At 36.2% G+C, this 72,089-nt stretch overlaps 3 protein-coding genes across 4 annotated transcripts; 2 read left to right on the forward strand and 1 right to left on the reverse strand.

Moving 5' to 3' along the window:
* The first annotated feature begins 7,800 nt into the window (after nucleotides 1-7,800).
* On the forward strand, nucleotides 7,801-13,121 carry LOC121424296 (sulfotransferase 1C4-like). 2 transcript variants are annotated; one of them, XM_041619926.1, is made up of 6 exons: nucleotides 7,801-7,885; nucleotides 9,139-9,228; nucleotides 10,053-10,176; nucleotides 10,735-10,829; nucleotides 11,412-11,607; nucleotides 12,328-13,121. In XM_041619926.1, exons 1-6 carry the CDS (start codon nucleotides 7,847-7,849, stop codon nucleotides 12,435-12,437), a joined length of 654 nt encoding a protein of 217 aa, XP_041475860.1. In that variant the 5' UTR covers nucleotides 7,801-7,846; the 3' UTR covers nucleotides 12,438-13,121. The 2 variants fall into 2 exon arrangements, with proteins under 2 accessions (XP_041475860.1, XP_041475859.1); XM_041619925.1 differs by lacking the exon at nucleotides 7,801-7,885 and adding an exon at nucleotides 7,913-8,213.
* Nucleotides 13,122-20,025: 6,904 nt separating this feature from the next.
* On the forward strand, nucleotides 20,026-29,657 carry LOC121424411 (extracellular tyrosine-protein kinase PKDCC-like). The gene is made up of 5 exons (XM_041620097.1): nucleotides 20,026-20,462; nucleotides 24,897-25,659; nucleotides 26,574-26,708; nucleotides 27,896-28,091; nucleotides 29,321-29,657. The coding sequence occupies exons 2-5, from the start codon at nucleotides 25,180-25,182 to the stop codon at nucleotides 29,536-29,538; spliced, it is 1,029 nt and encodes a 342-aa protein (XP_041476031.1). The 5' UTR covers nucleotides 20,026-20,462; nucleotides 24,897-25,179; the 3' UTR covers nucleotides 29,539-29,657.
* A 3,911-nt stretch (nucleotides 29,658-33,568) lies between these two features.
* LOC121423883 (muscle-specific protein 20-like) lies at nucleotides 33,569-59,314 on the reverse strand. The gene is made up of 5 exons (XM_041619403.1): nucleotides 59,070-59,314; nucleotides 48,363-48,535; nucleotides 38,628-38,694; nucleotides 36,568-36,672; nucleotides 33,569-35,440 (listed from the first exon to the last, which is right to left on the reverse strand). Exons 1-5 carry the CDS (start codon nucleotides 59,112-59,114, stop codon nucleotides 35,225-35,227), a joined length of 606 nt encoding a protein of 201 aa, XP_041475337.1. The 5' UTR covers nucleotides 59,115-59,314; the 3' UTR covers nucleotides 33,569-35,224.
* Nucleotides 59,315-72,089: the final 12,775 nt, after the last annotated feature.

Below are 72,089 nucleotides of genomic sequence, written 5' to 3' on the forward strand. Positions count from 1 at the left end.
CTCATTGTGGAAACTTAATTTGATGGTTCGGATTGAAGCAGAACACATATTTTGGTAAGATTGATATATTTATTATTTAATAAATTCCTGAAATTATTGTTTTCTTTCTTCATATGTTTACTCGTATCTGCTTCTAGGCCTAGTGAGTAGTATGCTATGTTACATTGAATGCGGTCTGATGTAGAAACATTTTCATATTTCACAGTAGATTGGAAATATATGCCGACCTGTATCACTATTCTGTCGATTAGGTGAACTAGATTCATGAGTTAATTTCACTCTTTATCTGATGGATTTTTACAAGCAGTTGTGTAGGTCAGGCTTGACTATTATGATTGGGCATTACTTGAAAATACTTTAGACTAAACTTAGATATATATCATCAAAACTTGATGTTTTTATTTCTTTCTTGAATGTGTGTTTTATTGAATAAACAATAATCATGATATCTACATAAATTTGGATAGAATTCGCTATAAACAATAAATTCAAAATAGGAAAAACAGGATGAGGATACTGCAATCATGTTATAACACAATCTAATGTCCTTATTTTTACAGATACATGGAAGCGCGTCCAAAAAGGAACGGCAGAGTTGTAGATTACAAACAATTAGCTGCCGGGCCCAAGATCCCTAGAGGCCTTGAACGTGAAGAAAAATGGTCAACGAAAAAACTTTACCAACTAGAGATATTAGATGTTAAGGAGGAAGAAAACATCTCTTATGCACTGGTGCACTATTTGGGTTGGCCTAAGAAATATGACGAATGGAGACCAATAACTGATATAATTGACATTCCTGAGGAGTTTGTGACATCATCTCCAGAGGCGACTTTGTTCTTCTATTCACAGCTTAGGATTAATATTCGTGAATCTCTCCACATCCACAGAAAAACTGATAGTGCTGTTGTTGTGCAGTTACCCATACAGAGGGATGCCTTTGAACAAATAAAACTTCTCGGGAAAAAACATCCAACCAAGAAAGATCTCTTTACAGCTAAGTGTAACAACTTTAATGTTCTTTTGGGTAATGATTGGCAATACAGAATTGTAAACGCCAACCGGGATTTTGCACATATTGTGGAAAATACTTTAACCTTTAAACTTAAAGAAAGACCTCCATTTGTGGAATATGACAAAAATGGCAAATGTACTTTAAGTCACAGAGGATTCATTTTGGATGTTAGATTTGTCCGAGCTAGAGGTAATGCTCTTGACTTAGTGAAATATCTTGATACTGGATGCTGATCTATGTTCTCCATTAATGTTTATGTAATTTGCATGGTTCACTATGGCAGGGAGTGTGATGTTATCGTTTTGTTTTTGCATTTTTGTATTGAATCAGTGTCAGAGTGCTGATGCCCTTCCGAATGTAACACCCGAGTTCCCACATTTAGTCACTCTTAAAATTAACAATTATCTCATATATACATTGACCTCAAAATATTCAAATCCACTTCTCTCTGAAAATGTTGCTTCTGTTTTGGAAACCATCCTCACTCGACATAGGATAACTTTAGATAGAGTTGATGTTAAGGGTACACAAGGAATCCTGAAAGAAAAAATCAAAAATATGCGCAGAAGCATCAAGTCCTGTAAGAAAATCAAATCTTCCTACAAAGAATCAAAATTGAAGGAAAACTGGAAGAAAACAGATTACGCTTTAAACGTAATTCACAGGACTGGAAGTCCAACTAAGCGGAAAGTTAAAGAGTTGGAAGAGGAACTGGGAAAAGTGAATGATGAATTGCATAACAGTGTGCAAGAGAAAGATAGGATAATACAGGAAAATCATAACCTAAAAAGAAAAGTTAACCAGTTGTCTAAAACAGGGAAACGGTTTAGAGGAGAAAGGGGAAAAGTGAAAGGTAAAACAAAATACAGCAAACGACAGCAAGCTCGTGAACTCAGTAAATCAATGGAAAATATCAAATCTACTGTGTCTGGTCTTCCCCACAATTATAAACCCTTATGTCTGACTGTTTTGACCGAATTAAACGAGGAAATTGTTATTGATTTTGGATGTAGGGACGGCTCAAATAATAAAAACCATAGATGTACTTCCGATGATCTGGACAGAATACTTTACATTCTGGACAATTACAATATTTCTGATAGGGGATATCACGCACTAGCTTTAAGGAACTCATCCCTTCCTAGATCCCATCAAATTATTAAAAGACGGAAAGACCTTAACAGCACGATACATATAACCGAATTACAAGGAGAATATCCCGGTGTTTACACAAGTATAAAACAGATCCTCTTGAGCGAAGTTAATTGTGCCAAATATGATGATTTAAGTAGGGATGGCATCGTTAGAATTAAGCTTAGTGGCGATGGCACAAGAATAACATGTAAACAAAGTTTTGTAAATATAACATTCACATTTGTTGATGAAGACTGTTCTATGTCAGAACATGGAAATTATCTTCTGGCAATAGTGAAATGCCCTGAAAACAATACTGCGTTAAAGAGTTCACTCTTTCCTTTGATTCAAGAATTTGAAGAGCTTAACAAGATTGAAGTTAATGGGAGGGTTTTAACAATAGAAAAATACTTAGGTGGGGATCTCAAATTCTTAAATCAAATCTTAGGTATTGCATCTTTCGCGAGCAAGTATTCTTGTCTTTGGTGTAAATGTAGTAGTGGTGAACGATATGATATGAATAAATCATGGTCGCTCTCTGATACATCCAAAGGTGCTCGCACCATACAATCCATTAATGAATGTTCAAAGAAAAAGATGTCTGATCCGATGAAGTTTAATTGTATTGAATGTCCTTTGTTTAATAGTATTCCTGTACACAGGGTTGTAGCAGACACTTTGCATTTGTCTTTAAGAATAAGTGATCAGCTTCTCGGGCATTTAGTGTCATATTTACAGACCGAAGATAATATTTCTAGGATATCGTCTAGAACAAAAATTGATAAGTGTGGGAACCTCCAGAGATTTCGAAAATTTATTCATGACACTGTAAAAATAACGGACTGGGATTTTTATGTGAAAGATGGAAAATTAGAATATCGATCATTAAGAGGCCCAGAACACAGGAAACTTCTGAAGCATATCGATCTTGATTTTTTGATCCCATCTCACCCAAAACTTACTCAACTAAAAACATTGTGGTCAGATTTCCCCAAACTATTGGCAGCAATGGATAAGAACCTAACCGATGAACAAATTGACGAGTTTGAAATAGCAGCAAAAGCATGGGTCTCCCTGTACTATCAAACGTATTGCAGTACTGACATCACTCCGTACATGCATGTTTTGGCATACCATGTACCAGAGAGTATGAAGCTCCACGGTAACATTTCCCACTTTTGCCAGCAAGGCCTGGAAAAATTAAATGACCTCGTGACAAAATGGTACCATCAGTCAACAAACTTTGGTTCGAAATCTCTTACTCAAATAATGGCAAAACAACATCGTTTAAACATTCTTAAAACAGAATGTGCAAGAAAACCCAGGAAACTTCAGTGTAGTAATTGCTTAAAATCCGGTCATAACAAACGTTCTTGCTCTGCAGAGCATGGACCTACAGGTCCATGTGCAGAGTGAGACACTGTCACCTTATTCCTAATTTGGACGTTGAAATGTACTTTGGGCGATGTTAGAACAAATTCTAAGTTTAATATGGTTAATCTTGAATGTGACAATTGATACCTTAGATTTTCTTTAGGTTTGCTAGTTTTTGTGATTGTTTTTCAAATGATGACATATCACAAGTAACATGTACGGAAAAGCATTTCTTTCCCCCATTTACTAATTCGGTCATCATTTTGTGCATGCATGGCATCATGAATAATGTGGACAAAAAGGTCGGCCAACATGCCGGATATTGCAAAACCTTTGTATACGTGGTATATGTGAGGAAAAAAGTAATAATAATAATTAAAGTAAAAAAAAGAAATTGAAAAAAAAATCAAGTTGAGTTCCGCGTCATTTTACATGAAATCTTACTAAACACAGCTAGACGATAAACTGAAATTTTAAATGACCTCCTTTTCCCGGGTCGATCTTTCCTCTTTATTTTACCTTCTAGGTGCCCTGTCTCTTCCTATTTTCTATTCCCAATGTATAGTACACGAGCTGGCATTCTACATTTTTATTTTCCTATCAAATTTATGTTAAATTTCATAACTTGTAATCTCTGACCCATTATTTTGAAGCTAAAACTGCTTGTTGTATGTTTCAGCGGATTCGGTAAATGTAATGTGTGATTTGCTGTATAAGTTGGTGATAATTTTGTTTATTATGCGATGTTATAATTATCATTATTTCGTATTATGTCATGTTATATTGTAGGCATATACGCTACATTATGTCCTAATGAATTTAATTGTATCTTATCGTCAAAACTCTGGTAAATTTGTTCATGTATGCTGCCATTTGAGTTTTGTATCCGAATGAATGTCATGGTATATTAATTTCTCAGTTAAAATTACATTGTTGTTATGTATTTGTATACTTTGTCGATTGGCATGTTATACGGGTAATTGCTTTTTACGATTATTTTAAAACAATATACCGTCTCCCTATTTCCGAGACAAATACATGATGTGTTCATGGCCTATTTAGAGAAAGACATGTATATATTTTAAGCTGATATGACTCTGTAATCATCTATTGATAGCAGTACAAGCCGTCGTGGAAATGGTGGACATGCCAGATTCATGTATGTTTAAAGAATATCAGGCCTAAGCCTGGGACTTTTTTCACAATAAGACATTATCTTGATATGGGTCATTTAACTCTGAGAACTTACATGATCATATTTTACTTATTTAAGAGTTAGTGTATGATTTGCGATATGTATTAATAGTTGCAGCTCAAACTTGATATGAATACAACATTTTGTTAACGGTCACATAGTAGGCTATTATCTGTTATTACAAAAGTGAATCTTATTAAATGCTTTACTCACTTTGGTTACTAAATACTGAATGAAAAGGTGTCGAAAGGTATATTATTTGCATGTCCAAATCCACATTTTCGAATGATTGTGAAACGCTTGATTATTTTGAGCTGAGAATTCAACATGATGGACATTCCTTTGTGGTGAGTGAGCGAAAGTCCCTCCATGCAGTCTGATCACCCCTCTTTCGTGAAATGTATCACTCCAAACTTCTAAACACACTCTGTTCATCGCACTCGAGGTCGCTCCGTGACCTGTGTGTGCGTTCCGAACTGAGTGACTTTCGGGAGCGATTTTCTGTCCCATATCGGCCAAAATCTTTCCTTCTTATGATAGACTCTGTCTGAATGTGGTTATTGAGTCATTTTCATGGATTTAATTTGGTCCGCGCGGTGTAGCTAGCACTTGTAGCAGCGGCAGCTGCATGAGTTGGTAGCGAATCGGCATGTACATGACTTGTGATCGTCAGGCGGCAAGTTGAATTTTCATCATCATCGGCATAGTTCCCCCAATTTACCTCCAACTACGTCACTGTGTTGTTCACTTCATCTTTAAAATCATCAAATTGAAAATCCAAATCTAGATAAAATTCTGGGTTTTCTTTCATTTCGTGATCGAAGTAATCAGTGACAGTGTGGAGAAAACGTACCCACGCAACAGGTTTTGCATGCAAGTGGAGCTTCACGTGGGAGAGCCATTCACGCCTCTCGTACAGACAGTGACGTCATCAAATTCCAGTCAATTCAGAGACCGATGCGAGGCATATTTCGGAAGGGCATTTTAGCGTTTTTTAATCGGCGATTTTCACCTTTTTGTATTATTTTCGGTATTTTTGAATGACCCACTGATGATCCCCACATCATTACCTTTCCATTGATATATAATTAGACCACATTCATAATCTATATATATTTCTCCTTTAAAGGTACGCACTGGATGAGCGAGATAGTCAATTTTCTGCTCGCTGATGGAGACGCTGAGAGAGTCAATAGACGTTCATCAATCATCCATATCGAATTCGCTCTCATCTATGACGTCGGGAAGGAGACATCAAAATATTCTTACATGTATAAGGTAAAGCAGGGGCATATCAAGCATTTATAATAAAAAAAATAAAACAAACAAAATATAATTTCAACAAAGAAGAAGTTTAAAAAAGAAAAAGAAAGATTAAGTCCAGGTTAAGGCCGACGTGGCCAAGTCATTTTGTTCTGCCTCGTTAATAAAAAAAAAATATATATATATATATTGTAAAGAAATGGATGAAGAGAACAATGGTAGGCGTAGCTTAAATCAAGGTTCCCCAGAGCTATCTACCCTTTGGAAAAATTGGTGATGCCGAAAAAATGTCTTTGGCGGGAATCAAACCCGGGCCCCGAGCTTTGAACGCCGGTGCCTTAACCACTAGACCACATAGACGGGTTAGTGGTTAGGGCGAGCCAGATCCAATTGACCGTCAGATAGACAGATTTTCGACACTATACGAATTATATTTTCCTTTGTCGGGTGAAGGTGAGTTTTGAACAATGACAAGCTGCCATGCCTCAGCTGCCTTTATCAAAGCTATTGCTTTGATACAGTACACGTATGGGAGAAGAAATACAAATGTGTAAAGCAGTACATGTAAAGCTTTACACATGTATATATATATATATATATATGTGTGTGTGTGTGTAAAGTTATACATGTACAACAGCTTTTGGCAACTCTTTTTTTTATATAAATATTGTAAAGAAATGGATAAAGAGAACAATGGTAGGCGTAGCTTAAATCAAGGTTCCCCAGAGCTATCTACCCTTTGGAAAAATTGGTAATGGCGAAAAAATGTCTCTGCCGGGAATCAAACCCGGGCCCGGCCCAGCTTTGAACGCCGGTGCCTTAACCACTAGACCACAGAGAAGGGTTATATGGCTAAGGCGAACCCAATCCGATTGACCGTCAGATAGACAGATTTTCGACACTAGTGGCATTACCACTGATCTCTATAAAAAATCAGTGGGCATTACCAATAGCTTTGATCCAGCTGAGGCATGGCGGCTTGTCATTGTTCTAAACCCACCTTCACCCGACAAAGAAAATTATAATTGGTATAGTGTCGAAAATCTGTCTATCTGACGGTCAATCGGATTGGGTTCGCCTTAGCCATTAACCCTTCTCTGTGGTCTAGTGGTTAAGGCACCGGCGTTCAAAGCTGGGGGCCCGGGTTCGATTCCCGGCAGAGACATTTTTTCGGCATTACCAATTTTTCCAAAGGGTAGATAGCTCTGGGGAACCTTGATTTAAGCTACGCCTACCATTGTTCTCTTTATCCATTTCTTTACAATATTTGAATAAAAGAGTTGCCAAAAGCTGTTGTACATGTATAACTTTACACATTTGTATTTCTTCTTCCATACATGTACTGTATCGAAGCAATAGCTTTGATCCAGCTGAGGCATGGCGGCTTGTCATTGTTCTAAACCCACCTTCACCCGACAAAGGAAATTATAATTGGTATAGTGTCGAAAATCTGTCTATCTGACGGTCAATCGGATTGGGGCCCCCCTCGCCATTAACCCGTCTCTGTGGTCTAGTGGTTAAGGCACCGGCGTTCAAAGCTGGGGGCCCGGGTTCGATTCCCGGCAGAGACATTTTTTCGGCATCACCAATTTTTCCAAAGGGTAGATAGCTCTGGGGAACCTTGATTTAAGCTACGCCTACCATTGTTCTCTTCATCAATTTCTTTACAATATATATATATATATATATATATATATATATATATATATATAAATTCAAGGGAAGCTTGATTTTAAGCAACGCCTATACCATCGTTCTCTATTGTGGTATTTGTGAGTTATCTTGATTTCTTAATGTTGTCATGTTCATTGAGAAGTGCATTTGATTTGACTGGACATTTTGCTGTCAAATACTTTGCTGGAATAATGTGTCAGGAAGCTGTGGAAGTTTTTCTTTTTCTGCTGGTGAGTTTGAAACTTGGCAGCCATTGACTTTGTACACAATACTACACACCTCTACTTGAACTATCTTCTGACCATCAATAGGTTGACTTCAATTTGATCTGTAAAGTCCATTGTTGATGAACAATGGGATTTAATCCTGGCAGGACATTCCTCTTTGTGTTCCCGCTTAAGACTTTATTGTCCTTTGGACATGAATGCCAGCAAACCTATTCAACTTCTCTATGGAAAAAAGAGAAACTCTGCTGGAAAGCCAGGAGTTTGTAAATTCTATGGAGCTCTAGTTGCCTACTACCCAAACAGCACAGCTTTATTTCAGTCGACCATATTGGTTTGTGGTGATGTTGATCCCAATCCGGGACCAGTTCAGGAAAGAGATATTGATCTACATCTGCCCCACCCGGATCTGAAGCTCCTCCCACAAAGAGCGCTCCCTGAGAAGATTTACGATGCTGCCACTCTACATCGTCTCAATACCACACGCCTGAAGGCATGGTTACACCGCCCGAGCGTTGTTAGAGCGGTCGTGGAGCGGTAGGGAAAGAGGGTGGAATTTCGCTCTCAAAATTGGGGGGAAAAAACAACAACAATCGAAATCGAAAATGGTAAACGGTTGCGAGCGGTGATGATTTTTTTCTCTCCGCTCCTCGACCGCTCCAACAACACTCGGGCGGTGTGACCATGTGTCAGTTTCTACATCCTGAAGTTTGGAACCGGATATGCAGCCTTACCATTCTTTGCCATTTTGGTTCACTATTTGATGGGGAATTCAGTTTCCAGCTGTTAAAAAATATCGAATCTCAACTGGCTATTACAAGTCATTCGTTCATATTATTCACGTTTTAATTTGAACTTCAAATTTTCTTTGGTATCATCAAAGCGACTAAGAATCTATAGGTATTGAGACAGAAAACAACATTTATGAAAAACGGATCTTACCCCTTTTGACAAATGAGCTCTTCAGTTTGGTCGCAAAATGGGTTAAGTCCGCTCAAAGAAAATCATTTTTCTCCCATATTGCAATATTCTTATGCGAGACTAAATTTTCATGATATCCTACAGGCGGCATGTGAATATATAAAATTGGGTATAAAAGAAATCTACCTGTCTTCATATTTTTTAAATATTTTTTCCAAAAAAATTCTTTGTGGACCTAACCCCTTTTGCAACCAAACTGAAATGGACCTAACCCTTTTGCAACTGAGCTCTTCATAATAAAATCATAGTGAATTTCTGTTCTGTTTTTTCTTTTCCAGCTGTTGAAAAATATCGAATCTCAACGGGTTATTACAAGTCATCTGCGGTACAGATTCCTTCCAAAACAGGTCGATGAGAAAAAGACGAAGGTAAATTATCTTGATTATTTTATTGTGAGATTAATTCTATATGCCAATGTTTTTCGTCACTTTAAATCATTTATAACACCGTCTACACATCAATGCATGTTCCAAAGGAAAACTTCTTAATGAGACTCACTCACTGGTAAACTGTTAAAGTCTAAAGTGGTTAACTGTAAAAGAAAATTGTTCCTAATATTTGCTATTAAGTATCATAGAGATTGGTTCTATAAGACAACACATGATTTTCGCCTTTATTATTTTTTTTAGAATAAGAACATGAAGAACGTGATGTCTCACCTGATGCAGAAGCGTATACCTGGCAAACTTCGTCGGTATTCGGGATGGAAAGGTGGAGGGGGGGGGGCTGACAACAGCAACAACAACAAGAACAAAAATAAGTTAAAAAGACCATTTCTGGTTTATTTTTTTGACAAACCAAAAAAAATGATACAAATTATGTCAGAGGGTGGGGGCAATTTGTACCCCCTGTATATTTATATATAGCCGAATGATTGGAATTGAATAAATTAAAATAAATAGTTATCAATTTTCTCCTTCTCTTCCTCATTCTCCTTTCTTCTTCTTCTTCTTCTCCTCCTCTTCCCTCACCTGATTTCATTTCTTCTTTTTCTTCTTCTTCTTTTTCTTCTTCTTCTTCTTCTTCTTCTTCTCCTTCTTCTTCTTCTTCTTCTTCCTCTTCTCCTCCTCCTTCTTCTCACATTTTCTATCTCTTCTCATGTGAGACGAGACTTGGTGGCAGCATTTGACATGCACAAATCTATTATTTTCCTTTTCTCTTTGACATGTTTGACGCCCTCTATTTTCAACAGATCATCTACGTCGCACGGAACCCAAAGGACGTGTTCACATCATGGTTTCATTTCTTGAAGAATGATCCTCGCTATGGGCACCTCCCTTGGGAAACGTACTTCAACGGTGCTTTATCAGGGGAATGTAAGTATTTAAGAGCCGTTTGTTCTCAGCATTGTTATATATTCTTTGAGTTATCTTCATTTGCCTGATCAATGATAATAATATTGATAAAGATGATGATGATAATAATGAATATAAAACAGTAGTGATAATGACAGTATCAATGTTTAATAACAACAATAATGATAATAATAATGATAGCGACAACAACAACAATAATAATGATAATGATAATAACAATGATTACGACAGCAGTAAGAATAACGATAATCGACATTGCAAGCACTCTTCTTATTTGATCTCGACTCATTTGCGTATTTTTTAATCATTATTTCATTCGTAAAATTGTAATTACGAATATATCCCAAATAGACTGCAAGTGTCATCTGGGGCCCATTTCATAAAGAGTTACAACTGTTGTAACTTTGCCATTATGGTAACTACCATGGTAACCTTGATTCTGATTGGCTGTTGAGCCTTGTTAAACGTGCCCCTGATGTAGCTTTGGTTGACATGACTGTGACCACATGCCAAAATTACAGAATTACAGTTACTTCACTGGGACATGTTTCCTTTCAGATATATTCGGGTCATGGTTTGATCACGTCTTGGAATTCTGGAACATGCGAGAGCAAGAAAACGTTCTTTTCTTGAAATACGAAGACCTCAAATCGGTAAGATTTATTTTGATATCCTGCAATTCGATTTATTGTGCACACAGATAGTGCGTAAAAGAACGTAACTTGCACCAATTATGAACTGAATGATAATTCAAATAAGAAAAAGAAAAGAAGAACTGTTATTAAAGTGATTGATTGGATCTATAGACTCTCCAAGTTAAGTCTGTCTGCGATAAGTTGTCGCAGATAATCGTCGTAATTATCGCAGACTAGTGCCTTTCAGCCAATCAAAAAACCACGGATTTCATTAACAAGTCCTAATCAGCGATCATGGCCGTACAAAGACTTTTATAAGACAGAGAGAGAGAGAGGGGGGGGGGGGATAAACGAAAACTTGAATACGGGAGCAAAGCAACCGAACTTGACATCGGATGCTTTTGCATTTTCTCTGAAATAAAGGGATATGTGCAAACTGCTGGTGAATTTTGTGAAAATTTTATGCTTAGACTTTCATCCTGTCCACAGCATGAGGGTCTTTTTCTTTCCCCTCCCCCCATTTCTCCTTCTCCTTCTCTTTCTACACCTCCTCCTATGTTGTTCCTCGCCATTTTATCCTCTGATCCCCTTTTCGAGCAGAACGTTCGAGAGACGGTGGCTTCCATCGCTAACCATCTCAATCTAACCCCTACTGATGACGTCATCGATAAAGTGGTTCAGAGTACTAGCTTAGATGAAATGAAGAAGAGGTACAAACAGATGGAAACAGACACCCAGGATCCTTTTAAAATTCACTATGGCAAAACTTATGGTATAAACAGTTACGTCAGAAAAGGTAATATTCTAATAATTCTGTATTATGCACAATGATTTTGTGTGGGGGGGGGGGGGGGTTCTTTCGAGAAAAAAAGATGTAGGCTTTGAAGTAAAACAATGCCTTGGAATTTTTTTTTTCTAAATATCAACAAAAAAAAACTGAGTGAATTTTAAAATTCGGAAAGTAAATAGTGGTAGTGGATCGAATATGATGCTTAAAACGGAATTTAGGCAAACTTTCTTATCTATTATTAAGCTTATACGCTGTGCAGTAAAAAAAATCAGGTGTTCACAAGGCTCTGCTGAGGGAACTTCTGCTAAAATATCCCGACAGTGAGGAGCCATTCAAATCAATATTTGCAGGGGGTTTATTAACAGCGGTACATGATATTAACGGGGTCCATTCATCATCAGACACGTGGCTTATCTATAAAACGTAGTTTAGACAGCTTGTTTACACAGCTACTTTATTATGTTCATTTTGATCATGTATATATTTTGGTTTGTTTGGCTTTCTTTAACTTGAAGACTGGGAGAATCATACCGACCAGGATGTGCATATAACTGTTTTGTTAAATTAAGCGAAATTTTAAAATGTCATAACTTTCTTATTTTACATCCAATTTTGATAAAATTGTCAGTGTTATACTTCTCTTTTTATTCAAATCAACTTTTTTGGGGATGGACTTGTCCTTTAACTTGTCATTAGTATTTTTTCTATGTTTTTTCAACTTTATAGGGAAGATTGGAGATTGGAAGAATCTTTTCACAGTGGCGCAGAACGAGGAATTTGACCGAGTATTCCAGGAAAAAATGAAGGATAGTGGATTATCCTTCGTATTCCAGTAATACACGTCGTCTACCATGCCTGTCTGCTGTAAACTAGAATCATAAAATCTGTTGGATTAACTCACCATTAAAAAACCCCAAATTATTATGTACCACTTAATTTAATTCCTTTATAATCTTAATGTCTGATACAGTCAAAATTGCTTTATCGTTAATTGATTCTCTGTCTACTAAAATAATATGAGCGGCGATTTTATCAGATTTGTTTTTTTTAATCCCTCAAGGGAAACCGAGGGGTGGTGAAGTCCCTCTTTCAATATATGGAGGGACACGACCCCAACCCCTAAATTGATTTACAAAAATATAATATTGAAGAGTGCACACTTTTCAAGCAAAGGGGAATAATTTGAAAATTCAACTTTTGGGGCAGAAATGAGTCCCTCCGATTTCATTACAAGATTAAAAAACGGCTTCTTTGTTTTCTGTTTTCCAATTGGATAATACATGGAAGAAATTTTGTTCGCAAAATACAGGGACAGTACAACGTCAACAAAAAAAAAATGTTTGGACACTTTATAACATGTTGTTATTGTCTTCTCTCAAATACAATAACAGTGTAAATATCATAAGTAAATCACAAAATCACTGAAACAAGTATTACAGATTTATACAATTGCACAGTGATCAAATTATACAATTGTACAGTGGTCATTAAGAAAAATATATATAAAATGATGGCAATGACGAACAAACAGATTGAAATTCATAAAAATCTAAATGATAAGAGAGAAAATACAAAGATAAAAATAAAGGTGGTGTACCTCCACCAACCCCTCGGAATCATTTTTTTTTTTTTTAAGGATGTTTTATTATATTCTCTCAAATCAACATACATAATCAGATTCTATAAACAATTTGTACAAACTATTTGAAACATAATTATAAATTATACAATAAATCCATTACAATATAATTATACAACTTATACATCAAACTTCAAAAATACTAGAAATTAATATACTAATGCGTTTCAGCAATTACAAAATGAAATATTAACAAAATATATGACATGATCAGAGAGAAAAAAAGATAAAAATGTTGTTCCACCTACCACCCCCCCCCCTCCCCTCCGTCCCCAGGTTAGGAGCATTCTCCCCTTTATGCCTATACTCTACATGGAAGGGACTGCAATTCTCCCTATTGGTTTTTTCTGTGTTTTTATTTATTTTGTTTTGTGGCTTTGTCTCTCGTATATATACCTTTGCCTCACTCTCCCTATTTATTCTTTTAATTAAGATTTTCCCATTTCCTTAAATGAAGAGACATCTTGCCTCTACCTAGCGCCAGCCTTCTTTCTTCCCATTCTTCTTCTTTAAATTTCCTTTTAATTTCATCCATGGTTATATGTGCACCCTTTTCCCTCCCTTTGAAGATTAAAAATTTAACAAAGATTAAAAAGTGATTGATTAAGCGTTCTTTTCCTTCGTCCTTTAATTCTACCCCTACAAGAATTTCCTCCCAGCTTAAATTACCCGTAGAAATAAAACCAAACATCTCCTTACAATTATCCCAAACCAGACAAGCATATTCACATTCCAAAAAAAGATGGCGATATGTTTCCTCCTCTTTTTTACAATAACAACAAAGGTTATTTTGTGAGATTTTAAAACGGAACAAGTGATGATTTGTGTAAGCAATGCCGTGTAACATTTTAAACTGAAATTCTCTTAATCTACTGTTCAGAGTACATTGTCTTGGTCTCATAAAAATGTGTTCAATCTTTTCATAAGAGAAACTATATTTGTTTTTTAACCTTTCGAAAACATCAGGTATTGAGAAGTTGCATTTCATAAAATTTGCATAAACGTTTTTAGATACTAACTCCTCCATTGACAAAATTCTTTTTCCAGATATAAATGATATTTCTTCCCTAAGAGAAGCCTCTTTGCTATCTATTTTCATATTTCGTTTCCAGCTGACTGGAAAAGTTTTATAAATTGACTCTATCAGATGAAAATCATTTATGTTTAAACCCTGTCTTTGGAAGTACGAAAATGGCCTTAAGTTTCCATCATAATCCATAATATGTTTCAATCTGTAAATATTTTTTTCATATATTTTTTGGTTAAATATGCATTTCCCTTCAATTCGTACAAATTTATTGTTAAAAAATATCTCATTTCCTTTAAATGTTTCAGATTTTAAACGAAAATCCTTCGTCTCTATCCATACTTCTAACAAATCTATATAAAATTGCGGCAATGCTATCTCCAATAATCCAAGCAAGTAATCACATGAAAATATAAAATTTCCTCCCAGATGTTTTGTGGCATAATTGAAATATTGTTTCCATTTCATTGTATTATTTTCTTTTAGTCTTTTAATCCACATAACTCTCTGTGCCTTTATTAACCATTGAAAATTCATCATTTTTAAGCCACCTTGATGGTAATCTAAGTACATCGTTTTTTTGTTAATCTTATTTCTGCCACCCCACAAAAAAGTAAAAGTCAACTGATCAAGCTCAACATAAACCCATTCTGGAATTGGTGTAAGAGATGCCACATATATGAATTTTGAAAAGATAAACTGCTTTAATAGTTGTATTTTGCCCATCAAAGTTAAATCTCTTTGCTTCCACCAGTTTAACAACTTCTTTATTTTACTTAATATTTCTTTATAATTCAATCTTTCTTTTACTTCTACATCTAAAGAAAAAAATACACCGAGAATCTTTATAAAATCCACCTTTTGGCCAAAAGATAAATCATATGATTTTCCTTGGGAGGAACCTAATAATAGAACCTTCGTCTTATCGTTATTAACTTTGAGTCCTGACACTTTTCTGAATTTTTCTAAAATTTCTATTACTTTTCTTACTGAATCTAAATCTCGGACAAATATAGACATATCATCTGCATACATAACCTGTTTTACTTCTTCCTTTCCAAAGGAAATTCCTTTAACATCATTATTATATCTTATATTATGCGCTAATACTTCAATACATAAAATGAAAAGATATGGTGAAAGCGGATCTCCCTGCCTTACCCCTCTTTCAACATGAAAATAGCTTGTAGAATCCCCCCATTAAAAATACAACTTTGGCTATTTGTATATAATATTTTGACCCATTTGCGAAATTGCTGGCCAAGACCGAATGAACCTAATGTTTGATGTAAAAATTTGTGGGATATCGAATCAAAGGCTTTTTCTAAATCAATTGCTATCATATACCCAGGGATATTATTATATAACGTATGAAAAAGCATATCATCAATTAATCTAATAGCTTCTCCTATATTCCTGTTTTTAATAAATCCTATTTGATCTGCTAACACCACGCTCTCCAAAACCTCTTTAATTCGTTTTGCTAAAACTTTGGATATGATCTTATAATCTGTATTCAATAACGAAATGGGTCTATAATTCTTTACGTAATGTGGGTCTTTCCCTTCTTTAGCTAATAAAATAATAATTGCTTGTTTTTGTGATGCCGAAAGTTCTCCAAGAACAAAAGCTTCATTGAATGCCCCAATCAATACATCCTTTATTTCAGCCCAAAATGTACAATAAAATTCAACTGTTAACCCATCGTTACCAGGGGATTTATTTTGCTTCATTTCTTTCAGTACCGAAATACACTCCTCTTCTAGTATATCCCCTTCACAGCTTTCAGAATCTTCAGATGATAACGTTGGTACATTTTTAAAGAAATCCCTAAAATCTTCCGTGTGTTCCCTTGCATAAAGGTGGGTATAAAATGATTTAATTTCATTTAAAACTTCCTTCTCATTTTCAGTAATTTCTCCGTTAACCTTAACTAATTTTGTTATAGTACTTTTCTTTTTGTTAGATTGTAATAGTTGACTAAAGTACCTTGTATCCCTTTCTCCACTTTCGTACCATGTCGCACGAGACCGAATTTTAATACCTTCATTAATGTAATCGTAACTGTCTGCAAGTTCTTTCCTTTTCTTTTCTATCTTTTTAATTAATTCTTCATCTACTGAGTTTACGCAACTACTTTCTAAACATTCCAATTCCTTTTCGAGAGATTCTTTTTTATTCTTTTTTTCCTTGGCCAGTTTTTTCGAAAAAGTTCTTGTGAAAGACATTATTTTCATTTTCAAATAATCCCATACAACTCTTCTATCTTTAACTTCTGTTTTTATTTTCTCCTTTAATGTAAGTATTTCTATTTTCATTTTTTTCACATATTCTACATTACCACAAAGGCTATTATTAAATTTCCAATAAGAACCATTCTTTTTACGCATTTCCTTCTCAGTTTTATCATACAAAAACATAAATATAGCTGAATGGTCAGGAGCTATAGATGGTAAAATTTTGCACCTAATAACAACATTTACCAAATCATCTGATATTAGCCAATGATCTAATCTACTTTGCATAAATGGATTATTCTTCGTGAAGGTAAATTGTCTTTTCAATGGATTTCTCTCCCTCCATATGTCTATCAATTGTAGTTCCTCCATAAAATTTTCTACTTCTTTACTAACCTTATCATGTAATTTTTGTTTTACTGTTCCATTATAATCTAAATCAGAATTCATTATAATATTAAAATCTCCTCCCATTAAAACAGGTTTGTTACAATTATTAATTTTTTTTAACTCTATAATCATATCCTTTAAAAATTTTATTTGATGATTTTCTTTATCCCTCGTCGGTAAGTATACATTACAAAGGACCATTCTATGTCCTTGGATTTCACAATCAATGAGTATGTATCGCCCTTCGTCATCTTGTTTTATATTTATAAGTTTAAAGTCTAGCGAAATTTTGATAAGAATGAGTACTCCTTTGCTGTGATTTGTTCCATGACTATAATAACATGACCCATCCCACCCAGAACTCCATCTATCCTCTACTTCTTTTGTACTATACGTCTCCTGTAAAAAAATTACATCCCCTTTTTCTTTGCACCATGAAAATATTCGTCCCCTTTTCGCGCATTCTCTTATTCCTCTAACATTTAAGGAAACAAAATTACAATTTAAACATCTATTCATTAAAAGAATCTAAAAAGATCATTCCACCATTTTTTTGTATAAAAACTAAGATTTTCACTATGCTATTTATAGGGAGAGTGAGGATTGGATTTCCTAGTGTAACTGCAGTACATAATTGAATAATAAAATCTAATTTATTGCGCCATTGTTTAAAAAAACAAAAATGAATGTCGATCAATTCGAGTATTGTTATCCCTTCCATGTAGAACATTATCTCTAAAAATCCTAAATAAGTTGCTCGTAATTCCTGCAGGTAAAAAAAGAAGGGAAGGAATCCCATCTATACGACCCTCTCCAAAGCAGCACTCCCTCACAGCTCACCCTACTTTACAGGTTGCTGTAGTATTTCCAATAGTAAAAATCTACCCCTTCTTGACTTTTTTTCTTTGTCTTATTAAATATAAAGAAATAGCTGTAAATGAAATTAATAATGAAAAAAAAAAAAAACTAGCATTCAATCAGCATATACCACATTAATAAGTTAAATTTTATTTATGATTATTTCGATCGATTGAAATTATGTCATTACATGGTCACATGTAAACTTAATACATTTTTTGGCATTGTAATATTCCAAGTTTGGTTTTAAAAGTTTTAACAAGCATGATGGTATTACAAAAAATATCAAATCGAACATATAGAAATGGACTTTAGTATACTAACAATATCCCTCTCACCGACTAGTGTATAAACTAATTTTGTTACGAAAAACTTTAAAGGTCAAGTTCATCCAAGGAAAATGTTGATTTTAATAAATAGAGAAAAATCAAACTAGTATAACGTTGAAAATGTCATCAAAATCGGATGTAAAATTAGGAAGTTATGGCATTTTAAAGTTTCATAAAACAGTGATATGCACAACCCAGTAAAATGCAAATGAGTCAGTTGGTGATGTCCATCACTCACTAATTCTTTTGTTTTTATTGTTTGAATTATACAATATTTCATTTATTACAAATTTGACAATGAGGACCAACTTGACAGAATCAGATAGTATTAAACAATGCTAATTCCACATGCTCAGGGAGGAATTAATCATTGTTTCACTCGACAATGAGGAGAAAATTAGAATATTTCATATTTCATACAATAAAAAACAAAAGAAAAGGTGGATAACGTCATCAGTCTCCTCATTTGCATACCGACCCGAATGTGCAAATAACTGTTTAAGTGAAACTTTAAAATGTCATAACTTCCTTATTTTACATTCGATTTTGATGAAATTTTTGGTGTTATGTTTGTTGGAATGTTCTCTGTTTATACAAATCAACTTTTTGTTGGGGTGGACTTGTCCTTTAAGGGTGTAATAGTATCAAGTTAGAATTTTTTATTTGCATCAAATTGCGTAAGGGACAGAGAATAGCAGGTGTAAAACGCCGTTTGATTGTTTTTACAGAGCTGTTTATTGTATCAACTTTACAGAAGTTGTTTAAAAGTTTAAACGACCATGCTTAATCAATTGACATTTAAATTTTCAAAATTAAAATCCGTCGTTTAAACTTTTTGAAATTGTTAAACGTTGTATAAAAAGTATGAACATAATTTTCACTGTAGCTTATAAACTTTTGTATCATCGACTGTTTTTTTTTTGTTTTGATATTAATGTAAAATTGATAGGCCAGTTCCACCAGTGAATTAGTGCAAGTATAAACTAAATTCAAACATAATTATATTGCTTGACATTTTGCTTTTCCATGTTTGCTATACGTTAACTGGTTATTACCATTGTGTTTAAATATATTTTGTATTTCGTTTGCTGCACATGAGAGAGAGAATATTAAAAGAAAATATTCGTTTACTAACAATGCAGACTCATTGCCTTTTAGCCCATTACCATTTTGTCTGATTTTAGGTTAGAGTTATAGGCTACTCAATTTGGTCTAAACAGAAAAAACCGTTTGCATGGCTGTCGCGATTGAATTGTTCATGGGTATGAACCGAATGGAGAAGACGGGCATAACTGAGGGACATGAGGGATGCGTTCCTATAATAGGCCAACAGATGCACTTCAAAGAGAGAGAGAGAGAGGGGGGGGGGGGGAGGTCGGGGAGAGCCGGAAGGCCCAGTGCCGTACACGACTCGAGGACGCTTGCCCCCCCCCCCTCTAAAGAAATCACGACCCCCCAAAAAAGGAAAGAGAGAAGGGTAAAATATATCATTTTCTGAATATCAAGTCAAAATCTATTACAAAATACGACTTCTCTATTAAAAGGTCAAAATTTTTGCTCGCTTGCTTCTCTCGCTCGCAACATTTTTTTTAATTTTGCCCATTAAGACATGTCTACCCCCCTCAAAATTGTTGGCTCATTACGCCACGGGGATGGGGAGGGGTAGAGAGAGAGAGAGAAAAAAATATGGCCAGGATGTTTGGTAGTGACATAAAGATAAGTATATATCTCTATGGGTAGTGAGTATCTTTTCATAAATCATACCTACCTGTCTCCGCCTGAAATTCGACGACACCCCCCCCCCAAAAAAAAAAAACACCTCTAAATAGAATCGGAATTCCGTCCATCACCAAGGGGGGGGGGCATGCTCCTTTCACAAGATAGAGTAGGCCTAAAACAAAAATGTACAATGTTTGGACTGATGTCCCTGCGCCCCTTCCCCTTGTCTGCGCCAAATCAGTATTTCGTATTCGGGCAATCCGAAGCATATCAGCAGCTAGCAAGTTCATGCGAGGCCAAGTATGACAAGAGCTTCATCTTATATCCCCGTGGCGTGGCGGTCGAGTAAACATTGCTGGGTTGTAAATTAACAGCATGCACATGCATCTTGGTCAAAGTCCTCGGTCTGCAATACCACTCCGGTGCATGTAGTTAAGGGTAACTCGGCATCCAGACTCATTCTCTTTTCTTTCTACATGTACTCACTCACTACACATTACACCATTAGCAACATTGACTTGTGACTTTTCCAAGACATTCTCCGTATATTGATGTCTGGAAATTAACAGAGTTTAAAATATATGTGCTGCAGTTTATGACCAGCGGGATGCAGTTGGGTGATACGTAAGCCTAATACAGGTCTACTGCACTTCAATTCTCTGGTAAGTAAGATAATACCTTATATTTCAGAGTTTTCGAGTCTACGGTATCAAAGAAGTGTTAAACGTCCTTCGACTTAAGACATTTCATAACATTCATAAGGCCCTCTGAGTATGATTATGGACCGTATATTTGCCTACATCTGAATGGCGATGTATACCCCGTGTATACCACTTTGCCATGATGATTACAGATGTCGTTGAATAATATTTGTATTGAGGATAATACGTGTATGTCCTATAGGAAAATCCCGCGAAAATCCTGTAGCCGAAGTTCTTAATTATTCATCATCATCATGTATTTGCCATTTACCTTTATTGATTTGATTACTGAATGCAAATTTAATGTTTATGACCGAAAAAAATTCTAGCGGGTTTTATCAGGGCTGTCAACACTTCTTATAAATAGACCGTGAGACGATAATTTTTGGTTCATTTTCTCGATCACTTTAAATTTTGTTTCATTCGAATGCATTTATGTTGATCCTATTTTGTATTGGCCTATCATAATGTGAGTCTCGCATTCAACTGGTTATCCAGTGTTGGCATCGCTGTTTCATACACTTATGCCACGATCCATAATATTTGTCATACGCCTCACTTGACGACTCCATTTAACAGTATGACTACCAAGGAAGATTCAGTCTGTGGACATGTCTCCCATTCACGACACTGAACGTACTATTTAACCTTGCATTCCGACTTTTGGAGACACGGCTTTATAAATGGGGTAAATGTTATCTTAACCATTGTCACGCTCTCAAGGTTTTGATTTCGAGTGTGTGAACGCACTATTTCTAGGGAAGAGGGAGTTCGTCCTGTATTCATTTAAAATGCTCGAGCGTGAGCGCATTTCTTTAAGCAGCTGTCAGTGTATGCACTGTTTCAATCAAGTCCAAAAAAGCTTTGACCCTCCCGAACTAAACAGCTATGCAAGGATTAACGTAAGAAATATCATGAAGATCTAAACTCATATTTGCTTTTTTGTTGCCGGAAACGTAAAGATTTTGATATAAAGTTCAAAGATTTAAATCTTTTTAAAGTCCTTTTTATTTTGAAGATAAACTCTTCAAGATACAGATCTGCACAGTTCGATTAATCATTATACAGCTGAACTTTAGGGATTCATTTTTCAAATCTGAATCAATTGAAATCTAAAGATAAAGTCTTGAAGATTCAAATTGAATTAGAGTTCATCTAATCATTAACCACAGCTGTTCTTTAGGGATTCATTTTCAAGTCTAAAATAAAGATATACCCCAGATATACCATGACCGATTATAAGAGAGTGAGTCTAATACAAAGAAACAGCAGCATTAAACCAAGTTCATGTTTTGAGGGTAAGGGAGAAACTATATTTTTTATTTGGTTTCATATAGCTAGGGAAGCCGATATAGTAAGAAGGACCTGTCATTAGGAAGTAATAATCTCTCAATTCTGCGCTTTTCATATTTTTGACCTTTCCTTGACCGTAAATAGGTCACTTCTACCGAATTTTCGCCAAAAAGGACCGAGAAATAACCACAGGAGTCCTCACATTTTCTCACTGATGAGAGAATACCGTGATAATTTCAAAGTGGTCGAAGATCTTCAAAAGAATCAATTCGTCAAAATGAAGTTGTCGATCGCCGAGCAAAATACAGTAAATTGAAAAAAAAGACATATTTTGGTCAGCTATCATTTTAGTTATTTCTATTTTCTTGTCGCCATAAAATGCAAAAAAAAGGGAAATCACCATTTATTCGAAGCTAATCCGTAATACTTTTTTAGTAACCTTCTTGTTTGCTTAATGTGAACAAGATCAACCCTCATATGAGTAACATTCAAAATCAGACATTATATTTGTCGGAAATGATCTCCATATCTCAGACCTAAACATAACTGGGCCACGGAGACTTATTTTTAGAGCTCTTGCGCCATTTTCAATTAAACCGATTGTAAAACTTTTTCGACAGTGTACCCAAACGATTAAGACTTCTCACGAGAGGCATCTACACAAACAAATTAAAGTGCAAAAATGACAAAACGAAGGTCGTATTCATAGTTAAGGAAGTGGGAAGACTAACAAAATATCAATATTCAAACGATTATAGCCCAACTTCGTATGGAGCCCACACAGCTCAGGTTTCTGCTTAAAAATATTCCCTTACCGATGACAATAATGTAGTTTAGTGTATATTTAGATAGTTATTCTACGTTTTAAAAACAATTTGTCCTACTAAAGAGATTTCAATGCAACTAATTAATGTATCGTAACTGATATATCATAATTATCACTCTGCCTTTACTTATCAATGGAATTGGTATATTTCTCAAATTTTTAATATCATTTATAAATAATTTCGCAATCTGTTATTCTTTATAGTTGTACCATTCGTGTACTCTAGGTTTAACGTAAACACATGTCGAAATTGGTTTTCTTGAATTCCGTGGGCAGTCCATCGCAAAGGGAAATAGCGGTGCCATAACCAAAATCTTGATTGAGCAATGAATTATGATTGCCAATATAGAACATTTCCTTATAAAGGGCCTTTTCGAGCACAGTAGGCGACTCGAGTATATAATTTATTATATCCTATTTTGGATATGACCTCTGCATGCGTACTCCGTGCATAGGTCATTTAGCGGTCATGTTTACTGTAGAAAGAATAGTTTTGACTGATGATAATTATTCTGATCGAACCACGCACCGTGACTGTATAGGGATTCCCAACATATTTGCAATGTGTACTTCACCGTGGGAATATATATATATATATATATATATATATGTATATATATATATATATATATATATATATATATATATATATATATATATATATATATATATATATAATGTATATATATATATTGCTCTTATAACCGAAAAAGGAGAAGACATGGTGTTAAACATCATGCACTGTAAAAACTGTGATGTTAAAACTGACACCAATTGGTGTTAATAGAGGACCACACCCTGAGGTGTTAAAATTACACCCTAAAGATTGAACATAACACCAAAGAGTGTAAATGTAACAACCAAAGGTGTTGTAATAACACCTATAGGTGTAAAACTAACACCACCAATCTAACACCTGTGTAAAATAACCGGTGTGGTCCTCTATGTACACCGGTTAACACCACAGTTTTTGCTGTGTGCCATGGTTAAACCCCACTACATTGGTTCAATTTGAGGTTTATATTAGGAAAGATAATTGCACCTACAAAAAATGATTGTAGAAAAATATTTTGTTTGATATAAAGTGGATGATAAGAAAATACATTAATTGTATTTTGTTAAGTAACATTTCAAAATACATTTAATGCATCTTCATAATTTCACCCATTTTATATCAAACAAAACATTCTACAATCATTTAATTCTTTGTACGTGCTATCGGGTAGACGAAATGTCATTGATGTGGCTGTTCTTTCGATCTCGGCAGGTCATCAGAATGATCGTATATATATATAGAAAGAACGAATTATAAATGAAGATAAACACACACACACATACACTCACACCAACAACAACAAAACACGTGTGAGAATAAGATCATTCAGACGTTAGTTCTCTAACATATAAAAATCCATAAGATTTGATCCCGGAAGCAGCTCGCACAGCGCAGCGGAGCTCTGGTTTTCATAACCATAACATTGCAAGCAGTTTCGATATGGTTATTATACTACCATCATTCTATCAACTGGCGTAGACAGATTATCATGCTACAGTTATACTAACGAAACTGACTCCAAACCGATCGGTGAAATGTCATTGGCTTAATATATTTGGTCGCTCTGGAATCGGTCTCGCCGCATTTACTGTATATCAGCTGTCGGAATGGGACGAGGTGGTTTCACTATATTTCCCAGAATTTTGTAAGATAACTACAAATACGGATATGCGCATATAATTATTCAAGTAGCATTTACAAACATTTTGGGTAAATATATTTCCAAATTTCCTGGCCCCGATCTACATGATAATAACAGTTGACTCAGTCACGACGTATCAATCATAACAGTTTCTGGTTATTTTAAGTGAATATATGTATTTTTTTTCATTTTTTATCAAATCTATGGGAAATCCTGCTATTAGGAGATGCACACCATTAACTCTGACCGAATAAAGATCACAAAGTGACAAAGAAGTTCAACTCGAAATACAAGAACAATTGTCATGAGTGATGGGTTTGATATGATATTCGAGGCATTTACGGAGCTCGCGTCATTGCCTGTGGTTACAGTAAATAAAAGAGGGTACACGTCATTTATTCTGAAGAATTGAGACGAAACATCTTATTGCAGATAGAACCCATGCAAGCCAAATCATTCCCCAGTATATGTTGGATATGATAGTGTAAGAAGCGTAAAAACGAAAACTTTAGTTCAAACTTGTATGATCCATTCTGATCAAAATTTTCGTTTCTTTCTTTCCATTTTTCTTTTAAAAAGCCAACAATCATTTCAGGTAAACTCCTGTTGAATTGAACATCCGACTCGTCCATCCGCCTTCTACCGTATCGCTCGGCTTCCGGTTATTTTCACGAGGAATGCCTGGGTGATGAAAATGGGCTATCCTATTCGATGGTTAGAAAGAATATGGTGCTTCTGCTAAACTGCCAAATCGGTTTTAATGATTGGTTCCACGGTGACTGACCCGTGTGGATGTAATTATTGCAATTGGATCGTCAGCGAAAATCCAGGGTAAACTTTGGAATGTCAGAGTCAGAAGCGTATGTGGTATTCGATCATGGCACTAAACTTCAAGAGAATCTTTTACATGGCCAAGTTGCGGACCAAGCCCAGATGCCAGTGGCTGATTGCTGTCTGCACTATGGTCCACATCATGATTTACAACCACTGTAGCGCCCTCATCGGTGATCATCAAGACCTCCTTGAGAAGCACTATTCCCTCGGCTTCAATCCTGATCTCATACAGGTCAATGCCACTTCCAAGCTCCTTAGCTGTGAGGACATCTCAACGATTCAGCAAGGGGATACCATTGGGCGTGGCACCACGAAGGAGGTGTTTGAAGGAACCTACAAGGGTAGGAAGGTGGCAATTAAGATGGTCACACCCAAAGTTAGAGATGTCATGGCGTGTCTCAAGAGAAGGGCCTATCGGAGCAAGTCGGAGTGCTACGAATATGCAAATTTTAAGCTGATGAAGGAAATAGCCTATGGCTTGCAGATCAATAGTGACAGATTAATCAAGGTATATATTTGTCCTCTTTTTAACACAATGTGAGTGGATTTCCTCCGACGCTTAACCCTAAACAAATTTTCCAAATTCAAATGCATATAATTTGTTCTTCAATGCGCATGGAAATCATCGTCTCGTGCATTATAGTTGCTTTCATGATCATGACTATGATGTAGCACCAACGAACAAAACAATCAGTTGTGCGTAATTTCGCGCGTAACTAAACACGTTTGCGAAACACCCCCTGACTAATCCTTAAAATAATTTGCAAATCTTTTTGTTACATTGCCAAGGGGCCGTTTCATAAATCTTTTCATAATTATACACCTAACTTTACGCAGGGCTCTGGTGACCTGTTCTTGTAATGAATGGTATATCCTTATGCAAGTGACCTAGACCTATATAACATGTATAAGAACATGTTCCAATCGTGCGTACCCTACGAACAGCATTTTGAAACAGCCCCTTTCGAGTTTTGGTCAAGACTTGGCTTACGGTTTCTGACTCACACGTTCCCCAAACAAGTAGACGAAATCACTAGTTTATTTCATTTCAAATGAGTTAGTTTGTTAGCAGACCACGGTGTCTTCAAATTGTTAGTGTATGAAATAAAGCCGGCACAAAATATAAATATTAAATTGAGGATAAAGAATGATCATACACCTGTAACACTTGTAAAACTTGTATTTGAGGTTGATCACAAATTTATCCCCCCTTCTCTTTTTTTTAGTTTTGATTTGCTTATAATACTGATTAAGTGTTTTTGGGTGGGGATATTTTTGTTATTTCTCCAGACTTTCCTTTTTAAATTATCTGTCGTGATCTTATCAAATCCATGGTCGACGCATGTATGCTTGTTTATACCTGTAAAGTCATGGTTCAAGTAAATGACACAATCATAATTATCATATTTCTGATGTTTCTAGCTTCTAGGGTACTGTGTACGAGGTGATGCAGTAACAGGATCTGTCCGCGATCAGGGGGTCGTTGAAGTCGTGGAATTTGGAAAGAAACTCAACAAGTATAGACTCACACAATTTACCTGGCCTGAGAGATTACAGGTATGCTCTTGAATGAAAGATAAAATTGAAGTATTTCTTCAAAGTTAGAACTTGTGTATTGCTGTAAAAGTAGAAACGGTACTGCAGAAACCTTTAAAGGGTAAGTTCACCCTGAAGAAAACTTTGTTGTAAAAATAGCAGAAAAAAATAGTAAAAAATATTGGTGAAGGTTTGAGGAAAATCCGTTGAAGAGTAAGAAAGTTATTAGAGTTCAAAGTTTTGGATTTGTGACGTCATAAACGAGCAGCCGCCCCATGTGTTATGTAATATAAAATGCATGAATTTCAAATTTCGTATGGTTCCTGATGACTTAATTTTGTTTTCTATTCATGATCGGGTGTGAAATGATTTGTCTATTGACATACAAAAGTTACAGTGAAAACCATTTTCAATTTTCTGAGAAAATGACATTTCATTGATTTTTTACCATTCGCTATGTAGGAATGCTGCTCGCATATGACGTCACAAATCAAATAATTGAAATTCTAATAACTTTTTAATTACTTGATGATTTTTTCTCAAACCTTCGGCAATATTTTTTATTATTTTTTCTGCTATTTTTACAATAAACTCTTTGTCAGGGTGAACTTCCCCTTTAAAACAACAAACGTAGAGGACGCGAAATGCTGGTGCCCTCGTGGTTGCCCTCTACGTTCGATGCTAAAAAGTACACAAGAATTGCGGGTATACCACTGGTGTATACAATGTAGTAATAATGCGCTATTCTCTCTGTTAACAAGCTTGGGTTGAAAGTAGTTTGGATTTTCTATAAAAATAAGAGAAGATTATCCATTCAAAAATGGTGAAATTTAGTGTTTCATTACAGAATTTCACGACGTTTATGTTTAACTAAAACAGATACATGTTTTAACATTCTATTCAACCGTGTGCAGCCCCAACCGAGACAGAATAGTCGCACAATAATAATTTCCTCCGTTTTAAGACAACTATGTGCGGAAAAATTTGGCATTGTGACGTGTACATGCTTGAAATCCGATCTACATGGGGAATTTACGAATTCGTGCAGAGGTTCGAGCTCTAAGTCGAGGGTTTATTTCCAATACACGTCTGCAATATTTTAATCACACAAAGACATACTATCTCTCTCTCAGACAAGCTTACACGCATATCATTATTATTATATCTTTAATTTTAATTTATCCTTAGTGTTTACTCTCTTTTCAAAGGTTGCCAAAGATCTGGCTGATGCACTCGTGATATTAGAATATTCTCCTATTGGCTCGGTCGATATCGGCGACTTCAAATTGAATCAGTTCATCCTCATTGATGGAAGGTTAAAGGTCGGTGACCTTGACGATATGTCTACTCAGGAGAAACCGTGTATAAAATCACGTGACTGCAGTATACTGGGCGAAACCTCGGGTAAGATGACTGGGGTCCCATCACAAGTTTTAAAAGATTCAAATTAAACTCGATCTGGTATTAATTTTAGATTGTGTTTTATATGGAGAATGTAGATAAGTTTGATTAATCTGATTTGTGTATATATACATATGTCGCCACTATTTGTAAGACAGGGTCCGGACTATTTGTAAGACAGGGTCCGGAGGGCGACAATGATGCATTTAGATGATAACCACGCGTTACTATCATCAGAAGGACACAAGTAAGAATTACACATCCAATGTACCATTAACAGTTCTCTATATACGCCCAGGAATTGCCGAAGGCATTTGGACTGTTTTAAAGGTATCATGTTTGGGTAAGCTCGAGCGAAATGATCCGATCCTTGTTCATTAATGGTAAACCATCCTCAACTCAAAACCATGATTGGTCATTAGGCCCCTATAACTAATGACCGCCCGCCGATTATTAAGAAGTTTTCGCAACACTACATAGACGCTTTCTTGAACGTAGAAAGTCTATTGTAAAAAGCCTTCATGACAAAGAGGACTTTGTTCATAATCGGTGAATCACAACATCAGTGTCGTCTACGACTCTGGCAAACGATATATTTGCCATTTTTTGTCAGCTCTGAAACATCGGATGAAACTGCTATTCCGACTTACACACCCCTTACAAAGAATTCATTATGATTTGACTTGCATTTCCAATGTATTTGCTGGGTTGTAGACTTCATTCCGCCAAAAATCTACGCGTTAAGATAATAACCGGTCACATGCGTACATACGCGCGAATTCTATCTATTACGTGAACTTTGTGAACGATTAAGGCCCACAAGCAATTCACTATAAGAAATACACGGACCCTCGATTAAGACACTAGTGATATTCTGGCGCATGACAGTATAGTACCCGTCCACACATGGCAACTTCTTGTGATCAAAACCCTCTCATAACAAAGTCAAAATTACCGGGTGCTGGAAGTTACAAACGACACTTGGTACGACCGGTCAAGCTTTCTTTTGCTTTTCATTTAACCCCATGCAATGAAAAGATGTATAACTAGAAAGGGTCACCAGTCTCGCCATAAACTTCATTAAACACCAAAATGGTAAGGAACGTTAATTTTGTCTACTTAATTACGATTGCAGTTAAAAACATTTATTGGCAAGTGTGCAGTACTTTCCTTTTTTTGTATCTTTTTCTTACATTTTCCCCCCGAATTTCTACCGTTTTGTTTTTTCTCAGGAATTGAGTGCGTGAATTCGACGTGCAACGGTATCAACGCCAAAGCGAACATTCTCTTAGCCACAATTGAGATTCTGGAACCTCTATTCGAAAATCCACCGGAACAACTTAGTGAACGAGTTGACCTGCTTCTTACAAAGTTAAAGAACTATCAAATAAATGCTCTTGAGCTTCAAAAGTTTTTAATTGATTTAACAGATGAGTATGCAATATCATGACATCGGTTTAGAGCTGTGCAGCATTTTTGACAGTTATTCCCTAGAAGAAAATCATTCCATAGAATGACTTAAGCTGAAAGGGGAGCAGAAACTGAAATGCAGGGGGTGGAGGTCTGTTGCAGAAAAACAAATAAACACAACTTGAAGTGTGTAATGGGGTGTCCAAATTTCGCGGACATTTAAAAAATAATCATCAGGCTACAATTCGTTCACAAAATATTTACATTTAAAAATAAAACAATTAAATTGATAGCTACCAATTCTACGGCAAGATCGTAAACTGGAATGACGAAAAATGTGAAGGAGGTCAGGGGGTTTCGCCGGAATCGCGATCTCAAAATTCTAATCCGGTCGACGAATGCGCGCTGTGCTGGAAATCCTGTCTGAAAGGCGTGGTCTGACTTCGCGGACCAAAGTTTTGTGGAGATTATAACAAAATCTCAAGCTCATAAGGTGAGATTTTTTTATATCAAATTGACGGGAAAATGCTTTAAAATTGGTCAGTACCACGTATTACATTTTTTAATGACATCTTCTTGCAAACTGATGCTGCATGGAAAAACCAATCATAATCTAACTAAAGCATGTCCAATTAAACGAGTTTCAAGACTCGCATCATATTCGTCAAATCGACACCATACCAGTATGGTCTATTCGAGTAATGTTCATGACATGTGGTGTTCCTCAGGGAAGCATTTTTTATTGCACAAAATGCCATGATAATTCATGATACTTATTTATTTCCAATATTATGCTTGGTTATCATATCAATTATGTGACATTCATGTCATTTGAAGTAATTTGAAACACTTCACACGAGGCATTTGTGCACAGCGCCACTATGTTTATGTCTACATGATTTTGTAATATCGTCCTCTGCGACGAATTGTTGTTATACCTTCCCTTTGGCCATGTTGGCCGGTGTTGTTTCTGTGAGGTATTGGCCTATTGGAGATGGCTTAATAAAACTCTGTTAACTGGTAACTCTTGGTATCACAGGCCTAATTCATTTCCCATAGACACGTGTGTTAAAGTGGCACTTTGAAAAAATCATTAAAATAAGGAGGAAATTCGAGGGTTGAATGTTTACTACCAGTGGGCAGGATATGTCTGACATTCCATATCTGACCAAAAAAAGGGTACCTCGGCCGGCTCATTTTAAAAATAAATCGGCATTTATGAAGACTACACCTGACAGGATCAAATTCATCGCTTGAGTTTCTAATTTGGAAAAAGGAAGTTCAGTAGGTACCCTCCCTAGAATCAGTGTTAGATTGTCAATCATATTCATTCATTTTTGTCAATCAGCAATATTAAATTTGAAAATTGAGCTATGGGTTGGCTCGAATGAATATCTTTTGCCTGCCAGTTGTAATTAGGCCCGTAGAACCTCTTGTGTGTGTGTTCCTTAAAGGGGAATGAAACCTTTGGAATGAGTAGGCTTGTGTCGAAACAGAAAAATCAAAGAATAAGAACAAAGAAAGTTTGAGAAAAATCAGACAAATAATTAGAAAGTTATGAGCATTTGAATATTGCAATCATTACTGCTATGGAGATCTTCCCATTGGCAATACAACAAGGATGTGGGATGTCACATGTGAACAACTTCCCCTTTGATGGACTATGAAATACCCTCAAAATGTCTCTTTCTGCTTTTTCTTGTGGTGATACAAACTCTTTATCCATGATGTATTCTTTGAAAATCTGTACTACATGCCCTCCTCTACGGAAAGAATACATGTTCTACTGACAGATTGTAATAAAAGAGGCAATTTAAGTGAAATATATACTAAAGTAATGGGGAGAGTTGTTCAAGAGTGACATCACACATGTTTGTCACATTGCCAATTTTAGGATCTCCATATCATTAGCGATCGCAATATTCAAATGCTCATACCTTTCTCATTATTTGTCCGATTTTTCTCAAACTTTTGTTGATCTGTTTCTTTATTTTTCTGTTTTCACACAAGCTATCTTGTTCCAAAGGCTTCATTCTCATGTAATGTCGTAGTGTACTATAGTAACCTGAAATCACCTTCAAACCGCAAAGTCGATATATACACTACAGGGTACATAGAGGGTAGGACCGTATTAGTCAGGTAAATAATATTATGATTAATATTTATTTATATATTATAACAAGCCAAAAGAAAACACACACTTTCCACCCCACTCACTTGATATAATACACACTTTATTATGAAATACACTACTGCCTTACAAAACAAATATCATACTAGACGTATAACTGCTTTCAGCCCGAATATCTTGGAACCCATTCATGAAATCTAATTTTGAACCTAAGATTGTGATCTATCAATGACAAATAACTGAGTTAAAAAGAAGTCCCAAATAAGGCATTGGAAAATTGATGCATAAATCCTTGATAAAAGGCAACCAAACCTAACTACAACTGTGACGTAACAGTATACTATACATACTGTATGAGAATGAATGGAGTACGCTATAGTCAGTTAAAAAACCTAGTAAATTACCTCCCAGATATTCGATTGTCGATTGCCATTGATGGCATTGCAGCACATTCTCCAAACAAAACCCATGGGCCCGTATTCTGAAGTCGGGTTTAAACTTGTGGTTTAAGTATGGATAGCCAATTGTTACATAAGTCACTAACGGTATAGATAATCATATTTCAGCTCATTTGGCTCTCAAATCATTCATAATTGTCTAGGAAGTATAAATAGATGATTTTCTTCACCATCGATGAATCAGTATAAAGAGCACATAAGATACATGCAACTTAATAAAAAAAATTGACACGTTTTGCTTCCCATATTTCAGCACAGAGTTATAGCCATGATCTAAGTTTAACCTGACTTCAGAATACGGGCCATGATCCTCCCGAATTCGTAGATAGGGCCTATTCCTTTTTATATGTGCCTATATTATTAGAGATGAATATAGATTCTTGTCAATAGTATACTCTAATCATTGTTTAAATAGAATGATCCACTTTCACAAAAAAAAGGTGAAAAGGTCCAGCCCACCCCAGAAAATGCTGATTTTAATCAAGAGAGAAAAATAAAACAAGCATAACGCTGGAAATTTCATCAAAATCGGATGTTAAATATCATGACATTTTAAAGTTTCGCTAATTTTTTTCCCACAAAACAGTAATATGCACAATTTAGTGACATGCAATGAGAGAGTCGTGTCTATGATGTCCCTCACTATTTCTTTTATTCATTGTTTGAATTTACAGATTTAACAATAAGGTCCAACTAGACTCAACCATAAAATACTTAAACAATGGTAATTCCACATGGTCCGGGAGGAATTAAACTATGATCCACAAGACAACGGGGAGAAAATTAGAATATTTCAGATAATAAAATACAAAAGAAATAGTGAGTGACGTCATCGGTTCCCAAATTTGCAGACAGACCAAGCTGTGCATCAACCACTGCATTGTGAAATTAAGCCAAAATTTAAAAATGTCATAATTCTCTCTTATTCTACATCCGATTTGGATGACATTTTCAGTGTAATGCTCGTTTGCTTTTTCTCTTTTTATTCGAATCAACTTTTTGTTGGGGGTGTACCTGTGCTTTAAGTTCATTAAGGTCCCCTCTGTTAAGGTAAACATTGAAGAGATTGATTTAGGAGTACTAATTTCTCGATCAATAACCGGGACATTTATGAAAAAAGCATGAGCCGTTAATAAATCCCATTACAGGACTGAAATGTGGTTACTATTGATAATGTGAATAAAAAATATTTCATATTCGTATATCAATACTGAGCAAAATCATTACACGACCATATGATACATTTTGTTTCAGATCACGGGATGAACTCTGTGTTCTTGGGGAAACCCCATGCATCTTAAACCCCAAACACACAGGTACTTTTATTACGTAATTTTGGCTTAGATCTTGACAGTTCGGAAGACTGATATTTTCAATACTAAAATGCTACCCATGCATGTCTTTGGTGTTCTTTTTTAAATATGGATTTTCCACATGGCGATACGCATGATAATTTTTCGAAGAATTATACGTTTTTTTTAATGTAGGCATCCATATTGGTAGTTAAGCAGTTATAGTTTTTAGAGAATGAATTAATACCCGAACGTCATATCCTTTTTGAAATATTATTTATCGTTTTGTCTACTTTACACGGTGAAGCCTTATCAGGGTTTTGAACACGGTTTTTCTTAAAGGCCCTGCATACATAAATACAAAAAATGTCTACATTGAACTAGATATAATAAAGTAACACCGATGAAAAGTGCCTAGAAGTTGTCCCTCATATTTGCGGGATTTAACACCAAGCTCTGGAAAAAAAAAGTTTATCGGAAAACACCAGAGGTGTTGAAAAATCACCACTTCGGCTTTGGGCTAACACCAGATAGGCATTTAAACAACACTAATCATTGTTAAATCAATACCGGTTTGATTCTTATCTGGTGTTGTTTCCTTAATAGATACCGGGATGGTGTTAAATCAACACCGGTGTTTTGGCAGTGTAAATCTGCCATCGTCAACTTTGATCAATAATACACCATTTTCCTTTTATTCAAATAATGATTAAAATCATCAGAAATCTACAAAACACAATTGGCCTCCACCTACTATAACATATACAAAATATAAATGATAAATAATGAGATAAATCAAGATTATATGCAGTACTGCTCTTTGCATAAAGCCATTTAGCTAACTCTTCGCTTCAAAGGCGTTTACAGCATATTTGCTTTAAGAATAGTAGTATTTGGTTTAAGTTTAATCCAAACAAAGATGAAAAGAAAATCAATTAAAAATTCATACAAGAGTATCAAAGGTTGAAACTAATAAGACTAGATAGCTGTTAAACAGCTGTTAAACTAGGTAACTACATACCTAGGATGGAATGATGTATGCATAATCAGATAATAGGCCCTTTGTTGATCAGATGAGAACCGGTAAAATAAAATATACACCTCCAGAGTTAAACAACTTTCTCTTCCTAAAAGAAAGGAGTCAGAGGACTGTCCAGCTATTTTGAATACTAGAAATAACCTTGGACGATTTCCCATCATTTCTTGATATTATCTGAGCATTTCTATCAACAATTTCAAGTCATTCCCAGTAGTAATGATATCCAAGTGGCTAGTATAGTGTTATGTGCTCTACAGGAATTGAACATTATTATCAAAATGATCATAATCCCACTAGCATATAAGTTGTAATGTCAAATAGCTAATGGGATAGGCGGTCCTGACTCACACGCATTCTTACATAGGCACCGTGTAGAGACAAATTTAGCTCTTAATCATTTAAAAGATCTAGCATAAAACCATTAACCGGTAGAATACGAATATTACTGTTTTAGTGACAAAAATGATAATACCTCGGTCACATTGCTCAACGGCAAGTCGAAAACTGCCCTTTTATTCATTTTTATGCAAATCACCAACAATAATTATGTAGCTAATGCCAAAAAAATGCTAAAACGGCTGTTTACTTGCCGTAAGGCCGCCTTAGAGCAAATGTGACCGAGGTATTCCGATAGGGCCTTTCCCCATCTAACTTTTGATTTTTTTTTTTATAACCAAAGCCTGTGGATGCAAGAGGATGCCCCCCCCCCCCTGTCGTGACCAGCGGGTGCAATGCGTTTGTATAATTTTATCCGAATTAAAATACATCAACATGGTCACACAATCTACTAGACCCAACTTCCTCTTCTAATCTAAAATCGCTCTGGTCTTTCCAAAATTTTGACCGGCCTGAGAGGCCCCTTTGTTAGAACCAGCCTGCAGTCCTATCACCCCTTCACCGGCTCGCAGCTGCTCCTCGGTGAACTCTCGTTTGTTCTGTGTTGCTTCTTCTGGACCAAGCGTCGGCCCGTTGTAACCGACTTTTTGTGCCTTTCTACCAAGAGCGAAAATGCCATTGACGACCTGTGAGAGAAAGGATAGATTAATAAATGAAAACAAGGATGATCACAAACTGGGAGAAATACAGCGGAACAGTACTGATCAATGGAGTAATGAGAGTATCCGGCCAGGCCTTGTGCCATCAAAATATGCATACAGTGGGGATTGTCATTTCAGAACGGATGAATTCCTACTAATGTTCCGGAAAACGATGAAAGGCAAACCGCATATGCTAAGGCTACTTCTAAACATTACCACATTCGCAAGTAGGTTTGTATGGTTGAATTGTTCGTATTTGTAATAATATTGTCACAAATGTGAGAACAATGCACGTGACTGATTTATGAGTGGACCATGGACCTGGAAACAGGGGTTACTGGGGTTTCAGATCAACATACACTGGCATGCACGCTGTGGATATAAAATTACATCCAGCCATTTACTTTTTTATGTCAACTGTCGACAAACAACTTTTTGTATGTCGACTTGGCGATATCACGCCATGTCGACATACCACATTTTGCATGTTGACTTGAAGAGATAACGTATCTCGCTATGTTAACAAACAACTTTTCATTATGTCAGGTTAGCGTGATAACGCCGGGCCTAGCTTGCCATCTCGACAAGTCCAAAACTCCAAATGTAGGAATAAAAGCAAATTCACTTCCAAATCGTAATGAAGACATCATCTGCTAAGGCTTGAAGTGGATTTGGACTTTATTCCGATCACGAACTGTGCAGCAAGGCAGAATTTCAATGAGTGCACTCAGCCGGCGCCAGTTAGCGTCAGTTCGCGCCAATGCAAACGACGTTTAGTGTTGCTAAGGTGCCTTGTGGCGTGCAGTGTCTCAAACTGTCTCCTAAGTTCTGGCGTGTGGTGGCGCGGGCGCGAAACGACACCAAAAACAAAAGGCACCTTATTGGCGACACTAGGCGCCAAAGCCGATTAGCATTGGCGCGAACTGGCACCAACTGGCGCTGGTCCAGGGGACCCCTTGGATCTTTCAACGTAGATGAAAATGTGATTTGTTAAAACAAAAAAAATCGTGTCGTGATCGGATTGCGTAGTGTGCAGCGGGCGTTGAGTAAAATGATCGATAAATTTTATGATAATGTTCTAGTCATTGGGAGGTCATAAACAACATAATTACCTGTGGGATGTTGCCTGCCTCGTATAAGTCCACAGTTTGAAACAGATCCACCTTGTTCATTCCTAGGTTTTCGCATCCTGTCAAAAAATTCCCAATATTTTCCATCTGCAAAGGAAAATGAGTTGTCATATTTCATATTATTAAAGGTGTTGGGTTTATCTAATTCTGGGGGCAGCACTGTATCACATGGGATATAATTTGCCACAAACACCTATCGTTCTTCCTACATTTGATGATTAATTTCAAATAAATCCATTCTCATTTCGCAATTTTTGAAAGTTGCGAGCACTTTGTGGAATGAAACTCATTGTCATATTCGAGTAACAACAACAACAACAAAAGGCCTGTCATTGTGGATGGTATCATCGGTATGAAAGCTAAATAATAATTTTCTGAAAGGTTAACATAATATAATTATGAACAAGCATCGAGGATATGAATGTGACTTTGTCTTTTGGGGAAAGACACTCTAAAAGCAAACAAAGTAGGAGTACAAGATGTCCGCCGAAAATCGAGATGCTCCCAAAAATTAAAGGAATTATATACCTGGATTAATATTCATTTTTGTTTTTAAGTCCATGGCCCCGTTTCATTACGATTTTTTTATAACAAATCCACAAATACTAAAAAATAAATAAAACTGACAGCCAGTCAGAATGAAGGATTTCAGTAGCTGTTAACAGTTATTACAAATTATAACAACTTGTATGAAATGGGCCCCATCAGGTGAGACCGCTAAGCCACAATTTAAATGAAGCGACTTAACAATAATTTGTAGGCCTCTGTTTGCAGAAGTGTAGTGGTTTAGTCACTTGACACTTAAATCTAAAGGTCAAGAGTTCGAATCCCCCTGGTGCTATTTTCTTTTGGTAAGGAACTTAAGAAGGTCAAGTCCACCCCAGAAAAATGTTCATTTGAATCAGTAGAGAAAAGGCCAACAAGATAACGCTGAAAATGTCATCAAAATCAGGTGTAAAATTAGAAAGATATGACATTTTAAATTATGCTTATTTTTGAATAAATAGTTATATGAACAAGTCAGAGACATGCACATGAGAGAGTCGATGATGTCCATCACTCACTGTTTCTTTTTTTTTAATGTTTAAAATGTACAATATTTCAATTTTTATAATAGAGACCATCTTGACTGAACCAAAATGTTAATTCTGTCATGTTCAGAGAGGAATAAATCCTTCTTTCACATGACAATAAGGGAAAAATATGAGTATTTCAAATAATAAAATACAAAAGACAATCGTGAGTGGATGACGTCATCAGTCTCCTCATTTGCATACCGACAAGGTGGGTGTTTCATAAAGCTGTTCGTAAGATAAGAACGACTTTAAGAACGACTGGTGATCCTTTCTTTTGGTAAATGGTATACACCATAGGCGATGCATTGGTTTAGCGCGTAAGAAAGGATCACCAGTCGTTCTTAAAGTCACTCTTAACTTACGAACAGCTTTATGAAACGACCCCCAGGATATGCATATACTGTCTTGTAAAATTAAGCGAAATTTTAAAATGTCGTAACTCTCTTATGTTACAACCAATTTTTACAACTTCTTGCGTTATGCTAATTGTATTTTTTTTTCTTTCTTTTCAACATTATCTTTATTTTGGGATGAACTTGTCCTAAAACGGTTGCCTTGTCGCCATGTTGATCTCTATTGCGAAAAGGTGATGGATCTATTAACAATATAAACGTAAAGCGCTTAGAAACAAGTATTGAGCGATATGTAACTCTTGCCACGATCTTATGTGACTGAAGGCCTCACAAAGTTTTTTTTTAGCAAATTTTCGAACATACCAGTAGTAAAGCCCCAAACAGTGAAGTGAATACAATACAATGTTTTCCTTTTACACAAACAGACGACATGTTCCTGCCATAGCCTACACGTTGTTTCTATAAAAATTCGTTTATTTGCTCCTAGTGAAGGTGTGACGTAACAATGCAAATTAAACTATTTTAGCACCTGGCTTTTAGAATGTCACGAAATTGCCATCATCCACAACATTTTTATTATACTCTACAAACTATTTGGAATTAACGTACTTACCTGTTTAAAAGCCATCTTACTTGAGTTGATTTTTTTCACTGATCCCGGCCTGATAACGTTGATCAAACTGCGTGAAAAAAAAATTAATTAAATTTAAAAGTATATTGAAGGGGTTTATATTTCACACATCCGCTCGCAAGACTGGTAATCTTGACTTTGAGATGAAATGGATATCCCAAATCTTCAGGTTCAACATAAACGTAGTCAGGGGCGGAACCAGCTTTGTCCAATAAGAGAAGGGGCGGAAAACTATTCTCGAACGGCTGCTCCAGCGAGTCTTCTAGAGATTCAAGTTGAAGTACTGTCTTATAAGATTTCTTCAGTCTACATAAATAATACCAGCGCAAAGCTCGAGATGAAATTTATTGATGACCTGACACGGGACATTTTACGGACTATTTGTGAGAATTAATTGATAGAATCTGTTACATTTCTCACCAAACAAAATATGCAAGCACAGAGCGCAAGCTAATTTTATTAATAAACCGATCTGCACAACGAGACATTCTTAGCACTTATATACACAGGGTGTTTCTAAAAAAAGTAACCGAAGTTCAAAGGTCAGGTATATCAAGAATGCATGATTTATTCTTGGGATTTCTATTCAATATATTTGAGTAACTCATCAACTGTAATTTGACACCTTCTTTAGGTCACAATTGTCACAGGTCAAAAATTTATGGTCCATCGAAGGCGAAAGGTACAAAACCCACTCTTTCAAATTTTGGGGTTTTAATGTATATGCACGAAAGTCGAAACCCACCTCGTTATAATGTTTTGGTTTCAACAGAGATTTTTCCCTGCAAATTTCAGTGAAATATTACCCTTATAACATATTGCGAGTAAATGTAACAAAACTGCATATGGTGTCTAGCATTTCGGTTCAGCACATCCTAATTTGCAGGCATAAGATGTTCTTCGTCACGATTCCCCAATGGTTTTATACAATGTAAAAACTGCGGTGTTAAAACTGGCACCAATTGGTGTTAATAGAGGACCACACCTGCGGTGTTAACATTACACCCTAGAGATTAAACATAACACCAAAGAGTGTAAATGTAACAACAAAGGTGTTGTAATAACACCTATAGGTGTGAAACTAACACCAATTTAATACCAGTGTAAAATAACTGGTGTGGTCCTCTGTGTACACCGGTTAACACCACAGTTTTTGCTGTGTAGAAGAGCAATGCAAGATATGCAGCATCGACTATGAGGTACTGTGAAAATGTTAAAGAGTGTCAGTGCAAAAGGTTTGGGGTGAACGACGTGTTCAACAAAGATTGAAGACAACTAATATGTAAATGCCAGTAACTCACAAAAGGTTAACAATGGGGATAGCATTTCACTGAAATTTGGAAGGGAAAACTGATGAAACAGAGACCTTACAACAAAGGTGGGTTTCGTGCATGTACATTAAAACCCAAAACTTGGAAAAGTAGGTTTTGCACCCTTTGCGGCGGCCTTCGACTGACCATAACTTTGTGACCGATGACAACTGTGACGCAAAGAAGGTGTCAAATTAAAGTTGATGAGTTACTCAAGTATGTAAAACAGCAATCACAAGAATAAATAATGTTGATAAAGCTGACCTTTGAACTTCGGTACCTTTTTTTTAGAAACACTCGGTATAATGATGCATAAGTATAATAAATAAAGCCAGCCAGCGCGAGGTGTGAGCTGTATTTTTGATAAAAGTATCTGAGAAAGGGATATATAAGTCTATGGTCTTCAACTGATACACCTACAATTGTAATAGGAGGCCGAAATAAGCACAACAATACACAATGTCATGCAACTTGCCCCCCCCCCGGGGGGGGGGGGGGCTACTTCCATTCACGAGTGGATACCATGCATGCGCGACCATGGGGTCTCGAAAAGCACCCTAAACACGTAATTTCCATATTATGAAAATGCACCCCTTAACAAGTATTGGCGTGTGAAACCCTACCCTTAACAATTATTGGAAACAATACGATACTCATGGCAAATATTCCCTGAAATGAACCCCTAAACAAGGGGTGTCTGGAAAACGAAGACCGAAGACCGAAGACCGGGGACACATATCACACTCGTGTGAAAGCGTTTGTAGTTCACGCACGAAGTGTGTACAAAGCAGTGCAAAGTGTGTACAAAACACGTGCGCGGGTTAGAATGGACTTTGGACCTTGCCCCCTACACATGTTCTCCCATTGACATAACGCATGTCCCCGGTCTTCGATCTTCGTTTTCCAGACCTGTTGTTGGGTGTCTGGAAAACGAAGACAGAAGACCGGGGCCATCGCATCCGTCTAGCTAAAATAAACCATTATTATATTCAGATCAAATTCAGGAATATTCTGATATTGGATATGTAATGAACTATGATTGGTTAATGATTAATTGTATGGATATCGTAATGTGAATGATAATTGATTGAGCAATATATCGCGCTCAGCTCAGCTGGCATTAAAATTTTATACCATTGACATAACGCATGTCCCCGGTCTTCGATCTTCGTTTTCCAGACCTGTTGTTGGGTGTCTGGAAAACGAAGACAGAAGACCGGGGACATGCGTTATGTCAATGGTATAAAATTTTAATGCCAGCTGAGCTGAGCGCGATATATTGCTCAATCAATTATCATTCACATTACGATATCCATACAATTAATCATTAACCAATCATAATTCATTACATATCCAATATCAGAATATTCCTGAATTTGATCTGAATATAATAATGGTTTATTTTAGCTAGACGGATGCGATGGCCCCTGTCTTCTGTCTTCGTTTTCCAGACACCCAACAACAGGTCTGGAAAACGAAGATCGAAGACCGGGGACATGCGTTATGTCAATGGTATAAAATTTTAATGCCAGCTGAGCTGAGCGCGATATATTGCTCAATCAATTATCATTCACATTACGATATCCATACAATTAATCATTAACCAATCATAATTCATTACATATCCAATATCAGAATATTCCTGAATTTGATCTGAATATAATAATGGTTTATTTTAGCTAGACGGATGCGCGATGCCCCCGGTCTTTTTTATTCGTTTTCCAGACACCCAACAACAGGTCTGGAAAACGAAGATCGAAGACCGGGGACATGCGTTATGTCAATGGTATAAAATTTTAATGCCAGCTGAGCTGAGCGCGATATATTGCTCAATCAATTATCATTCACATTACGATATCCATACAATTAATCATTAACCAATCATAATTCATTACATATCCAATATCAGAATATTCCTGAATTTGATCTGAATATAATAATGGTTTATTTTAGCTAGACGGATGCGATGGCCCCGGTCTTCTGTCTTCGTTTTCCAGACACCCAACAACAGGTCTGGAAAACGAAGATCGAAGACCGGGGACATGCGTTATGTCAATGGTATAAAATTTTAATGCCAGCTGAGCTGAGCGCGATATATTGCTCAATCAATTATCATTCACATTACGATATCCATACAATTAATCATTAACCAATCATAATTCATTACATATCCAATATCAGAATATTCCTGAATTTGATCTGAATATAATAATGGTTTATTTTAGCTAGACGGATGCGCGATTCCCCCGGTCTTCTGTCTTCGTTTTCCAGACACCCAACAACAGGTCTGGAAAACGAAGATCGAAGACCGGGGACATGCGTTATGTCAATGGTATAAAATTTTAATGCCAGCTGAGCTGAGCGCGATATATTGCTCAATCAATTATCATTCACATTACGATATCCATACAATTAATCATTAACCAATCATAATTCATTACATATCCAATATCAGAATATTCCTGAATTTGATCTGAATATAATAATGGTTTATTTTAGCTAGACGGATGCGATGGCCCCGGTCTTCTGTCTTCGTTTTCCAGACACCCAACAACAGGTCTGGAAAACGAAGATCGAAGACCGGGGACATGCGTTATGTCAATGTTATAAAATTTTAATGCCAGCTGAGCTGAGCGCGATATATTGCTCAATCAATTATCATTCAGGGCGATTCCACACTAGAACTTCAAAAATATCATAAATTTCAACATGCTTTCAATAAGTCATAAGTAGTGTAATATTTTACTATGATACCTAAATTTTATGAAAATTATGAGTTTTAACCAAAAGTGAAGACAGATATAGTTTTTTTGGGGGAGAACAATGGAATTTTTAATTTTCAATAATTTTGCTCATTGAATAGTCAATTACAAATTCCACCTGAAACAATTATTTGCAAAGCAAGAGAAGATTGAAAATATTGCAGGTCAATAGAATAATATATCATTGATGGTTCCAAATAATATCTACAACATTTTCATGATCCATAATAGGGGCAGCCCTGATTTTTCCGAACCTATTTTTGGCAATGTCCCGTACGACACATGACAATGCAAAAGTTTTTCCTACAATTTTATTTTTGATGATGCAATTTCATAAAATGAGTTTCTCTTTGTTTGACCCATGGGTGATCGATTTATCCCATAAGGATCTAATTACTGCCCTTCATTTTTCAATTATTGTCCTATTAAAAAATGTCCCGTACGACACACAATATAATAATGCATCTAATTGCAGGATTTGGATTCAGAAACCATAAATAGTAGGCATATTTAAATTCATTTAATTGATTTAACATAAAGTGAACTGAAAAAGTACTTTGTTTATCTCCATAGAACATGAAATAGGTGATTCTAAACATTTTAATTGATTTCATGTAGGCTTATTCTTTTGTGAATCCCTTCAGCTAAACTGGTGATTTTCACTGATCAGAGCAGGTTAATTTCTTTTCATTGAGCATGAAAAGAAAACCTTTATAATTATTTCAACCTAGCCTGGAAGATAACTTCCTCTTGCATGCTAATGTGGAATTATTATAAGATGTAAAAAAAATCATATCAATCATCATGATCATCTATTTGGACTTCCCTTGATGATTACTATTTTTTATATACAATATTGAAACTCCTTACTTTTTTCAAGTTGTAAAAAAAATCTTAAAAATAAGACAAACCATATGGTTTCATGAAATGCAGATGGGTTTGAAAAAGTAGAACCGCATTTCTTTAGACAAAAAAATTGTGACCAAAAAAGGGAAAAAAGTGACAGTTGTGACATATATCATGTAGATATACATTTTATATAAAAAATCATAACATCATGATCATTTTAGCCCCATAATTTACACAAAGTTTCATTCATTTATTGTTTAGTGTTTGGAAATCATCAATTAGTTCCCTAAAATATAACTTCACACAAAACCTGAAGTTTTTCAGCTCGTAAAAATGCTGTGAACACTTGTACATTTCCCATCATGAAAAAAATTATAACATATTGCTCCCAATTGTATATATTGAGGTTTGTCCTGAATGACTGCTTATTAAAAGATTATTCATAAATAAGCAAGAATTTAGGGGCAATGCTCCTTCTGATTGATAAAAAGTTCATGTTTATTTATTCAGGCTGCCCAGTACAACACGCAGTGCCTGTACAACACACAAGTGTCCCGTACGACACACAAGTGTCCTGTACGACACACAATTGTCCCGTACGACACATTATTTTGTTTATGATATATTGACAGAAATATTCACCTAATAGCGGTTTCTAACCTAATGAATGTCTTAGTTTGATGGGATTATCATTATCATCAGCCAAATAATGTGATTGAAGAAGTCAAAGTGACATAAAGTAAGAAAGTTTGGCTTCAATTTAGAGATGTCCCGTACGACACATTTTGAATGTCCCGTACGCCACAATGTTGTCGAAAATTATAATTTGCTTTATTTATTCATGAATGTTTATTTTGCTTTCTATTGTAAATGTGTTTGTTCTTGGGTAATTGAGTGTCAATTTGAGTTCAGTTTCTATGAACTTTATCTGCCCAACTCACAGACTTTTGAGTACAAACTTGAGGTTTCTAAAAAAGCCACTTTTTCTGCGTCCGTACGACACATTACTATTTTTAATCTGTAATATACAGGATGTGAATTCAAGTCATGTTAAGTCTTGGTTTTTCTTACACTCTGGTAGTAGTTGATGACCACCTATAGTTACTGGAATATTTTTTGTTTTTTTCTTGTCAAAAACTGTCAAATATTCTCTAAATGTCCCGTACGACACGTATGGAATCACCCTTCACATTACGATATCCATACAATTAATCATTAACCAATCATATTTCATTACATATCCAATATCAGAATATTCCTGAATTTGATCTGAATATAATAATGGTTTATTTTAGCTAGACGGATGCGATGGCCCCGGTCTTCTGTCTTCGTTTTCCAGACACCCAACAACAGGTCTGGAAAACGAAGATCGAAGACCGGGGACATGCGTTATGTCAATGGGAGAACATGTGTAGGGGGCAAGGTCCAAAGTCCATTCTAACCCGCGCACGTGTTTTGTACACACTTTGCACTGCTTTGTACACACTTCGTGCGTGAACTACAAACGCTTTCACACGAGTGTGATATGTGTCCCCGGTCTTCGGTCTTCGTTTTCCAGACACCCCCTAAACAAGTATGTTACGGGTCCTTCGGTCGTCGTCGGCTTTACCTTATTTAGTTTAGTACGACCCCACCTTCTACACCTCGCACAAATCGGACTCTAAACACGAAGTGTTAGGGCAAAAAGGACATCCTTTATAAAACATTTTTATTTTGTTTTATCATCCCGCAAATTCGACCCTAGACACGTAATTTTCCTAGTGAAATAGATAGGGGAAGGCGGGGTAAGTTGAGCATAGGGGCAAGTTGAGCCACCAGCCCAAGGCCAATAATGAATGAGTCAGACATTGTGGTGGTGTCATGTATTGATGACCCATAGCATAACCCCTAACCCCACCACATTGTTTTCAACTTTGAAACAAAAAGTAGTTTTTTTAGAGGGAAAAATATGAATTTCAGCCAAAAAAGTAAAAAAGAGTGTGAAATAGATAAGTGCTTTATAAACACACACATCTTTAAATATAATAAAGACATGATAACAACATTATTAGTTCAGGTATGGATCTTCATTCTTGTCATATTCTTTTATATGATGGATGCATAATAAATGTGTGGATACAAAATTATCGCACTAAGTTCGCACTGGGGTAAGTTGAGCCAAACAGCATGGGGCAAGTTGAGCCATGGTAATTCCTATGGTAATGTATCTTAAAAAACAAACAAACCATAAAAATCGATTGAAATGCTGGCTGAAAGGAGCAAATTTACATGACTGCTCTTTTCATTTTAAAGGATGTTAGTATTTATAGAGAATTAGCAAGTGAAAAGACTTTAAACAAAAAATTGACATGCTGGTTCTCCCCTCATACATTTTGTACATAGTTTTTGTGGCTCAACTTACCCCAGAAGGTGGCTCAAACTTACCCCATATATGGGGCAAGTTGAGCCATTTGACATCGTTTTTTTCAAAGGTCACGATGACTTTCAGTGTGGGGATAGAAAGTTATATATAGGTGGAAAATATTTCAGAATAAAATTTCAAGGCAAGGTACTTATTTCGACAAGATTATTAATCATATCAATTCTAACATGCAAAAAGCAAAAACTGTCACAACTTACCCCGCCTTCCCCTACCCTTTTTTCATTATTTTTGTTTTTGACACCCTTATCACGTTACGTACGTAACGTGCCCTATCGTGAACTCTACAGGAAAGACATCCTTTTTACGTGTTTTTTTGGTCGCGCATGGTATCCACTCGTCAATGTAAGTGCCCCCCCCCCCCGGGAACTTGCCATTATGATTATTATGTGCCATTACTAAAATTGGCTTCACAAGTCTTTATACAATACCACATCATTCAAACTGTCATATTTACTGCTTTGTCAAAAAAAAAATTGTCCCCCCCAAAAACAAACTGTTATGAGGTGGTATCGTATGAAGACCTAGAGATTTTATGGATTTTAAGGAGGCGGTGCTTAGCATACTCCAGACAAATGCAAGAAAATGAAATAAATATTATTGAAATTATCATAGGTGAATCAAGGGGGCCTAAAGGGGACGCAGCCCCTCCCCCTCTTCCTCGACGTTCTTAAAAAAGGAAAAAGACGGGAAAGAAGAAAATGGGGAGGGGGAGGAGAAAAAAAAAAGAACAGGAAAAATGAGAGGAAAACGAGTGAATACAATATGAGGGGATAACTTAGAAAATGCAAAAACAATGTTTCATGTCACCATATAAAATTTTCTCTCGCGCTAGGTGCTCGCATTACCTATTTGACGAGAAACATTACTTGCTCAATAAGCTGAAATGGAGCTTTAAAATATACATATTATTTAAGTTAATATACAAAGTACATTTCAGGTCGGACATAGAGCTATAATTATTTTGTTTGCTTTACAAATTAATTTTAAAAAATCCTCTGTAAAATGTCTGTTTTGTGGTCTCAATATCATAAATTAGCGCGCGCTTCGTGCACGCCCGTTTATTGAGATAACATGTTCTTTATTTTAAACGTGTTCAAATTATCCAGTTTCAGATCAAAATATCAAAAGTTTTGTGCTTAGGTACTTAATTCTGTGCAAAATTTGGTGAAAATTACATGGATTTCATTTTAGCTGTGGAGCGCCCTTAAACCCAACAGGTATAATGATTTGGTGAAAAAAAGACACAGACGGTATTATGCACATGCATGATTGTGCATCATGTCAGGGGGCCTTTAACCCTATCTAGGCCGGGGTATTTTGGGAGTTCATATGGCCGGGGGGGGGGGGGGCTCCCAGGCCCCCCTTATAAGATTTCATTTCATTTCATTTATTGGTTTCTGCAACACTTTTTCATGAACATATAACAAAGAAAATACAATAATAATATACATATAACTGACAAGCATCGATTATTAGAAGATTGCAGGGGTTGCCACTATCTCGGCCGTCGGTTGCCACGATCTCGGCCGTCGACCGCGCGATCGCGCTGAAAATTGGCACGCGGGTTGCCTGGGACATAATCTACAAGATTGTATAGTGATTTATTTCATGCGAATTGCTATGAAGTGATTATGCTAATTTATGCATAATTAGTATGCGAAATCATACTTTTTCCTCTAACTTCCTAAATAAAGCTCCAGATGTACTAAGTTTTGGTATAGAAACTCTTTGTGGAGTCCTTAGCAAGTGTACGTGAAAAAATTGCGATATCAAATCTTTTTCTTATGTATTATATTGTTTTTTGCAACTTCTTATGTATTTCTTTGTTGTTGTTTTTTACCTTTTGTTTTTCTTTCTTTTTCACTGAAATGGGGACTCTTCTGTGATCATAAAAAGTATAAAATATATACATTTAGACCAGCAAAACTAAAAATAATCATGCATTTATGAATTTTGGTTGAAAACACAATTTGCATTGACTTTGTACACGAAATCACGTTTTTGAGCAATTTTTGATCTGACATGCACTTACATAATGTTGCGTAATTTCGGAACCACGTACCCGGGTAACGCAAAAGTGGTCTCAAAAGTTGCGCAAGACTTCAAAGTAAAAAGTCAGCGAGCGACGCGGTCAAAAAATTTCGCGCTGCGAAAATATCGCGCGATTCGTTGAGGGGGGCCTCCGAGGCCCCCCGGCCTAGATATGGTTAAAAAGGCAAGCAATTTACAATCCTTGCCTCTTGTGTTATTTTTCCTACGTTGACACACTCTCTATCATCGCATTGCAAAACCAAACATGCCTTCATCTTACTGATCTGATACTAATCAGTATCCCGATGATCAATATATGTCTAAAACAGAAAAAAACACTTACTGACAAAGGACGACGCCATCTTTGAGAGGATCTTGGACATCCTTTTGAGAGCTTACAGTTCCAACTGAGCTCGCCAATTGTTGTGATTCGGACGGTCCCGTATTAAGTACAGCAGCAATCCATTCGAACGCCTCGCTCGCCAATTGTGGATCAAACTTAGCAGCCTTCTTATTCTGTAAAAGTACAGATGATATAAGGGGAAGGCATTATTAATCTATATTATATGGTAGACTTATATACTATGTAATAATATATACTATGTAGCGTTACTTTAATTCCACTATAGTCAATTGGACAGTGCTAATATTAAGAAAGCATAAGAATATTGAAATATGGCAGAACAAAAAATATATTTTCTTGGAGTGGATCTAACCCCTTTAGCAATCAAACACTTTTGAAGAGCTAATTATTTTGTCAAAAGGGGCTAGATCAATTTTAATAAAATTTTATTTATTTTGTATCAAAACCTATAGATTTTTAGTCGCTCTGATGATACCAAAGATAATTTGAAATTCCAAATAAAACGTGAATAAAAGGAAATAAAAGGAAAATTGCCTTTTTTATTCAAAAGGGGTGGGATTTGATTCATTTCAGTTGGCTTGCAAAAGGGGTTAGGACCACAAAGGTAATTTTCTTTAGAAAAAAAAATGAAGACAGGTAGATTTCTTTTATACCCAATTTTATTTTCACATGGAAGGGTAGTACATCATGAAAATTTAGTTTCTCATAAGAATATTACAATATGGGAGAACAAAAAAAAAAACACGATTTTTCTCGGAATAGTCCAAAGTGGATCTAACCCCTTTTGAAACCAAACTTTTCAAATATATCGTGTATTCTCAGATCTACAATATTTACACTAGATTTGATATTTGCCCTAGGATATTATTACCTATAGGCGTCAGCAAAGATTTGAAAAAAAATTGATGGACTTTGAGCTAAGTTGGATAGGGACTTAAGCCAGAGTGCAAACCAAGGTGTGGCAAGCTCTTTTTGACAGCCTTTCGTTAACAACACAAATGGATCGTCATGCAAACAATTTGAATTTTTCATAATTTGGTTGTTAAAATTGTGTGTGGTCTCTTATTGACTGTGTGTACTTATACATACATAGTCTCAAAATATACGTTTTCAGATATCTACTAATACTACAGAGAATAAATTGACCTATAATTGTATTTGTACACAGAAAATAACATGATTTGAGAGGAAAAGTAATTGTTTTGCTACTACTCGGTAACATAATTATTGCGGTATAAATGTATTGAGCATTTAAAGGTATTGTTTAACTTTTGTGAGCAGCCGATTTAAAAAATTCTCAAACCAAGATGAAACATGTGTACAAGTGCATGTATTAGAACCAATAAACCCTGAAAACAACCATTATTGAGGATGAAAAGCTAAAACTACAAGGCAAACCCCGATTTTGTAAATAGGTGTCTTATAGCGCACCTAAATAGTAAACATAAGTGTATGGGATGAAATTAAGATGGTGTTTCCGGTCACTTTATATTTCAATTTTTGAAGCACTTAATGATTATTTTCGAACACAATTTTTTCTGGGCTTCATTTTTGTAACATATCACAGACACAGGTGACAAGTGTGACCTAGCTCAGATTTTTTAGAAGTCAAACCAATGTTAACCAATCACTTAAATCAGCATGTTGTCATTCAAATGGGTAGATGGGTCAGGAAACTGGGCAGGTAGGAGTAGGTAAGGACTCGAGATGGCTCAATTGCTTCGTATATTCTTTAAAAGAAATGCAATTCTGTAATGCTTGATATCACTGGCGTAAAGATGGGGAGGAAGCTTGGGGGTCATGCCCCCCCCCCAAAAAAAAACACATCTCTCTACAAGACAAAGGAAAAAAAATATAATCTTATTTTGTACAAGCTTTTGCTTCCAAGAACACTTTTCCCCTTCAAAATGTTTGGTGTCATTACGCCACTGTTAACACAGCAAAAATTTGGGTGTTAACTTGTGTACATATAGAGGACCACATCAGTCATTTTACACCGGTGTTAAAACTTAAATTGACAGTGCTAGTTTAAAGGTAAAGTCCACCTCAGGAAAATGTTGATTTGAATCAATCTTAGAGAAAAATCAGACAAGCACAACGCTGAAAATTTCATCAAAATCGGATGTAAAATAAGAAAGTTATGACATTTTAAACTATCGCTTATTTTCAACAAAATAGTTATATGAACGAGCCAGTTACATCCAAATGAGAGAGTCGATGATGTCACTCACTCACTATTTCTTTTGTTTTTTATTGTTTGAATTATACAATATTTCAATTTTTACGAATTTGACGATTAGGACCTCCTTGCCTGAAGCACTAAATGTTAAAATAATGGAATTCCATGTGTTCAGGGAGGAATGAAACTTCATTTCACATGACAATGACGAGAAAATAAAAATATTTCATATGTCATATAATAAAAACAAAAGAAATAGTGAGTGAGTGATGTCATCAATTCTCTCATTTGGATGTAACTGGCTCGTTCATATAACTATTTTGTTGAAAATAAGCAAAACTTTAAAATGCCATAACTTTCTTATTTTACATCCGATTTTGATGAAATTTTCAGTGTTATGCTTGTTGAATTTTTCTCTTTATGTTCAAATCAAGGTTTTGTTGGGGTGGACTTGTCCTTTAATACCTACAGGTGTTATTACAACACCTTTGGTTGTTATAATTACACTCTCTGGTGTTATGTTCAATCTCTAGGGTGTAATTTCAACACCACATGGTGTGGTTCTCTTAACACCACATGGTGTGGTTCTCTTAAAGGGGAATCCAACCTTGGTCATAAAATGTAGTGTTGGAAAGGAGAAAAATAGATAAAACAGAATGGTGAAAGTTTGAAAGAAATTGGACCAGCAATAAGAAAGTTATGGCTGCTTTAAAATTGAAATCCCTATGATTATGTAGATTTCAAATTGGCAACTGGGTAAGTAAATTATGACAAGAGGCAAGGACAACTTTCCCATAGGCCATGTACTTAATTATCAGGGATTTGTGGTTTTCTCCTAACTGCCCATTCCCCTGGGGCAGTAATCTAAATATAACCCTGGTAGTATATTGTTTTATGTCCTCATGAAAGAAAAAATAAAATTTGAAGTAAAACATTTGAAAAAATGACATATTAGCCATTTTATGTATTGGAGTACATGGAAGAGTAGTCCTTGCCTTACATCACTGTGACATCACATATGTGGCCAATTTGCATTCTCCATGGATCTAGGGATTACCAATATTCACAACTTTAAAAAAATCATAACTTTCTTATTATTTGTCAGATAGTGTTCAAACTTTCACCTATCAACTTGTCTGATTTTTCTTATTCCCCTAAGAACAAGTTTTTATTTGGGTTGGATTCCCCTTTAACACCAGCTGGTGTCAGTTTTAATGGAGGCGCGATCGCTTAGTCGGTAGAGCGGTGGTTTCGGATTCCGGTGACCATGCAGGGTTCGATTCCCAAGTGGTGCGCTATTGCCGTTTGGTAAGGCATGTATCCTCATTACCAGGTCCCTCGGAGAGGACCTTAAGCCGTTGCCCCCCAGGTTGCCTGCTCACAAGCATTTGTGCTTTCTTAACAGTCAGGTAAAAAAAACCTCGGTATTAACACCACAGTTTTTATAGTGTATACTGTTGGTCACATATGCAGTGCCTCGGCATGCATGCACTTGATATAACCAAGGTTTCAAATGAGATGGAGTAACAGCAAACAAAATCCCTTTGAACAAGGTTCGAAGCCGCCAGCAGAAAGCATGTCAGGCATGCACTTTTCTCAACATCTCTTGCAATTGTGTAGACAAAATGACTCCGCAGCTATAGGTCATATTTAAAGGGAAATATGTTATTGTGATGATAATTACTTTTTCGCCGCATCTTGGTTTGGTAATGTGTTGTACATAATGTGGAGGCATGCGAAAATTAATTCTGCAATATGTCCTGAAATATGACTCAAATTCACTAGACTGGGTATGTGCGAGCACTCATCTGGCATATACAACAATGAATTACAATATTCCACCGACCAAATTTGAAATTTTCATTCGCCGCAAACGATCGGAAAAGTGTTAAAATCTGGTTTCAGAAAAGGTAAAATTCTTACTTTTGTCACTAATTAAAGGTTAATTGATATAATCTGGGCAAATATCTCGGCGCAATATTGGTTATTAGTGCCTTGCCATACATTCAAATTTCAGTTTGTTTATTAATATGAAAGATGGAAAAATTTACACAAACGGATATTCGTAACATTTCACTCCTCTGATTTCTTCGCTGAAACTGGCGGCTTCGAAGGCGGACATCAAAAAGGTCCTTACTGCCGTTCTTTCTTCTGCTTGAATAAATTTGTTGCCTGTTGGATCTCAAGTCACAGAATCTTCTTGATATAACGTACGTCGAATTGTGTGACAGCCCTAAAGGAAAATTGCTTGAAAGGAATGTAAGGTGTGGTATAACAATAACCATGCAAGTCCAAAAACAAGAATGTGCATTTTGCGACAGTATTTAAGCATGGACCTATACAGGGATTGTCCAGCCAATGAATGCTTGTTGAGAAGTAGTTTATCTGCTATTGAAAATATTTGCAAATAAATAATAGATTTAGTGTGAAAAATTGTCATTAACACTCTCCCATTCTAGATTAAAATTGTCATAACACCCTACCATTCTGAATTTAATATTTAAAGAAAGATTTAGACATCCCAGAGGTCAATCGCACAATGGGGATCCTTGAAGAGGCTCCGCGTGCAATTGTGTGTGTGTATGTGTGTGATTGAGTTTTCACGGACAGATGAATAAAATCAATAAATAAAATACAACTGCACTACCATAACCGTGATAAAAAATGAAACCACACACACATACCACAGACCTTGAGGTCAATGCACAAAAAAAAAAAAATGAAACGTTCGGACAGGCTATTTACCATATTTACGGATTATCGGCGCAATGATTACCAGATGGGGGGGGGGGGGCTATATCTCCAGCCAATCCGGCCAAACCCTATATCCATAATTCCATATATCCACAAAAGTGGCATTTTTGTCTCGCCTGCATAGCAGTGTGAGACTATAGGCGCCGCTTTTCCGACGGCGGCGGCGTCAACACCAAATCTTAACCGAAGGTTAAGTTTTTTAAATGACAGCATAACTTAGAAAGTATATGGACCTAGTTCATGAAACTTGGCCATAAGGTTAATCAAGTATTACTAAACATCCTGCCTGAGTTTCATGTCACATGACCAAGGTCAAAGGTCATTTAGGGTCAATGAACTTAGACCATATTGGGGGAATCAACATCAAAATCTTAACCTAAGGTTAAGTTTTTGAAATGTCATCATAACTTGGAAAATATATGGACCTAGTTCATGAAACTTGGACATAAGTTTAATCAAGTATTACTGAACATCCTGCATGAGTTTCACGTCACATGACAAAGGTCAATCATAACTTTGAAAGTTTATGGATCTGATTCATAAACTTGGACATAATAGTAATCAAGTATCACTGAACATCCTGTGCGTATTTCAGGTCACATGACCAAGGTCAAAGGTCAATGAACTTTGGCCGAATAGGGGGTATCTGTTGAATCATAACTTTGAAAGTTTATGGATCTGATTCATAAAACTTGGACATAATAGTAATCAAGTATACTGAACATCTTGTGCGAGTTATAGTAGTTTTCAAAGTCAGCACTGCTGCTGTATTGAATCGCGTGATGCAGGTGAGACGGCCAGAGGCATTCCACTTTTTTGTTAAATCATTGAGATGTTTTTATATTTCACATTATAATTGACGGTGCCAGACATCCCCCTGTAAAAATGGTATGTTATGTTGCATTGTATTTTAACAATGACATGAAACTTTCCATCTGATTTATTTTAATAAATCTAATCAATTTAGATATGTCATTGACTTAAAGTTTTTAGTACAATTTTTTTATTATTCTTACTCGCTCGGATAAAAATCCAATAATTTTAACTTGCACCAAATCAAGTCTTCATTCTCTGTTTTCCCTTATAACTATATATGCAAGTGTACTACAAGTAATACAAATTTCAATATCAAAGAGCTATCACGACCTTTTACACGATATGAAATTTGTTTCAATTTCGCTTTAATCTACATATTTCGTCGAAAAGAATATTTCTTTCATATTCAAAGAAGACATATGATATTAAGCATGTTAAGTTTGTATTTATCTCTTTTCATTTGTTGATAACTTAACTTCATCAGGGAAGTGTTGACTTCATTATGACACGTTGGCATAAACAAATAGGAAATCATTTCCTTATCAAAAAAGCAGACATATTGATAACTAACAAAATACATGATTACTAAATCGTTTATGAATCCACATCCAAGATAATCCAAGATAATATACACGGCCCAAATCATATATCGTAGGTCGACATTACGTCATCATTTCAGGCGGTCCTAATCTTAGGTTAACATGATTTCAGGACACGTAATTTGAATAAAGGTTGTTGATGGGAAAGTATTGCTGAAAAATCGACGTATACGGCCCAAATATATATACCATAGGTCGACTCGACATTACGTCATTATTTCACGCAGGTCTAATATCAGTTTAGCATGATATTAGAACACGTGGTTTAAATATAGGTCGTTGATTGGAAAATACTGCTGCAAAATCGATCAACTTCAAGTTCACTAACAATCTGCAAGATGAGGCTTAATATCCTTCTATGACTATACATGGGCATTGAGGTGGTTTCTCTCACTGCATTTTTACATGCAGGCGTTTGGCTTAGCATTTATGTTGTTTTGAAAAATAAGATGAAATGTATTTTTCGGAGATGGTTTTCTTTAATAAAGGTAAAATTCAATGTTGTATGTACAAACTATAAAACGTACGCGATTCAGTCTTTGAGCTGCTTAAAACCTTTAATGAATTGAATTGTAAGATAATTCAGCACATGGGTGATATACATACAAGACCAGCGATGGTATTCCACGCTCACTATTTATTTTGTATAAATATGCTGCTGCTACTACTATATACTACTACTACTACTACTACTACTACTACTACTACTACTACTGCTACTACTACTACTACTACTACTACTACTACTACTACTACTACTACTACTACTACTACTACTACTGCTACTACTACTACTACTACTACTACTACTACTACTACTACTACTGCTACTGCTACTGCTACTGCTACTGCTACTACTACTACTACTACTACTACTACTACTACTACTACTACTACTACTACTACCACTAATACTATTACTATACTACTGCTACTACTACTACTACTACTACTACAACCACCACTACTACACTTATAGTACTCCGACTCCTATTACTACTCCTAAATTGCTACTCCTACTTCTTCTACTTCTACTACTACTACTACTACTACTACTACTACTACTACTGAATGCTGCTCCAACTACTACTACTACTACTACTACTACTACTACTACTACTACTACTACTACTACTACTACTACTACTACTACTACTACTACTACTACTACTTCTACTACTACTACTACTACTACTACTACTACTACTACTACTACTACTATTACTACCACTACTATACTACTACTACTACCAATATAGCACTACTGCTGCTACTATACTTCTACTACTACCACTACTACTAGTAGAATTACGACTATACTACTCCTACTTTTATTACTACTAATACTCCTACTTTTACTTCTACTACTACTACTACTACTACTCCTCCTACTACTACTTCTACTACTGCTACTACTACTACTACTACTACCACCACCACCACCACTACTACTACTCCTACTTTTATTACTACTACTACTCCTCCTACTTTACTTCTACTACTACTCCTATACTTTTACTTCTACTTCTACTACTACTACTACTACTACTACTGCTACTACTACTACTACCACCACCACCACCACTACTAGGGCCTACTACTCCTACTTTTATTACTGCTACTACTACTTTTACTTCTACCACAACTACAACCTTTTTTTCTTTAGTTTTACTACCCCTTCTAATATAAATGTGAAATGTTATCAAGAACATGGAGAGGAATTATTTTAATTCAAGTTCTTTCTTTGATGCAATATTCTTCGTTTGCTATTACCAAGGAAGCTTCTTGCTATTACGTATATATTGAGGGCTGAAAATTGACACTATATAGGCCAAATGTATGTTATTGTGAGAGTATAGAGTGAATTATAATCACATGTTTTTCATTACCGAAGCTACAAGCCAGTATTTTCATCAAATTCTTTTTTCACATGTGGATAAGTGCAACATTTTTAACATAGGTTTTCCGGAGGTTTTCACGATACGATTATGACGATCTGGAAGCGGAAATTGACATGAAGCAGGAAATAACGGTCAACACACAGCAATGAGAGCTTATTGACTCCTTTCGTGTTATTTAATCTATTTTTTCCTCTGTCTGTTGTTTATCTTCAGTTGATGAACTTTGAACACAATGATCATTACAGACCAAATAGACCGTATAATACCGTAACAAACGATCACATTTCATTCTCCATTCCATTCTTATTCGCAATACACGTTGGAAATTAAATCAATTTTATATTCATTTTCAGCCCATCTTTATTACCTTCATTCATTATACCATAAAAGGAAAATAAAACCGTTTGTCAATAAGTTTATATCGTTTTACGTATATACATGTATAATGAGTGTCAAGCACCGGCGAGCGCGAGCTCGATCGAAGATTAATTGTTGAATGGGTGTGAGAGCACCCCACACATGCAGGCACCCAACATCCTTCAACAACCCCCCCCCCCCCCTCACGATAGCTCACTCTACACTACTTCACTCTAATATTTTAGAGGAAACAAAATAAAAACCCCACCCTCACTCTTGTTCTTCTGCATGCACACCGATCCCCCCCCCCCCTCCTTCGGATCACCCCCAATATACCTCATCCTGCTCCTCCGATTTTACCCTAGTTCACCGACACTCTTCATCAAACGGCAACCACCACCATTTGACATACCCCAACGCTCCTGCACCTAGGTCAAGGGGTGGATCCAGGGGGGGGGGGATTTCAGCCATATTTTCCCCGATCTTCCGCTCGAAGTTGATTTTTGTTTGTTAATTTGAATTTAATTATTGAAGTAATATTGTAATAATCCAATAAGCCTTAATAGAGCGCGAAATATGTTAATGTTATAGCATGAAACTGGACATTTCGAGCAGTTTTCTGATAATGAATAGGATGCATGAGTTAATAATATATTTTCAACAATCAATGCGAGCGCAAAATACCGAGCCGAAATTTTGCTTACTGTCAGGAAATGGGTATTTTAAGTAGTTTGTTGTAGAATTAATAGTGTGATATTCGTACATAAATCGATCACTAATCAAAATGCAAGCATGAAGCGCTGACTGATACGTTTTGACAATCAGACCTGAATAAGGATATTTTGAGAACTTCATGGAATACACGATAGCAATAGGTACTTGACAAATCATATTTTGCGAGCGCGCAGCGCGAACAGAAAATGTTAATTTTCAGACCATAAAACTGACATTTTTACAGAGCACTTTTTAAAACTCAAATATAATGATGAAATTTCGATTTCCGAGCTAAAATATGTATTGACTTAAAAAATTGAACTTGATATTTCAAGCTCCATATTGAGCAAGATATGTTGTATCGTGACGTGAAAGATTTTTTTTCCAACTCTCCCCTTCATTCTATTCACTCTTCTTCCTCTTTTTTCTCGTCATTTTTTCCCTTCTTTTTTCTTTCTTTCCCCCTTTCCCCCATTTTTTGCTCCTAATAGGGGGACTTGAGGCACTTACCCCCCCCCCCTGGAGCCGCCTGTGGATGATGTCACATATATATGAGAAAAGGATATACCCCCTCTCTTCTCTGATATTCCAAGTAGAGGAAAAAGGAGGAAGAAAGAAACACAAAGATGAAAATGAAAGTATGAATTTCTATTAATATAATTCAGTTTATAAATGTTAATGATTTTTTTATTGCATGTTGGGACCCTGCATGCCTACAAGCAATTCTAAGGTTATCCCTCCATTAATGGAGGCCCCATTTATCATAGACCTATCATATTGAAATGTATGCTAAATTTAAAAGATGGAAATGAATGAACTGAAATCAAAATTGAAGTAACAGGAAGATGCGAAGGGCTGCGCTGTGTAATAATACCTATAATCAGAAAAAAAGACTGGCCTATATTTCACAGTCAGACCAACACAAACCGATTGATCGGTGGTTTGTTATTGAAACATTAATTTGAAGGAGAAAATGACGTCACGATGCATGGACGAGGTCATCTCGAGCGATAGCTGCATTCTGCAAATCTTCAACGTTGGCTCGACCATCGACATATCATAATATAATAGCAGACCCCTTTTTTCACTGATCAATGACAGATAATACGGCTCCCTTCTCAATCTCAAAACATTTTAAGCAAAATAGGTATTGATCATATCCGATTATGCATGCATTGTATAGTACTCGATCACAGCTCACTGAATAAGCACAGATATCGTACGAGTGGACAGTGTCAACACAAGAGAGAGTGCGGATAGAGTGAGAAAAGGTCCCGCTACCCGTTCATATACTACATACATGCTATTTTGCTGATATTGAAATGAACAGAAACCGTCCATAGTACATGCAGTAATGATAGCTTACCGCCAATTCAGCAGTCATTCCAAATCCCTTTGGTCGGTTTGCCATGGTGATTTTTCTTCCTTCTTTGTGAAGTTAGATTCAGTATAATTATACGTAGGTCTAGCTGGTCAAGTCAGTGCCGTTGCTGCGTGTTAGAAACTACCTGTTTCCGAATACCGGGGGTGGGCGTGGCGATAACTGTTCGCTCGGCTCCCAGCTGTAGTGCAGTGCTGTACAGTTGATCCCGGGCAAGCAAGGTCACTCAACAAGTACTTCGAATGACGTCACAATAAGACATATCGGGTATCGGTTGTAAGTAAGTTATCAGTCTACTGGGCAAACCCTTCACTCGAGTTAAGGGTCTGAATGAATCAGAATCAGGGTACTAATGGATAATTCGTTTTTCATACCCGTTCAGCGTACAGCGAAAACGGAAATCAGTACGTGGTTCGGTCTTTGAAAACAAAAAACGAAATCACAGCGTGAAAAACCGTGCTGTGATTTCGTTTTTGTTGATCTAAAACAGAATATTAAAATCAGAAACGTTTTGGGCTCTTTCTGATTTCTCATTTTATATTTGTGTTTTTATGTATCGAAAACAAAATCAGAACACGCTTTCCGCTCTGTGATTCCGTTTGGAAAAACGGAAACAGCGAAGACGAGATCAGAGACTCCCTTTTCCACTTCCTGCACCGTGATTTCGTTTTTTTTTATTTGAATGTGTCATGCCTTATGTATGCGTGGGGTGTTGACACACTTTTGTTGATCAAAGTTTCAATCGGGGTCTGCAGACTACGTGATGACGCTGTCTCCTGAATTCCGATTTTTGAGTTTCTAAAGCCCCCGTCACACTTATTCCGAATCAAGCAGAATTGGCCGGAATGAAAGGACTATTGTTTGACCACCAGTTGGTCATTTAAAACTACTTCGAACACCGTTCGAAATTACCCCTCGAATGTTTTGAACATGACCAAAACCTTCTGGTCGGCCAAAAGATATGACAAAAATATTTCGAATGCACTCAGAATGCAGTCAGAATATTTAGAATGCGCCGAGAATGTCCAAGAATGTAGCACGAATTATCAATCTGACTCAATTGCGGTTCATTTTGACTAGTGTAAGATTCACCTGGTCAATTTGAATAAATAAGTTCCTCTCAAAAATGTTTAGATTTTTTGAATATTTGTTTCGTTCCAGTTTCTGCTTCATACCTGCTGATTCCGAATAAGTGTGATGGGGGCTTAAATAAATTACCCAGATTTGTTTATCGAGGCCATGGATGTCAGTCCCCGGTGCAGGGGCGGCAGAACAAAGTTAAAAGTGTGTGTGTGGGGGGGGGGCACAGGGATAAGAGGGCACCATTTCTTTCCAAAAGGGCACTATCTAAAAAATAAAATAAAAAAACAGTGGCATAATGAGCCCAAAAAATGAGGGGGATAGATATTTCGTATCATGTAAATTTATAGGAAGTTGCGAGCAAAGCGTGTGAGCAAAAAAAAATCGAAATTTTCATGACAAAACTCCAATTTTATGACAGATTTTGCCAATTAATATCATATTTCACCCTTCTCTCTTTCCTTTTCTCCTTTTTTTTCTTGGTAGTGAATGATTTGGGGAGGAGGTAAGAGCCACCAAAGCCCCCCCCCCCATATGTACGACGTCTGCGTATTTACCCCACTCACATGACTCATGAAACTTTGATAAGGCACGTAGGATTTTCCTTACAAATTTTTTTTCCTTCATGAGGAAAATAAAAATTAGTCCTGTTTCAAAGGAGCACTTGTTACCACATAAAATGGGTCCTTATCTGGTGAAAATATGAGAAAGGGCACCTATAAGAAGGCAAAGGGGAACTTGCAAACGGCACAAAACGGGTAAGTAATCTAGAAAATAATATCATATTTCAACCTTCTCGCTTTCCTTTTCTCTTTTTTTTCTTGGTCGTGAAAATTTGGAGAAGGGGCAAGAGCCTCCCAAGCCCCTCCCCCATATGCACGATACTGATTATCTACCCCATTCACATGGCTCATGAAACTTTAATTGGGCAAGTAGGATTTTCCGTACACTTTCTTCAAAAGTGACAAACATAGGCGGATCAGGAGGGGTCAAGTGGCCCGGGCCCCCCTAAAAGGAAAAAAAAGTGGAAAGAAGGGAAAAACAAAAAGAAGGAAAAAGAGAGGAGAGAAAAGTGGAAACGTATAAGAAGAGGAAGACGAGAGTCTGGAATAAAATAAGATGAGGAAAGATGAGGGAATTTAAAAAAAATTCGCTCGCGCTTCGCGCTCGCATTGCCTCTTAGGTGACTTACATATCTTACTCAATACTGAGCTTAAAATATCAAATTTTGAAGTTGATATATAATACATATCTAATCTCGGAAATCGGACTTTCATTATTTTCTTTGATTTACAACTTGATTTTTAAAAGGTGCTCTGTAAAATGTCTGTTTATGGTATAAATATTAACATTTTCTGCTCGCACTGCGCGCTCGTAAAATTTTGATTAATCAGGTACGTATTATTTTCGTGTAATCCATAAAGTTTTTAAAATATATCCCTTTTCAGGTCTGATCGTCAAAACGTATCAGCTAGCGCTGCACGCTCGCATTTTGATTGGTGAGGTACGTATATCTCAATATATATTTTATAAAAAACGACTTAATAAAATCCCCATTTCATGACAGTTTATCAAAAATTTCGGCTAGCAATTTACGCTCGCATTGATTATTGAAAATTTAACTCATGACCTTTATTCATAATAGCTTCATAATAGCAGAAGTACTTTAAATATCCAGTTTTTAGGTCATAAGATTAACAGATTTTTTGCTCTCATGAGGCTTATTAGATTAATAAATAAGATATTAATTTAATAATCGAATTGTCCCTTTTTTTCAGAATGGAATATCAACAGTTTTCATCTCGCGCTTAGGAAGAGAAATAGTTATTTCATATGATGACAAAATGTTCATAGGGTCCATTTCAATGAGAGTGCGAAGCTCGAGCTAAATTTTGTGCACTAAACCTAAAAATTGAACATCAATAATGATAATAACATACATTTATATAGCGCCATCTATCTAGAGGCGCATTGTTTTGTATTCTATTGCTTGTATTTTTCATTCTTAACAGTTTTTGTTAGCATGAACATGATAGGTATGTAATCAGACAATTGCTATCGCGGGCGCAAAGCGCGAGCTAAAATATTGTGATATTCCGACTCAAAACTGGACAATTTAAACACTTTTTGTAATCATGAACAGAATGGGTATGATGCGAGCGCAAAGCAAGAGCGAAAATCTTTTCATATTTTGACCTAAATTTGGTGATTCTAAGCACTGATTGTAATCATGAACAAGATGCAAATATCTCACCAACCAATTTATTCGATATTGCAAATATATAAGGCGGGAGCTGAAAATATTTGATTTACTTGCCTAACTGGGATTTTCCAAGGACTGTTTTGATGGTTTTCACGCTGCATTTCCTTAATCCCATATTATCTTCTTTCGATTCACACTGTCTTTCTTAACCCGATACTAATGATTATTTTGTCTGTGTCAATGGTCATGATGGTAGTCTAGTGTAATGATGGTTCTGTGAGATATGAAATACCAAGCCAGTTCGTAGTTCCTTTCTGCGCATGATCAAAAGATTCTACGCATGATCAGAAGAAGGTCATTTGTACTAAAGTGACATGGCGCTTTAAAATCTAATGAGATAAGCACCAACTTTGATGTCTTGATTATTCAAACATACTTTTGAATTGTCGTTTTCATTTACATCCACAAAAAACAACAATGCTTCCACGAACGACTGGTATTTCACAGTTTGTCAAGTACATTGTGCAACATGCTAAGATATGTATTCAAAGTAGGAATGCAACAAATACCTTCATAAGTGTTCATTGGTGTACTATTCTAGTCACCTGGTCTATTCCATTTCTTCATCCTGCTATGTAAGGCAAGCTTACGTAATATCTTGCTTTGAAATCTGCCTATCATGATGAAAGAAATGAAAGGTCATTTGACCAAAATTGCCCATGAAGTACGAACTGGTCTATTAATACCCATGCATGTTTGTTTGGTTTGGTTGTTATGTGTTCGCTTGTGCAGAGGTGTGTTTCATTCCATGTTAATGTTGATGCTAAGGTGCATGAAAATAATTAAAAGAAACCGCTAAGAAACTCACTCATCACCACTGAAAAAGAAAAGTGACTTTTAATATTGTATCATTTTGCAACTTTTGAATTTTGACCTTGCCCCCACATATAAATAAACTACACCTCCATGTGAACCATAATCACATCCTGTAGGGTATCATTTTAAAGAAAATTAAATGATCTATTCATCGATATTAATTAGACATAATATTTACTAAAAGTCGATGAGGAATTGTTGGTCAAAGTCAAAAGAAACCACTGAGAAACTTACTCATCACCACGAAAAAAAGAACAGTGACTTTCAATATTGTGTCATTTTGCAACTTTTGAATTTTGACCTTGCCCCACATTTCAAAGCACTGCACCTCCATGTGAACGATAATCATATAATTTAGGGTATTAAAGAGAATTAACTGTTCTATTCATTGATATTTATTACACATTGATATTTCCTAAAACCGAGGAGGGATTATCGATCAAACTCAGATTTCCAAACTTTTTTTCGAGGACTGTTGGTGGTAAGACCCTTTTCAGATTTTCCTGTTTTGGAGCCGGAGGTTCGCCATTGTCGCCTTGCAGTCATGGTAACGCGTCTTAGATGCGTCTTTTACAGTGCGCTTCCTCCACCTTAAGCGCGTTGATTTCTTTGAAAGGTGAGTTTCACAATCCGTATGCTCATGAACAGACGTGTTTTTCACGACTGTTTCAGAAACGGATTTTGAATTCTCTTTTTTTGTCACATCATAGGCACTGACGAAGAGTGTGACTTTACCTTTCATTTTTAGGGCTATGCGCCTTTTAAAATCTACTATTTATTTCTACGGCATTTTCTAAACCATTTGTGATTATTTCATTCCATATGCCGAAACAGACTATTTTTGTTATATATAATATATATATATGTATAATTAAAGTGGGAATGTTCTGCTCAGAGTTGGTCCAATGAATAGTTAAAACAGAAATATATGTTTTATATATATATATATATATATATATATATATATATATATATGTATATGCACACACACGCACGTATACAAAATCATTGGCGGCGGAACCCAAAGAATTTAAGGGGGGGGGGGTCTACCTGAAAAATTTGGGATGGACACAGGTAAAAATTTGGACAAGCAAAAAAAAAGGTTATCAAGCAAAATTGTAGGGGGGGAACCCAAAAACGTTATTTATGGGGGACGCAGTAAACGAAATTGACAAGCAAAAATAAAAAGAAAGAAATAAAATGATCAACAGGAAATATGTACAATACATACAGGAGGGACAGCCCGGGGGGGGGGGCACTTACATTGACGAGTGGATACCATGCGCGACCAAAAACACGTAAAAAGGATGTCTTTTTCACGATAGGGCACGTTAAGTACGTAACGTGATAAGGGTGTCAAAAACACAAAAATAATGAAAAAAGGGTATCTATTTCGCTAGGAAAATTACGTGTTTAGGGTCGAATTTGCGGGGATGATAAACCAAAATTAAAATGTTGTATAAAGGATTCCCTTTTGCCCCAATACTTCGTGTTTAGAGTCCGATTTGCGCGAGGTGTAGAAGGTGGGGTCGTACTAAACCAAATAAGGTAAAGCCGACGACCGAAGGACCCGTAACAATAAAACATTTCTGTACTTGTTTAGGGGTTCATTTCAGGGATATTTGCCAAGAGTATCGTTTTGTTTCTAATACTTGTTAAGGGTAGGGTTTCACACGCCCATACTTGTTAAGGGGTGCATTTTCAGAATATGGAAAATACGTGTTAAGGGTGCTTTTCGAGACCCCATGGTCGCGCATGGTATCCACTCGTGAATGGAAGTGGCCCCCCGGGAGTGACAGCTTATCATCACAATCCAATGACAAATGAGAAAACTCGCTCAACCGAAGGTCTGTGCTGATTCGTACTTGCCTCCACATAAAGAAGAAGAACAGAGAACCACCGGATCATGAAATGCAACCATTACCGCCAACCGAGGACTCCACTAACTTCAGTGTTCTGATGAGCTGCCCGTGATCGAGGTGTGAAACCACCCGGGGAGCGTTTCATAAAAGGACTTGTCCAACGTTTTATCCGACATGTACAGTTTTATCCCACAGTTACTATGGTAACAGTGCCTCTCAGCCAATTATTATCAAGGCAAGTTGTCAGACCTGACAACTTGTCGGACGAAAATGGAAAATGTTGATGAAATTCTGATGCTCCAGAAGCCAGAGGTGAGAGGATTTTTTTTATTATTAATGCAACTACTCATAATAATATCACCACTACTACTGCTACTAGGCCTGGTACTACTATAGTAGATAATAACATCAATAAAAAAACAAAACCAGAGGTGAAGCTGGAACGCAATTCTAGTTTCTAACAGTCGAATCAGTCTTTCGTGGGCGTATAATGTACTTTTTTAAATACAGCATTATTTTGTTGCATTGTCTGTTTCTCGCAAACTCGATAGGGTTTCATACTAGTCAAGTTAAAATTTTTAAAGGGAACCCACCAGGCGCGGTTCTAAACCATTTCATACTTTCATAGCGGTAGACTTGAGCAAGGAGTTAGGCCTACCTGCCTGACTAGAGGGAGTGGATCGACGGTCTGGCAAGAAAATGGTAAATGCCGGGCCAACCCGTCCGCCAATATTGTGAGATTTAGACCCAAAACCAGGAAATTTGATCCACTTTTTGTAAGCACGATTGTAACCAAAGATACTTTAATTTTGTTCAAAGTCTTGCCTCAAATTTTATCAAAAAGAGAATTTTTTCATATTGGTTGGTTCATATTCGAACCCCAAACCTTGCCGTGATTGTATGCGCAAGGATTATCCCAGTTATGATGGTTACCATTGGTTACACGGGCCGTTGTCAATTATGCTATACTATTTTGACGCCGGAGAGAAAAATTGGTTGGCATGGTAGGAGAAAAAAATCGTAAACGGGCGACAAACCAACAAAACACTTTAGAACTTCATTATTTTGACATTCATTATGTTTTACTTTCTTACAATAAATTTATTCGCTGACATTCATTCATCATTATAGAACTGCAATAAACATGTACAGCAACGGTGTTGTTTTATCATATTTTTTTTTAGCAGGATGGATGTTTTTCTCAGTATCATGAGCAAAAGCGACGGGGACGGATTCTACAACAGGGAATATCTATTGAACATGCTCTTCAAATCACATGCAATGAACTGCTGAGAGGTCTTTGTCGAAAATTGGTGAAACGAGGCAGCTGTTCGTCGTCAGATTGTGAGCTGATGGAAAATTGCGAAAATGTCGTTTGTCCAGAGTCCTGAGGAGTGTTTCATCGGCATTTTTGTCCGTTAAATTGTCAGATCTGACAACTTTCCTTGATTTTGATTGGCTTAGAAGCACAGTTCCTATGGTAACTGTCGGATCAAATGGGACTTGGATAAAACGTCCGACAAGTTCCTTCATGAAACGCTCCCAAGGACTGAACTACTATTTTGATTCACCGATTTTCGACGACCTCATCATTAAAGGAAACCAGAACCCAAGGAGAGTATCAATCTTTTTGGAAAGAGTAAAATGAGAGGAACAATTGTAAAAAGTTTCATCAAAATTGGTCATGAAATAAGCAAGTTATGGACGTTTAAAAAATCTTGTTATACTTTCTATGGGGATCCTCAAATTGGCAAACGTGCTTCAAAATTGCTGATTTTGTGGACAACTCTAAATTTGATTTGTACACAAATGTTATGATTTTCCCCTTTATTTTACATATATTATATTATCTCCTGACCTGGACATATTTGGTGTGAATTTTATTTTCCCATGATATATGTTGTGCTCAGAAGGAGGCAAGATGCAATTTGAAAGATAATTAGGAAAATCTGAAAAATTGTGTACAAAACGAATGGTAAGTTGTCCACAAAATCAGTCATTTTGAAGCACGTTTGCCAATTTGAGGATCCCCATGGAAAGTGCAAAAAAGACCTTTTAAACGTTCATAACTTGCTTAATTCATAACCGATTTTGATTTTTTTTTCATTGTTCCTCTCATTTTACTCTCTCCAATAAGATTGCTATACTCTTCTTAAGTTTTGGTTTCCTTTAAGGGATTTTGACAATGGATTTTCTATGTTGTAGAATCCGTCCCGTCGTGACTGCGAAACTCCCTTTTCATCGAAATCAATGATTCTTGGGTGGAGCTTTGCTTTGACACCTCACTATAGTGACATCTGTTGTTTATATTACTGCAGTGCTCAAAGAATATCAAACAGTTTAATTGGGCATCTGTTTCAATTTCAGAGGTTGATAATTGAATCAATACATATTGCATTATTCTCGCTTTATAAAACACATGCTTAAAATGCATGTATATGTAATGTAAAAATAAACGGAAATTATCATGATCGCAAAATCTGTGTTGGTGTTTTATATTGTATTTCGTATTTTTCTCTTCCATCTAAGCCGACGCTGAAAGATATATACATATACATGGAGGATATTCTAGAGGGCAGTCATTTAGCCAATATTTTTGATATGTCGTTAATTCACATTCATGTTTGTATGTAATACCAAATCATAACTGACGATATTTTGTTATTGTATATTTTCTTCATATTTCTATTGTCAAAATATGTATCTAAATTATTTCTATGTTGACTGTATATAACTATTTTCCAAAAGAAACTTATCAAAATTCACAAGCGCACTACACAGATTCCACTCAGTCAAAATGAAAGAAAAAATTGACACAGGCTAAAGCTTTAATAATCTTCACTAAGCACATATCAATACTTACGAGATTGATTTAATCTCAAAGAGAGTGTAGCCCTTCAAATCAATAACATAAATATAATAACAAAAATAGAATACATTGGGCACGAATATTCCTTTTGTTTCCTTCAAAGAAAATTCCACCTGAAATCCCAATCATGTAAAAGAGCCTAATATGCTCTTTCATTTAATACCAAATTAATCATGGTAGTATTTATATTTCTGAAGATATAGTAAATTTTACGATGTATGGCAAGCAAACAAATTTCGCTGAATTCCATGGGTGTATGTAAACTTTTGGCCTAAACTGAATATCTTTTACATTCTCATTTATTCAAAATCAGTATAAAAGAGCACTGTCGGTTAAATGCCTTACTCACGCGAGCTCACAGGGATCGAACCCCGAACTTTCAACTTTGAGTGAAGAGTGGCCAATGTAGGTAAAAATGACATGTAGTGAATAGCTTTATACTGACCAAGCAGCTTTTCCCCCTCCCCTCTAATAAAAATTATTTCTATTATCATGCGAGTGGGCATGGCGACCTAACGAAAAAAAATCATATTTTCAAATTGCTTGATATTTTTTTATCCATATTATGCATCAGGGCGTGATGGGTTTTATCGATGTAGATGAAGGCATATGCGGCGGGGGGGGGGGGGCGTGTCCCCCCTAAATTTTGTGTGTTGATAACCCTTTTTTATGCTTTTCAAAAAAATTTGGTGGATAACCCTCTTTTTTTGCTCGTCAATTTTTTTTTCAAGCGTCCCCCTATTTTTTTTCCGTGATAACCTTTTTTTTCCTTTTGCTTGCCAAAAATTTTGGTGGTCCCCCCTCTACAATTTATGGCTTCCCGCCGCCAATGGATGGAGGCATTTAACCATATAGGACTGGTTACTAAGAAATGGGTTTGTGCTGTTACTCTCTCCAGGCGTTTTTGTAAAGACTTTGAACATGGCAGGAGATTGGGTTCTATAGTCAATGACACCGCTTAACAATATTAAGAGGGAATGTGGTGATAAGGAAGAAAATTTAAGTCAAACCTAGTATTTGGAGCACTTTATGAACTTCCAAATAAAATCAATGTACATCTGCAATATCGTTAACTTACTTAATAGGATACGGAACATGATCATTGCCCAGTATAACACCAAAGTCTACACAATATAGTATTCGGAGAATAAAGTCAAATCATTTATACATGTTGCTTCTATCATGAGGAGATCGCCATGAAAATATGGTTGGGGATGCGGCAAACATATCGATTTTACCTGCGCAATAATTTTGACAAAATGAAAAAAAATAATACTCCATTGCAAAAATGTGTTTGAATAAAACATCTGAAAGAGCCATAAACAGATAAAACCATCAACCTTGACATAAAAATAGTATTACATAGGCCTATATAAAATTGAAAATTTATCGGTGTGCTTCACGTGCAAAATCTGCATTATAATTTGGCGCGCGCCGCAATTTTTGGACATTGTCTTTAACCCCCTCTCGCCATTCGAAACATGGATTGGCACTCCTGACTTTATGTTTTAAAAAGTTTAGCCTCAAACAGGAAGTAAATAGCGACAGAGCCATTTCCTTTAAAAAATATCCTAAAGAATGACAAAAATTCGTAGCGCTTTTGACGAAACACGGACAGGTTTAGAGTTAAAACTTCTGTTTTATGGCATTATTCATGGTTGGTGGAGTACAGAGAGGTTAATTTGGGGAAAAAAAGTTGCAAGGTAGTCTACAATATTGCAAGAGATAGAGATCATTGACGTCCTATCTGCATTTAGATGATATTTTGCGAGGGAGCGTTTTTGGGGGGTGAGCGATTTTTTGAGGGGCTTCAGTCCCCAAAGCCCCCCCCCCAAAAAAAAAAAAAACGTGCCTGGACTGGAACTCAATTTAGATATTCACTGTAGATAAGCTCGTGTAAACTAACAAAATTGCCACATGATTAGATTTTCAATGAGAGACGAAAGCTTCAAGAGCCTAAGACTAATTTTCTTTGCAAGTTTACGATGCGATTATGTTTCATAATTATTTTGAAGGACAATGACTTTCTTTGATCTTCGACAACCTGAAAGACTATTTTTCGCGATAGTAGTCATGGGTTGTGTTTAATCAAGTGTGTGATAATGACTTTTCTATCAAGAGTACATGAGAGATGTCATTGCACTTATTTCTTAGTGATGATTAACACATCGTATTGGTTTCAATCACACATACAGCGATATGAGGCACTTTATAATCACCATTTGCCTATACAGTGCGTATCAAAAAAAGTTTAAACTTTGAAAAAGCCCTGGGAATTAAAAAATAAACAACATGTGAGTAATTTTTCACCTATAATTATGGGTTTGGGTCTCATCTATCCAATGAAAGTAAAAGTTTTGACAGAATGTTACACTTGAGTGAGCACTGTCCATTTTTGTAAAGCTCGCAGAAATCTGTTTGCGCAGAAATGCTTGTTTTCATGCTGTATCAAGTGGAAAGGGCGAAATCAAACTAATCCTGCGAAGCATTTCTCATAAATTTCCTTAGCACTTTTAGCCAATTGAAATAAAATGGATACATTCAAGCATTTTGTAACAATTTTGCCGCCCAAATTTGAAATTTCAACACCTAGTAAGCACAACCTTTACCCCTTTTTTGCCAGCTAGATCTGAGGACATAACTGAATCTGAACAAATTTTATATCAGACATCTCCAGCATTTTTTTACTAAGTTTTTATCATTTAAAGTTGGTTTACATTTCATTTTTCATTTAATACTTGTTTCTCCACACTTTTCCAAAGCTTGGCAATGATTAACAAAATGAAAATCAAGCCTAAGCCATTTCATGTAAATCACAGCTCAGTGTAAAGCAAATATCGTCACGATGGACTCGGTGTGTGGGGGAGTGGGGTGGGGCGCAATGCACTCTTCGAAGTGTTTTGGGCAAGGAAACAAGTTTAAAAGGTAAAAGATATCCTCAAATCAATTTTACTAGCTAATTTCCACGTGTTCTTCATGATTAAGGTCTACTTTTATTCGCATAACTATTTCAAAGTTCTGCGCAAATCATTTTTCACCAACTTTTCAAAAGTAAGTGGTGCTCACTCAAGCGGAAATATTTTTCGACAGTTTTATCATCACTTGCTTAAATGGATCTGTACCAATGCTAAAATGTGGAGAAATCGTCAGGATATTACAAATATATAATTTTACAGGATTTTTTCTAAGTGTAAACTTTTTTTTGATACGCACTGTATAGGCATTTCATCATCATTTCTTCATCGGCCTAACAATGCTATTTACGAAATCGGTGGAGGTGTACCGGAGGGTAATACATATCAAATAAATCAAAGGACAAGTATTCTTTTTTATTCATCAGGAGAAAAATTAAAATGCACCGATCTCATTCATCTTTTGATTCAAAGCTTTGCCACGTTTACCAATTAAAATAGTTGAGTCGGAAATTGGGGTTCCCGTGCACCATCATAATATATTTTTAATCCAACTATTTTGTATTGCCTGAAAGGTCTATTTAATGAATCCTGATGTTCCATTTGCCAAATCGTGTCCCATGGAGTTCAAATTGGGCAATTATTGTGGCCATCTGATGAAAATCAAATATTACCAATTTACTATAATGATATTTTCCACATACAATGGGAAAATCTTAAATGAATACACTTTTCACTATGCCAGTACTAATCGATTGCAATCGTTTTCTGCACAGTTCGATTACATGCCAAAATTTGCATGTTTTTGGTCAAAATTTTGCATGTGCATTTTATCTTTCTGTTTTGTAACAAACATAAATAACCTATGCAAAATATCAGCATCCGATACGAAAGAGGGTATATTAACAAGAATATTGATATGCTTCATGACAGTGACAAGGACCTCCGTGTCCTAGTCCCACTAAATATCGACTACAATGCGATCGCTGGCATTCCTTTCAAGAGAGTACAATAGACTAGATCGGTCTGGCACGCCTTTGTTGGTGTGACTAACACGCAGAAATGCATGTAATGTGCGTGGCGATGGAAAGGTACTTAGCTGGGTATGAGGGCAAAATGCGTTGTTACATGTTTAAGCAACTGCTATGTTAATGAAGCCTGTTGGAAAAGTAAGAGGAGGCATTGCTCTGCATATTGCATGCA

This window comes from Lytechinus variegatus, chromosome 11 (assembly GCF_018143015.1).
Source record: "Lytechinus variegatus isolate NC3 chromosome 11, Lvar_3.0, whole genome shotgun sequence".
Lineage (NCBI taxonomy): Eukaryota > Metazoa > Echinodermata > Echinoidea > Temnopleuroida > Toxopneustidae > Lytechinus > Lytechinus variegatus.

Excerpts from the sequence above, each read along its gene's own strand:
- LOC121424296 (XM_041619925.1), top strand. The coding sequence starts at position 8,076 with ATGAATGCCAGCAAACCTATTCAACTTCTCTATGGAAAAAAGAGAAAC. Across the intron at positions 8,214-9,138 it reads TATTTCAGTCGACCATATTG|CTGTTGAAAAATATCGAATC; the intron begins GTTTGTGGTGAT and ends TTTCTTTTCCAG. Across the intron at positions 11,608-12,327 it reads AAACAGTTACGTCAGAAAAG|GGAAGATTGGAGATTGGAAG; the intron begins GTAATATTCTAA and ends TCAACTTTATAG.
- LOC121424411 (XM_041620097.1), top strand. The coding sequence starts at position 25,180 with ATGTGGTATTCGATCATGGCACTAAACTTCAAGAGAATCTTTTACATG. Across the intron at positions 25,660-26,573 it reads ATAGTGACAGATTAATCAAG|CTTCTAGGGTACTGTGTACG; the intron begins GTATATATTTGT and ends TGATGTTTCTAG. Across the intron at positions 28,092-29,320 it reads TATACTGGGCGAAACCTCGG|GAATTGAGTGCGTGAATTCG; the intron begins GTAAGATGACTG and ends GTTTTTTCTCAG.
- LOC121423883 (XM_041619403.1), bottom strand. The coding sequence starts at position 59,114 with ATGGCAAACCGACCAAAGGGATTTGGAATGACTGCTGAATTGGCG. Across the intron at positions 48,536-59,069 it reads GAATGACTGCTGAATTGGCG|AATAAGAAGGCTGCTAAGTT; the intron begins GTAAGCTATCAT and ends GTACTTTTACAG. Across the intron at positions 35,441-36,567 it reads AGGCAGGCAACATCCCACAG|GTCGTCAATGGCATTTTCGC; the intron begins GTAATTATGTTG and ends TTTCTCTCACAG.